The sequence below is a fragment of the Natrix helvetica genome, assembly GCF_964273705.1.
Source record: "Natrix helvetica genome assembly, chromosome: Z".
Taxonomy (NCBI): Eukaryota; Metazoa; Chordata; class Lepidosauria; order Squamata; family Natricidae; genus Natrix; species Natrix helvetica.
In genome coordinates this window covers 26,210,695-26,282,783 of record NC_138554.1, presented here as the reverse complement: position 1 = coordinate 26,282,783, position 72,089 = coordinate 26,210,695, and the positions used below count along the sequence as shown (strand labels likewise).

General features: G+C 41.9%; 2 protein-coding genes across 5 annotated transcripts in view; one reads left to right on the top strand and one right to left on the bottom strand.

The window, feature by feature from the left end:
• LOC309381597 (galanin peptides-like) overlaps positions 1–5,768 on the top strand; it is a 9,560-nt gene extending 3,792 nt beyond the window's left edge. For 2 of the 4 annotated variants that reach the window (XM_081932767.1, XM_081932764.1), the window contains exons 4-6: positions 2,661–2,789; positions 3,240–3,314; positions 5,153–5,768. In XM_081932767.1, coding sequence (XP_081788893.1) covers positions 2,661–2,789; positions 3,240–3,314; positions 5,153–5,211 — 263 coding nt within the window. In that variant the 3' untranslated portion in view covers positions 5,212–5,768. The remainder of the gene's footprint in view (positions 1–2,660; positions 2,790–3,239; positions 3,315–5,152) is intronic. The other 2 variants (XM_081932766.1, XM_081932765.1) reach the window with 2 other exon arrangements.
• Positions 5,769–42,973: 37,205 nt separating this feature from the next.
• On the bottom strand, positions 42,974–70,652 carry FLT3LG (fms related receptor tyrosine kinase 3 ligand). The gene is made up of 8 exons (XM_081933486.1): positions 70,456–70,652; positions 65,973–66,073; positions 61,473–61,583; positions 59,474–59,527; positions 54,864–55,010; positions 51,996–52,152; positions 44,306–44,472; positions 42,974–43,625 (listed from the first exon to the last, which is right to left on the bottom strand). Exons 2-8 carry the CDS (start codon positions 66,006–66,008, stop codon positions 43,602–43,604), a joined length of 696 nt encoding a protein of 231 aa, XP_081789612.1. The 5' UTR covers positions 66,009–66,073; positions 70,456–70,652; the 3' UTR covers positions 42,974–43,601.
• Positions 70,653–72,089: the final 1,437 nt, after the last annotated feature.

Here is a 72,089-nt window from a genome sequence, read left to right as displayed (position 1 = left end):
ACAAGTTAATAACCTGGCTATTAAGTGAATCTGGTTTTCCCATTGACTGCTTGTCAGAAGGCTACATGACCTTGGGACATAGCAACAGTCGCAAGTATGAACCAGTTGCCAATCATCTGAATTTTGATCACACAATCATGGGGATGCTGCAAAGGTTGTAACTATGAAAAATGGTCATGTCACATTTTTCAATGCCATTGTAACTTTTGAAGGGTCACTAAATCAAACTGTTGCAAATCGAGGACTACTTGTACAGGTAATCCTCAATTTATGACCACAATTGGGACCAGAATTTCCATTGTGTTTGTTAAGTGAGTTTTGCCTGATTTTACGACTTTTTTGCTCCAATTGTTAAATCACTGCAGTTGTTAAGCAAATAAGTCAGCCGTTAAGGAAACCCGTTGACTTTGCTTGTCAGAAGCTGGCTGGGAAGGCCGCAAGAGGTAATCACATGATCTTGTGCTGCTTCAACCATTGTAATTTTATGTCGGTTGCCAAATGCCTGAATTTGAATCATGTGACCATAGGGAGTTGTGACAGTTATAAGTGTGAGGACTGGTTGTAAGTCACTTTTTTCATACTGTTGTAACTTCAAACAGTCAGTAAACTAGTGGATATAAGTCAAGGACTACCTGTAATCCATTATTGTATGTAAACAGCCAGCCTCTAGCTTCTCTGTTGTCAATGGAGAAACATGCTTTCCCATTGGTTCATAAGAAGACATTTGGAAAGAAAATTAAAAGGGTTTTTTTTAATGTACAGGGGATTTATGTATTCTAAGCAGAAAATAAATTCAGTTGCTGGAATTTATTGAACTCTTATCTTATGTACAGTTGGTCCAAAACTTACGACCACAACTGAGCCCAAAATTTATGTTGCTAAGTGGGAAATGTGTTAAGTGAGTTTTGTGACTTCTCTTGTTACACTTATTAAGTGAATCACTGCAGTTGTTAAATTAGTAACCTGGTTGTTAAGTGAATCTGGCTTCTCCATTTTGCTTGTTAGAAAGTGGCAAAAGATTGGCATGTGAGTCGAGGTCACTGAAACCATCATTAGTGTGAATCAGTTGTGAAACATCTGAATGTAAATCACATGACCATGGGAATGCTGCAATGGTCATAGGTCTGAAAAATGGTCATAAATCACTTTTTTTCAGTGCTGTTGTAACTTTGAACGGCCACTAAGTGAACTGTTGTAGGTCAAGGACTACCTGTAGCTCAATAAATCTTGCAAAAGAGAAGTCTGATGAGAATCAGGTTTGAAAAATAATAGCTTTTAGTCAGTTAAAATTGCTCTGTTTAAAGTTAAAATTGCACTGAAAAAAGTGATTTACGACTGGTCCTTGCATTATGACTATCTCAGCATCCCCATGATCACAAATATCAAAATTTGGACCAACTTGGCAACCAGCCTGTGTTTACAACAATTACAGCATCTTGGGGTTATGTGATCATTATTTGTGATTTTCCAGCTGGCTTCTGGCAAGGAAAGTAATTGGGGAAACTGGATTTACTTAAGAACTGTGTGATCTGCTTAGCTGCAGTTATTCGCTTAACAACAATGACAAAATAGTTCTAAAATTGGATATGATTCACTAACAACTGACTTGCATAGCAGCAGAAATTCCGATCTCAACTGTGATTATAAATTAGAGGCGATCTGTATTGCTTTGCTTGTGGCTCCTTTGTGAAAAAAACACCTATGAGGAGATGCGGTGATGATGATGATAATATCTTCCTCTTTAGAAATACGGTGCTTCCAGATGGAGACTTCCTGGCATTACTAATGCTAAGATTTAGTGCTGAAATATGAGATGAAAGACATCTCTATTACATTTCTGTGAATGAAAGAAAATTGCACGATACATGTTGTCCTTGACTTACAACAATTCATTTAGTGGCCATTCAAAGTTACAATGGCACTGAAAAAAAAAAGACATGATCATTTCTTACAACTCTTGCAGCATCCTAGAGCATGGTCTCCGTGATCCAAATTCGAACCCTTGACAACTGACTCAGATTTATCAATGGGTCATGTGATCCCCTTTTGCAACTTTCTGAGAAGCAAAGTCAGTGGGGAACCAAGATTCACTCCACAACTGTGTTATTACAATGTTTTCCCGAAAATAAGACATGATCTTATTTTCTTTTGACACCCCCCCCCCGAAATAAGAACTTGGCTTTATTATTTTTTGAGGTGCAAGAGGTGGCGAGCGTGATTACCTCATGGCTACTGCTGTGTTGCTATATTTTCAGGGATGACTTTTTTGGGGGGAGGACTTATTTTAGCGCATGCTCTTAAAAGCCCGATTGGGCTTATTATCCGGGGAGGTCTTAAATTTGGGTAATTTAACAATTGCATTGATGCACTTAACAATCGTGGCCAAGAAAGGTCATAAAATTGGGCAAAATTCACTCAGCAAATGTTTCACTTAGCAATAGAAATGTTGGGCACGATTGAGGACTCGTAAGTTGAGGACTTCCTGTAAAAGCTTCGTCTGGGAGTCTCGCGGTTCTCTTCCTTTCCACCAAATTCCTTTTTTTCTGGCGGCTGCCAGTGGGGTGATTATAGAACGCCACCAGGCATTCAGTCCCTCAAGCAGCTCTTGGTTTTATAAGCTTGGTACAAACCATCTCTTTTTTTTCCCATGTAACCTGCAGCACTTCTTCCCCACCCCCACTCTCCTCTCCCCAAAGCAGATGCCCACCAGACGTTGCCTGATAAAGGAGCTGTGGCTGGGAAAAGAGATGCTGAGGAGGATCTGTATTCTTTGGGGCAGGATTCTATTGGTGAGCATCCGTCAGCCGGCTTTTCTGAGCTCTCCCGGTATTTCCCATTATTTAGCCCAGGGGTGTCAAACTCAAGACCCGGGGGCTGGATCTGGACCACGGGGTGCTTAGATCTGGCCCGTGAGGCCACCTAGGAAACAACGAAAGACCAGCCTGCATTGCCTCTGCCAGTGAAAATGGAGCTCGGGAGGGCTGTATGCAATCTTCCTGAGCTCCATTTTCCCTGGCAGAGGATTGCAGGAGGCCATTACAGCCAAAAATGGAGCTTGGGAGCCTGTTTTCACTGGCAGAGTTCTTAGGCCACCATAGACACCTGTGACACATGTGTCGTCAAGCTGGTCACATACCCTGTCCCCCCCAAGGTCAAACACAATTCTGATGCGGCCCTCAATGAAATTGAGTTTGACATTCCTGGTTTAGCCCTTAATGCCGTTTTCCTCCCTTCTTCAGCACCTGTTCTGCGACCTTTTGATTATGACATCCTCCAAACGCTGATGGATTTTGTCTCGTACCTGAATCCCCGAGGTGAGAACACTTAAGGGAATCTTTGAGAAGGAAGGGGTATGTATGGCCTTGCTTAGCAATGGACATTCTGGTCCCAGTTGTGATTGTAAGATGAAGAGTACCATGTTTCCCCGAAAATATGACCTGTCTTGAAACTAATGCCTTGCCATATTTTTTGCATGGGCAAAAATATAAGCCCACCCCTGAAAATAAGCACCCTGGACAACCCCCCATTCTGCTCACCGACCTAGCGGTATCCCGAAGGTGCCAAGCCACGGGAGCCGGGGGGCAGGGAAGGCACTCATGTTGCTTGCTGCCTTCGGGATACCACTAGGTTGGGGAGTGACATTCTGCCTGGCCGGAGGGGGGAGTTGCTGGGTGGCTGCTCCCTTGCGAGTGGGCTCCCAAAGAGCCAGGCAAAGCCTCAGGGGCAAAGCAGCCATGAGGTGACCACGCTTACGAGCAGCTGCCCGGCAACCCCCCCCTCTCCAGCCGGGCAGAGCACCATTCACTGACTTAGTGGGTATCCCTAAGGCGCCAAGCCACGTGGTGCTCTGCCTGCTCCCCAGCTCCCGCGGCTTGGCACACTCGGGATCCCCTCTAGGTCAGTGCATGGAGCTCTGCCCGGCTGGAGAGGGGGGGGTTGCATGAGCGCCACTGGGCTCCAAGCATAAGTTCTTCTTCAGCTTCCAAACTCCAAAACTCAGCTGCCAAGTCTTCCAGCAGCGGCCACTCTAGGAGTGCGCTCTATGATTGTGGGCCAGCTGCCAGACAGAGAATCTTCCAGACAGAGAGCCTTCCAGCAGCCAGCCACAACCATAGAGCGCACTCCTAGAGCGGCCGCTGCTGGAAGACTTGGCAGTCGAGTTTTGGAGTTTGGAAGCCGGAGAAGAGTTATGCTTGGAGCTCGGCGCTGGCGCCAGTACCTGGACCAGGGCATGGTGAGGCTGGGAGGCATGTTTGCTGGGGGCGGAACAGGCACTCACGCAGCCCCCTTCTCCAGCCGGGCAGAGCTCCATGCACTGACCTAGGGGGTATCCTAAATGTGCCAAACTGCGGGAGCTGGGGGGCGGGCAGAGCACCACGTGCCTTGGCTGTGCCCGGCTCTTTGGGAGCCCGCTCGGAAGGGAGCAGCTGCCTGGAACTCCCAAAACAATAAGCCCTCCCCTGTAATAAGCCCAAGGCCATATTTCTTGGGGCAAAAGAAAATAAGACCCTGTCTTATTTGGGGGGAAATATGGTACCTGCGGTCTTTGCCTACTACTCTGCACAGACTTGCAAAAGAGAGTGGAAATGTTGCCTCCACATAGTATCTGCCTCTATAACGAACGTTTGACTGGTGTTTTCTGAAAGACTTCCTATATACATTGCTCTTATGAAAGAGTGCAGCATCTGGTTTTTACACATAAGGGATTTTATATGGGCCCATTTTTTACTGTTTTTATTACTTGGGGGCGTTGGTAATATTTTGTCCTCCACTTACAACAATTTGTTTAGTGATCATTCAAAATTACAACAGCACTGAAAAAAGTGACTTATGACCATTTTTCCCACTTAACAATCATTGCAGCATCCCCATGGCCGTATGATCAAAATCTCATTTATGGGATCACGGGATCAGCTTTTGCAAACTTCTAACAAGCAAAGTCAGTGGGGAAGCCAGATTAATTTAGCAGCTGTACTACTAATTTAACAATTGCATTGATTCACTGAACAAACATGGCAAGGAAAGTTGTAAAATGGGGTATAATATTCACTTAACAACTGTCTCGCTTAACAACAGAAAATTTGAGCTCAATTGTAGTCGAGGATTATATCTTCTATAATCTGGATGCAAGATGTGCTTTTTCTTTTTTTAGATCAAAGAGTGATTGGACGCCCGCCCCTCCCAGTGTCAGAAGAATCGGTGCAACAGTAGTGTTCTCCAGCCTGCCTCTTGTAGAGCTGCTTGTAGCATTGCAGTTCCTTCCCTGTTTCAGACATGCAGGTGTTGGTCAGATCCTTTGTCTTGTTTTGCCTCTGCTCATCTATTCAGCAATTTGCTCAAAAGAATTCCCTTCTAATCTAGCTAATCCTCCAGGTCACCCTTTACCTAATGTTGCCATTTATACTGTAATTCCTTGTCTTGTACGGCCTCTATAACTCTCCTTCTTGGGGACATTCTTATTCTTTTCCCCAATGTAAACAATTACAGGACATGCAACAATACTGTACTTTCATTTCCTCGTATCCTTATAGCTTCATGTTTTTAACAGACATTGGCACACTTCTTTGGGATCTGTGTTTTTGTACCTTCATGAGAAGGTCACACATTGAGGCCTAGAGCATGCAGAAGGTGCCTGTAGAAGAATATCTCCCAACCTTAGCAACTTTAAAATGTGTGGACTTCAACCTCCCAAATTACCCAGCCAGCATGGGCAACATTTGTGTATCACGATTCACATGAGGAAAAGACTGTATGAACTGTCTGCTGAATAAATTCTCTCTTCTAAATTAACTTGCTTCCAGTATGGGTCTGTTTGGCTAGTGGTGTTGCAGTGCGAGTGGACTCGTATTAAATCTGAGTTTGGTTCAGCAATAACACTAGCAGAAATGATTTGCAGGTGCTCTCTCTCCCCTCCATGAGAAGATCGACAAGTGGATTGCATTAGTTTTAGTTTACTTTATTGTCGATGCACCTTGTACAACAAAACTAAATGCCATCTTCAGGGTACATTATACATAAAAATATAACAAAAACACATTCTATACAATTGAATTGAAAACCCTGATATTGCATTAATATTGCACTATACAGTAGAATTCAATATAGTTACTCCCCTGGGATAGAAGCTGTTTTTCAGCCTATTTGTCCTTGTGTTTGTCTGCCAGATGGTAATAGTTCAAAAAAATGGGTGCCCAGGATGAGATGGATCTTTAAGAATATTTTGAACTTTCTTAAGGCAGCAGGAGCTATAAAACTCTTCCAAGGAGGGAGAGGGCAACCAATGATACTCTGGGCAATGACATTGACCTTCTAGAGTGCTGTCTTATCTGCCACTGTTCAGTTGGCAAACCATACACAGGTGCAGTAAGTTAAAATGCTCAGTAGTAGTAACTGTGAAAGGGATCTTGGAGTTCTAGTGGACAACCATTTAAATATGAGCCAGCAGTGTGCAGCAGCTGCCAAAAAAGACAACACATTTCTAGGCTGTATCAACAGAGGAATAGAATCAAGATCACGTGAAGTGTTAATACCACTTTATAATGCCTTGGTAAGGCCACACTTGGAATACTGCATTCAGTTTTTGGTCGCAACGATGTAAAAAAGATGTGGAGACTCTAGAAAGAGTGCAGAGAAGAGCAACAAAGAAGATTAGGGGACTGGAGACTAAAACATATGAAGAACGGTTGCAGGAACTGGGTATGTCTAGCTTAAGAGAAAGAAGGACTAGGTGAGACATGATAGCAGTGTTCCAATATCTCAGGGGTTGCCATAAAGAAGAGGGAATCAAACAATTCTCCAAGGCACCTGAGAGTAGGACAAGAAGCAATGGGTGGAAACTAATCAAGGAGAGAAGCAACTTAGAACTGAGGAGAAACTTCCTGACAGTTAGAACAATTAATCAGTGGAACAGCTTGCCTCCAGAAGTTGTGAATGCCCCAACACTGGAAGTCTTTAAGAAGATGTTGGATAGCCATCTGTCTGAAACGGTATAGGGTTTCCTGCCTAGGCAGGGGGTTGGACTAGAAGACCTCCAAGGTCCCTTCCAACTCTACTATTGTATTGTAAAATACTCTCTATGATGCAACGGTAAAAAGTCACCAGCAGTTTTTCATTCAGTTGTTGTTTCCTGATTAATGCTGTAGACAGTGTTTCTCAACTTTGGAAACTTTAAGATGTGTGGACTTCAACTCCCAGAATTCCCCAGCCAGAATTCCGGAGGTTGAAAAACGTTGCTATAAAACTACAGAGTATCAATGAGAGAGATAACTGATTGACAGTCTACACTGAAGTGTTTGGGTAAAAATCCCTCTTGTCATTAATAGAAATCATAGTTCAGAAGTTGTGTGTGTGGAAGGGTGATCATAAAACTAATAGAAATGGCAGAAAATACAAGGAATTAATAGTAAACAGAGTTTGAAAGATAGCAGGGCAACATTCAGATATTACATTATGACACTAATTGTGAATAAACAGTATTTGGTGTATAGAAAAAGCTAATGAAACTAGATAGTTCAGCCCCACAGCTTATTCAGTGTTAGGAGTCTATTGTAAATTATGGCTTGTTTTTAATAAACCAGTGTCATAAGCCACAAGCAAACCTTGGGGAAAAGCTGGACCCCAGGATTCCTGTTTGGATATATTGCTAAACAAACTGTATGCTCAGCCTGTTCAGGTTTGTGTCACAGTTTTTGCTGCCAGAGAAGCCGGACAGGAGTGATGAAGTAGCTCATCTAAGCTTTTTCACTGCACCTAAAATTATAAATGGTATGTTTGTAATCAGGTAGGAAATTACTACAGATGGACCTCTACTTATAACCACAACTGAACCCAAAATTTCTATTGCTAAGTGAGATATTTGTTAAGTGAGCTTTGACCCATTTTATGTTATACAATACAATACAATAGTAGAGTTAGAAGGGACCTTGGAGGTCTTCTAGTCCAACCCCCTGCCTAGGCAGGAAACCCTATACCATTTCAGACAAATGGCTATCCAACATGGCTATCTTAAAGACTTCCAGTGTTGGGGCATTCACAACTTCTGGAGGCAAGCTGTTCCACTGATTAATTGTTCTAACTGTCAGGAAGTTTCTCCTCAGTTCTAAGTTGCTTCTCTCCTTGATTAGTTTCCACCCATTGCTTCTTGTACCCTCAGGTGCCTTGGAAAATAGTTTGACTCCCTCTTCTTTGTGGCAACCCCTGAGATATTGGAACACTGCTATCATGTCTCCCCTAGTCCTTCTTTCTCTTAAGCTAGACATACCCAGTTCCTGCAACCGTTCTTCATGTTTTAGTCTCCAGTCCCCTAATCATCTTTGTTGCTCTTCTCTGCACTCTTTCTAGAGTCTCCACATCTTTTTTACATCGTGGCGACCAGAACTGAATGCAGTATTCCAAGTGTGGCCTCACCAAGGTTCTTTCCTGCCACAATTGTTAAAGTGAATGACTGCGGTTGTTAAGATAGTCACAAGGTTGTTAAGTGAATCTGGCTTCCCCTTTGACTTTACTTGTCAGAAAGTCGCAAAAGGGGATCCCAGGACACTGCAACCATCATAGTTGCCGAGTGTCTGAACTGGTCACGGCAACGGTTGCAAGTGTGAAAAATGGACATGTCACTTTTTCGAGAGCCATTGTAACTTTGAATGGTCACTAAGCGAACTGTTGCAAGTTGAGGACTACCTGTATTTAAATATTGACAATGTTGTGATAACTACAACCTTCTTCAACCTACTTTCTCTGTAAATCGTTGCTGTTCTGTTCATATTTCGCACAAATATTCCCACTGAAAAAAATGCAAAGCAAACAAATCTCATATTTTATTAGAACGGGTATTGAAAGTGTCAAGCCAATAACGCAATTTACAGGCACACCAATGACACATATGACATGATCTCTAATTCACGAAGGGCATAATTTAAATTGAGCCTCTGCCAGAGTCCCTCTTGCTATTACAAGACTAGCTTCCTAGACAACAACTGGTTCATCTAACCATGCTTTTCTGAATAAACCACTATTATAAATCAGGCTAAACGAGAACAAAGCAACCCATATTATGGTTTATCTTAGCAAATAATTCTGCTCTAAGGAGTAGGGCATCTTATGTGGCTCTGATTTTGGAAGAAAGCAGTGAAGCCATATGAAAGAGAGCATGCTTTGAAGTACTAAGATCCCCAGGGACCAGGATCTGCCTTTCAGATCCCATGGCAAGCCTGTAGAACAGGAGCAAATTCAGCTTCTAAGCCTCCACAGGTCTTTCCATTCTGTCATGCTAGAATTGGTCCTTGATGAGGGGAGGGGGTGTCTGTGAATGTGACAGTACATAGTTTGACCCTCGTTATGCATGATTTTATTCCCCTTCCCCCATGTGCTGCTACTCCATTCTTAATCCGAATTTACCAGCAAAAACTTTTGCATGTAAGAATTGAGCCACTTCTGCCTCTGCATCGCAGTTAACATCTTACTTTTCTCCCGGAAAGCTGCATCGTCTGCTACCACAATACTCCGCCTCCTGCGCCACCCTGGCACCCAGCCACTTGTATCTACTGCCCCCTTTTGGTTCACAGCAGGTACAGCTTCTTTTCTCGCTAAACCCCATAAGTGTTTTTTTTTGTTCTGTCTTTCATCACGATTGCCATTATCTTGTGAGGTTGTGACATCTGAAGACATCCATTTGAGGTGCCAGTCCTGCAGAGTGATGGAGGGTCTATAAATGCCCCATGGAATTAGGTCAGCCTTGAGGTCAATGTTGCTCTTTAATCCAGGATATTGAGAGACTTCGTGCTTCCCAAACTTCCTGGAAGACAAAAGTCATATGAGGTGTGTTTTTTTTTAAAGGAGAAAAATTAAAAGATTGCTAAAGTTCTTTTGTCAGAAAAAAGTAGCTCCTGTTTTTTTTAAAGATTTTGTTCCAATGTAAAAACTGCACATTGTAGAATAGAATTACACAGTCACCTAGTTTACATAGAACAATGTACAGGTAGTCCTCAACGTACAGCCACAATTGAGCCCAAAATTTCTGTTGTTAATTGAGACATTTGTTAAGTGAGTTTTGCCCAATTTTACAACCTTTGTTGCCATTGTTGTTGAGTGAATCTGACTTTCCCATTGACTTGCTTGTCAGAAGCTTACAAAAGGAGACCACGTGATCCCATGATGCTGTGCCATCATAAATAGGAGCCAGTTGCCAACAGTCTGAATTTTGATCACATGACAATAGGGATGCAGCATGTGTAAAAAACACTTATAAATCACTTTTTTCAATGCCGTTGTAACTTTGAACAGTCACTAAATGAACTGTTGTAAGTCGAGGACTACCTGTATTTTCTTTAGCTGATGGCTTAATGAATACTATGAAACAAGTCAAATTTGCAAATTCAGTCAATATTGATTCACCTTTTTCTCTCTCAAGTAAAGCAAAATGATTTCTTTTTACCAGAGAGTGAAATCACAAGGTAGCTGATAGAAATAACAGCTGTATAAATAAATTTACCACCAAGAAAAAATATTAATTGAAACCCATTTTGAAGTCACCTTCACCTCTTTTTAATTCTCAGGGGTCTTGAACATAACATTCAGTTCTGACTCTTCACAGGTCGTTTGAAATTCATCTTAAAGCAGGCATGTCCAAAGTGCGGCCCGGGGGCCAAATGTGTCCCTTTTTCAAATTTCAAGTGGCCCGCAGCCTCTTCTCCCCAATGGAGTCATTTGTTTAGTCTTTCATAAAATACCGTATTTTTCGAAGTATAAAGATGCATCTTTTTCCACTCAAAAAAGAGGCTAAAAATCTGGGTGCATCTTATACACTGAATACAGCATTTTTTGCCTCCCAAAACTGCCCCCTTCACCAAAATGGCTGCGCATAGCCTTTAGGAGGTTTTCAGAGTGCTCCTGGGGGCTGTGGAGGGCATAAATGCGCAAAAAATGGGCCATTTTTTGCTCAACTTTGCCCCCCCCAGCCCCCAGGAGCACTCTAGAAGCCTCTTAAAGGCTATTCATGCCCTTTAAAAAAAAGGCCCATTTTCGTGAAAAATGGGCCATTTTTGGGAGAGTGCAAAAACTTTTTTTTTAATTTGCCTCTTCAAAATCTTGGTGCGTCTCATACTCTGAAAAATACGGTAGTTAATTCGCATTTAATGTTAAGGGTTCAAAGAATGTCAGGCTGAATGATCGGCCCCACACATTTTCACCTCACCAAATCTGGCCCTCCTCGCAAAAAGTTTGGACACTCCTAGCTTAAAGGCTTTTGAAACATGTGTTTAGATGTCAAATTGTTTTGAACGAAATCCCAAAATATATTTTGGAAAATGTGTCTGGAGAAAGTTAAAATTAAAAATAAAACAGGAGTCGGGGAGTTACGATAGAGGAATCCTGAGTACTGGATGAATCCTAATCATAACGGAGACGTGCAAACTGCTGCCAAGACAACAAGAGTTAAAACGTTTTCTAAGTCCACAACACCTAGATAACATTTGCAAACAGCTCAGACAGATACCTCCCCAGCTCACAGGAATGTAAAAAGTGGGAGAAGGTACACACACATCAGATTTGCAAGATTCTGTTATTATAGTCAATCTCAATAAAATTAGCTTTAGCTTTCCTGTGGACTTGATTTCTTGACATTATTAATTAGTGAAGCTGATATTTGAGAAAACCTTGGACAAAATCCAAATCACACCAGCAACATCCTTACTGTGGATGATAAGGAAGATGATGTTGATAGAGTTATGGAAGATCTATCACCCTGGGCCTCAATCAAGGTCCTCTTCCTTACTTTCCCCATTTAATTTGCACACATCTACTCTTTTCCCACCATTTATGGGAACATAGTTTAGATTTTGCTGTAGCTCAGCCTTTGCCTCCACCATCCTGCTTGCATGGTGTCATAAGCAGCAGAACAAGTCTGTTCCTTGTCATTAATTCCAGATGGAAAGATCCAGTGCAGATCTTTCCATCTGCATATAGAAATTTCACTTCCAACTGACATAATTTCCAAGTGCATAACCATTGATGGACCTATCTCTCAAGTATTTGTTACATCCACATGACCTTCAGCACCTCTAGTGATAAGGAACATGGTGAGCTACCGCAATAATGGCATCATCACGGAATCCCCTCAATTAATAATACAATGACAGATGTTTCCTATATGTAAACAAACTGCATATATAAACATTCACCACTAGGTGGGAACAAGAGAAACACCACTCAGATCTCAAAGACTCCCTGGAAAAGCCTAGTGTTAAGAGCTTTGCAGAAGGCCAAGAGAATCAGTGTCTGACGTGAGTGATGCTCCTCCAGGAAAGAGGGGAAGTAGGTATCCCCATAGATGAGTAAGGAATGGGATCTGGATGAAACCCTCTCTTCCAAAACTTAATGAAAGGAAAGAAGCCCCTGGGAGCAGGTGGCCCTGTAGATGCTCAGATCTGAACAATGGACTTTAAAGTGACAACTGCCATTGTATTCAATAACTTGTATGTGTCTCAGTGGATAACTAGTGCCCATGACTATTTGGGTGCTGTATTTCAGACCATGTAAAGCTTCCAAGTGATGTTCAAGGGTAGCTTCATGTGAATGGATTGCAATAATCCAAATGGGAGATGACCAAGGCATGAGTGGTGATGAACAAAGCTTCCCGATCTGGAAATGTTACAACTGTTCTTGATAGAATCACAATTGCCATCTGCTCGTCCAGGAGCTATGAATCCAGAAGGATCCACAGAGTACAGATTGATTGTGAAGTGTGAACCAGTGTAGAGTTAAGGATGTCATATTTCTGAAATCAGACAGCTTCACACCCAAAGCCTCTCTGTTTCATTGGCAAAGAGCCTCCGCCTGTTCCTTCCCATCTAGAGCCCAAAACCTTCCAGATATCAAGATAAAATTTCAACCTGTTTATCTTGATGTTGAGAGAGATATATATATTTTCGAAAACATATATGTATACATATATGTACATGTGTATGTGTATGTATACGTATATGTGTATGTGTATGTGTATATGTATGTATGTATGTATATAAGGGAGGAGGGCAATGCCATTGTCCTGTTCTGTGTCTTGATTTTGGGGGGAGTTTCCCTTTGGATTAGGTTGGTAATTGTTTTTCTTTGGAATCTATTGGAGATTAATACATTTGTTAGAGTGTGTAATTCAGTTTTCAGGTGGTCTTTGTTGGCTAGGCATTTCGTTCTGGAGATGAGGGTCTTGGTTACAGAGCCATTGGGTTTTTGTAGATTAGGACATCCAGAAAGGGAAGTTGGTTGTTTGCTTCTATTTCCATGGTGAATTGTATTTTGGGGTGTAGGTTGTTGAGATGTGTGAGGAAGTTGTCCAGTTTTCTTTCCTGTATGGCCAAATCACGAAAGTGTCATCAATATATCTAAGCCAGAGTTTGGGTTTGTGTTCAGATTTATCTACGGCGTTAGTTTCAAAATGTTCCATGTGTAAGTTTGCGATGACGGGTGAGAGGGGTGATCCCATGGGTGCTCCTTCTATCTGTTTGTATCTTTGTCCATTATGGATGAAGTATGTGTTGGTTAGGCAGTGGTTGATCAGGTCCAGGATGAGTTTAGGGGTGTTGTGTTTGTTCTGGATAGCTGTCAAGGCTTCTTTTATAGGCACTTGGGTGAAGAGGGATATGACATCAAAACTCACGAGTAAGTCGCTGGGTTTAGGTTTTGTTTCTTTATTGTTTCTATGAAGTGGGGTGAGTTTTGTACAAGTGAGGTGATGGATTCTGCATAGGGTTGGAGTTGATTGGCAAGGAATTTGGCAAGATTCTGTAGAGGTGAGCCTATGGAGCTGACTATGGGTCTGAGTGGTGTTCCTTCATTGTGTATCTTGGGGAGGCCATAGAGTTTGGGGCATCTGGAAGATTTCTCTCTGGAGATGATTCTTTGTAAAGTGCCTATAAAAGAAGCCTTGACAGCTATCCAGAACAAACACAACCCCCCTAAACACATCCTGGACCTGACCAACCACTGCCTAACACATCTCAACAACCTACACACCAAAATACAATTCACCAGGGAAATAAAGCAAACAACCAACTTCCCTTTCTGGATGTCCTAATCTACAAAAAAACCAATGGCTCCCTAGGACACATCATCTACCGGAAAAAAACACACACACCAACTGCTACTTAAATAGCTGATTAGATGCCAGCAGATGATTTCCAGTAGCTTCATGTAGATGATAAAAAGGAGGGCTGAGAGTTTCAACTCTGTGGCATCTGTCTCTGCCTGCCTGCCTGCCTTCCCCTGTCCTCTCTCACACAGATTGCTTGCTTGCATTCCTGCATAGAATGCTGCCTACTCCCAATAATTGCATATACAACAGTCCAGAAGCACATTGATCAAAGGTATGAAAGCCAAGGAGAATTCAGGTATCAAAAGCTGATGTGAATTCAAGGAAGAGAAAGAGGGTGGTACTTTCCTTATTCTGGTCCTATTACAAGTTGTCTACAAAAGCAATCAAGGTGCTTTTGGTTCCATACTCAAGTCTAGTTAGAAAGAATCTAGATCACCCACTCCTCTGGAGGTCTCCACAAATGAAGCCCTACAAACTTCTAAACAACCTTCCTACAAAAAAGGACATTGGAAACCAGCTTTTGAGAAGTCCATTAGCCAGGCATGAGGATAATAACATTATTCATTCTTTTTAAAAGTCTCTGGAAGTAATATTTGGCCTTCAAATCTTTCTGTACACGCATAGCTATTATCATCCTTATCTTCCATTAAATTCACAATTTCTTTTCAAATTATTTGAAAGTAGTGGTCATCCCCACATATTATGTCTGGAAGTTCCATATGAATGGGATTTTGTCACTCCAATTCAACCTTTGAATGAATAGATATTGGAAACTTACTTTAGGTCTACTGAAATCATAATTTCCCTGTTCTAAGGGTGAGGTTCTTTTGAAAGCATAAGTAACATCCAGAAGATAAGAAATGGAAGCATGCCTAAAGAATATGAGCAGTCAAGAACATATATTTGTATACAAAGCTGTGTTAACTTTGTTATCTCAGAGGCTTATATGCCTAAGAGCTTCATTCCTACCTTGGCTTGATATTCTTCTCTGTCACCTACTCCTGTGCAAGACCCCGTCTGTGTTCCTTAATTTGCACATTTCTCTCTCGCTCTCTCCTTGCTAATCATTACATACAGAGCTGATCTAAAATGAGTTGGTGAAGAACAAAATGACAATGAACCGAAAGTTACAGCTTACCTGCTTAGAGAATGCAAAAAGGATCCTGATGTAAGCAGCCCACATGAACTAAGAAGGACTACGATGGACAAGATCCCTTTGTGTGCACCAGTTACAGGATCCATCGCTTTGCTGCTAGAAAGAAAAATAGAGAAGCAATCAACGCCAACATGGACCAATGTCACACCCTATTGGTATAATTACTTACAGTCTCTCCCTCTCCTTTTGAGACAGACACTGGATCTTTACCTTCCTCTGACTTCTCCTAGTCCAGTTCTCTGTCCTCCCACACACCACCAGTCTGTTTCAGGGACATTTATACCCTTCCATCTCTTCTTGTGACGTGCTCAGCAAGACCAGCACAAGAGGCTGGTGAAGGCATGAGGGTCCAGATCAATAGAGAACCAAGTCAACGTTTTGAAGGAGGAAAAGATGGAACGGATGCGGTTGGAATGGATTGCCCTGTGTCATTCCGATCAAGAAAATAATGAGGTAGCATAAGCATGGAGTCATGACATGGTTTGCTTAAGTGGAGGAAGATGTAACGGAGATTGTTAGAGGAAGTTTCCTTAAGTAGGAGAAAGACAATAGCGAGAAATGGTAATAAACAGAATAATGTGCTGCAGGAAGGTTGGCCAGTTAGATATGTATATTTAAGACATGTATAAAATGAAATGAAAGATAAAGGCGGAAGAATGGAACTAAGGGATATTTCTGTACTATTAAAATTTTACTCTACTTTTCACTTCATACATTCAGGTGATTTTTTTTTCTCCCCTAAAAAAAGAACTCAAAGCAAAATATGAAAAATAAGACCAGTATTGTATATAAAAAGTCACAAAGGAATTTGTATCACAGCCAGTTTGGTGTAATGATTAAAATGGGATACGGTGAGTTCTAGTTCTGCCTTAGGCACAAAACCAAGAACTGGGTGACCTTGGACCAGTCACTCTCTTTAAGCCATAGGAAGAAGGCAATGGTAAACCACATCTGAAAAACCTTGCAAAAACCTGCAGAAACTTGTTTGAGAATTGGACACGATTGAACAAAAGAAGAAAAAATAGCCATAAATTAATAATAAATAAATTAAAAGTAGTTCAGAATCTAGACCAGGGCAATCTGCATCATTATGCTTAAGGCAGTGTTTCTCAATTATGGCAACTTTAAGATGTGCGGACTTCAACTCCCAGAATCCTCCAACCACTACCCAACCAACATAGCTGGCTAGGGAATTCTGGGAGTTGAAGTCCATACATCTTAAAAATTGCCAAAGTTGAGAAACACTGTGCTAAGAAATACCAGATTAGACACATATAGTGGTGTCCTCAGGATAAGGGGTGAAAAAAAGCCAAAATGGTAGCCACAACCCAAAATTTAAAAAAAATGGTGGGGCTTTGATTGTATGTTATTCCCAAGACATAAGAAAGTACCACTACATCTTCTGCTCATAAGTTGAAGACTTTTTCCTTGAAGCAGAGAATTTAAATCAGAAACATCAAGGTGTTTTGTGTGTGTGTGTGTGTGTTTGTGTGTGTGAAAAGAAGAAAACTCTCACAATCCAAATACTATGTAAACACCACACAAACACACTTACCAAACACAGGAGGAGAAAATATCAGTACACTATTTCCTAATATGGCATTTAAAAGAGCCAAAATTTTGCATTTAAATGCAATTATTTTGCCAATACTATGATGAGGCAAATGGCCTGCAAGAAGAACAGATGATGATGATGATGATGATGATGATGATGATGATGATGATGAAGAAGAAGAAGAAGAAGAAGAAGAAGAAGAAGAAGAAGAAGAAGAAGAAGAAGAAGAAGAAGAAGAAGAAGAAGAAGAAGAAGAAGAAGAAGGTTGGTCGCACAGTCAGCCAGATTTTAGACTGGATTTGGAGAAAATTACAACCTGTAACTAGGAGTAGAAAAACTGTGGCAAAAAAGAGCAAAGACTAATAATTAATACCTTGGGTGCAATCCCAAAACATCTGGAGCACCACTTAAACATTACTGGCCTTGACAAAATCACCATCAGTCAGTTGCAAAAAGCAGTTTTACTTGCAATGGCTTACATTTTGCAATGGTACCTTTAGCACCTTCAAGCAATAGCATCTGCCTATTCCAGTGGTTGGGAAAGACTCAATAAAGTGGATAAAAATGTCAAGTTCAGTCTATACATTTAGTTGACTGTGAGACAAACCATAACAAATTAAATAATAAAAATAAGCATCTGCCTATATTTTTAGACACTACCTTAATAATTCTTAGATCATTGGTTAGTAATTGAATTAGTAAGTTTCCATCAGTCTTAGACTGTGGATCTAATTGTAAATTACCTGTGCATAACCATAAATATCTAGGGCTCCATTTGAACACCACCAGCGTTGACAAAAATCACCGACAACTTTACTTGGATCAGCTGACACCCTGTGACTATACCTTTAACATCATCAAATGACACTATCCCAAGTCCTTGGGAAGGACTCAATAGGTAGATAAAAATGCCAAATGCTGTTTAAACATCTGGATGACTGTGCAACTAGCCATCAAAGAATAATTTATTCAACTTTTAAAGATAGATCATAATATTAAGGAAGTTCGGAACACACACTACAAGGAGAATGAGATTGATGGAAAAGCAGAAAAGTTGGGGTCATGCATTAAATGAAGCCATAAAATAATTAAACATTAATGTTTTATGTCAAGCCAACTATTATGGTTTATTACTAAATTGTCATTTATGGCTTAATAATATTTCCTTGCTTGGTTAAACCCGCCATGGCATAGTAGCATATGGTCACAAGCAGACAGGAATTTAAGTGTGAAAGTCAGACAGAATAACTAGCAATTTTTTTAAAGTGGGGCTGTATGAGGGGAGGAGATAAAATGAATGTTAACAAGGCAGGGGATTTAGATAGCTCCATTACTTCATTCTCGTTATTGAACTATTTGTATTGGATTGACCCTGCTTGAAAGGTCTTGTCAACATCGCACTAATGAAAGCGTCTTTCATACTATAAGGTGACTCACTGCTGGCCTGTCAATGGAAAGTGGATGGCTGTGTGGTCCTACTTCTATTGCAGCCTCGTTAATATTGACTTCATTAGTACAGACACACTAATAAGTTGCAGCGGCTATCATTGTGGGCAAAGTAAGATGGCGAAGCTTGTGAAAAAAGGACATATTATATCGCACGAAGTCCTGAGGGGATAGACTCATCTAACCGGAGAATAATCCAACTGTCTCAAAGTATTTTGTGTTCTGCCTATTTCCGGGAGAAGCAGCATTAGGTTTTTAAGTCAAACGAAGCTCCCTAGGAATCTGGTGCAAACCATGACAACGTCACAAACATTATGGTGTCATCACATAAATGTTGCACTTAGGCAAAGATGTCATAACAAAGGGTGTCATTTGTCCCCAGAAGACCTCCCCAGGGATTCTTCTTTTTTAAAAAAAAAGTTTATTTAGATTGTTCATTCACACAGTAAAAACTAATGTAAACTAAGCTGTTGGTTTGAGCTCTGAACTTGGCAATTTGGTCGCAAACATTTCGTCACCATTCAAGAGACATCATCAGTGCTTTTTGAATTGTGCTCGTCTGTCAGAACACAGGTCTTTAAATTCCTTTTCATGAGTTGCAAATTAGTGTGTTGTTTGTTCAGATATTTCTGAGTCATATACTGACTTTTCATCCTTTTTAAAAATTACAATTGGAAAAAAAACCTCTTCTCCCCATAACCTAACTTTTTTCTAGACGCAATCCAGAAATCACCAACCACTTCAGCAAAAAAACCATTAACCAAAAGTATCAAATGAATTATTAGTCCCTGATCAAATAATCCAATGTTATATTCCTTCTTTTTTCCACTGCACAATCTTGACCTTTAAATCATTCCTGTGGCATCACAGGATTTGATCATTCATTACTCTTTGATGTTTAAAAGGAGTCTTCAAAGCTTTCATCGAGGTACTTTATAAATCCTATACAGAGGCATTGTCAGAATTTCTTTTCATAATTGTTCCATCTCCAGATTGTTTTCTTGAATTGTCTTTTGTATTCCCATGTTGGTAATCTCAATGTTGTTGTCTTCCATGCCTTCAAACCCGATAATATCTACGTCAGGTAAAAATATTTTAAAGCTTTTCTCATTATGTTCTAAAAGTTTGTTCATTGAAATCTGTATTCTTTTTGAGAAAAAAATAATATTATTAATTAAAATCTCAGTCCATGATTCAAAAACATGTTTTTTTGAAGACCTCTTTTTTGAGATAGGACACTTTAACTCTTTTCTGCCTCATCCTTTAGTTCCCTCTAGTGCCCAATTGAAAACTTCTTCATGCTTTAGTTCCTTAAGATGGGTTTACAATAGTTCTATTTCAGCCATTTCCCCACTAGTACAGGTAGTCCTTTACTTATGATCACAATTGAGCCCAAAATTTATGTTGTTAAGTGAGATATTTGTTAAATGAATTTTGCCCCATTTCACAACCTTTCTTGCCAGCTATTACGTGAATTACTGCAGTTGATAAGTTAATAACACAGATGTTAGGTGAATCTGATTTCCCATTGATCTTGCTTGTCAAAAGGTTGCAAAAGGCACTGCAACCATCATAAACATGAACCAGTTGCCAAGCAGCTGAATTTTGATCACATGATAATGGGATTGCTACAAAAGTTTTAAGCGTGAAAAATTGACATAAGGCACTTTTTATAGTGCTAAAGTACTGTAATGTTGAACAGTCACTAAATGAATTTATGTAAGTTGAGGACTACTTGTATAACACAGACATCTTTTAAGAAAATTTGGAAAGATATCTGATTTCTAAGACTTTGAAAAAAAATGCATAGGGACTAGTCAAAGATGGATCCCCTTCCTTCCTCCCTCCCTCCCTCCCTCCCTCCCTCCCTCCCTCCCTCCCTCCCTCCCTCGAAAGCTTATTAGTAATGACACCTACCGAAGGGCTTGAGGTCCAATTATTGGCCAACAATTTCTGGATGCTAACCTTGGGAATGGGAATTGAGAAATTAGAAAATAAGGAAACATGACAAGGGAAGGATTCCAAACCTCTGGAATCCTTCTTTGAGATGGAGCCTTCTAACTTAGACAAGAAGTTGATTTTTCCCAAGCAAAAAGGGCTTCCATTTTTTTAAAAAAAATTAATTAATCTTTTAATCAGGCATGGAGATGGTGCCTTTCTGAAAAAAGGCCAAGCAATGTGTCATCTTCTCTAAAGTTCTCAGTAGTAAGACAGCAGAAAATGTTGATCTTCATAGGACTAATTAGGCTTTCAGACCAGAGACGCATAGCCAGATATGAAACTGTGCTGATAAATTAATGGCCCTGGCCACCGCCTTCAGTTCTGTTCGGTATAATCTTTCCTCAGAGAGTGGGTGTTTGACTTTTAGCTAGTAAGCCCCCCCACCTCTCTCCCACATACGTACATATTAAGACACACTCATATAGACGCACAGACACATTTCTTTCACATTAAAGAACTTTAAGTCTTTAACCTATACAGGAACCAAACCAAACACAAACTGGAAAGAGGAAATTAACTTATGGCTAGAAATAATGAGATGAGCATACTTTTTTACTTATTGGTAGGTCTTTTTGTTTTCCTTTTTCTTTAATAATATTAATACTAGACTGACAAAATTCTCCAAGTCCCTTCCCTGGAATCTTGCTATTTAGTAGGACCTTCAAAGTGTTCCTTTTCCATGACTGCCCCTACCTTATGGAACATCCTCCCTCCAGCAACTCTTTCATCCTTTCAGAAGGCTATCAAGATCTGGACAGAATATGGATATCTGGGCTGTGTGCCACATCTCTAGAGAATGACTGAGGCACCAGGTGTCCTGTTTTGGTTGCATGTTTTACGGTCTTATAGTTTTGGATTCTATTGTTATCATGAGATGCCCAGAATTGTGTTTTAACATAAGCAGCCAAACAAATCTTAAATAAATAAGCCATATGATGATTGTGATTCACTGTGGTAGAATATAGGGAGGGGCGCATTCCTGCGAAGCAAGAGACACAAAAATTTAGATAGTTCGGATGGAAGGAAGAGGTTCAAGAAGTTCTCCCTCCTTAGAAGTTCTAAGAGTATATCTTTGAATTATGCAAATAGTTGCTTTAATGTCAGCCGTGAAGAATCAAGATCACATGTTAAGTTCCAGTTAAGCTGATTTATTGCTCGTCTATATGCAATAATTTAGGCAATTAATGGTAAATTGGCAATAGGTAAGAATTAATGGAATTCAAGGAAGTCTGGGCTTGGATCATTGTGGGAACATAAGGACTCCAGACTGATTCCTCTCTTGACTCCACCCCAAGGCTCTGTCTTTTCTTCTCTTTCATCTATTTTGGCAAGATCTCTGTCTATAGATGAGCAATAATAAAGGAAACTGCTTAGAAGAACCTCAGTGTGTCTTTCTTGGTATTTGGAGTCTGACAACAATATACATAATGTGGTTGTGGGTGCAGTTGTTCAACAGAACTTATCCCATTTTTTTCTTTGAAATTCATCTGGTTTTTAAAAAAAACTTAATGCTGCTTCCTTTCTTGAATGTGGATGATGCTATTTCAAATATATGTGCTATATATGTGTCTTTTGAGAAAAAACTTAATTTATTCAAAGGTATAAATCAGGGGTGTCAAACTTGCAGCCTGCAGGCTGGATGTGTCATGCGCTGGCCCTGCCCCCCCCACGGTTTAGCAAAGGGGGGGGGGAGTCCTGATGAGTCACGTGATGTCACCGGGATGATGTGAGTTTCATACCCTTGTTATAGAATAGATCATGCTAAACCAGGATTTGATTTGCTCTGTTTCTGGCTTAGTGTGTTGTGTGGATCAGAAGTACATAAGCCACTTCAGCTCTCATTTACGAGGAAGCAAGGCAAGTAAGATTTTTTTCCCCGTATGTCCGACCCACAAATTCTTATCATTAGTAGAGGGAATTGTGCTTAGACATAAAATTGAAAGATTCAATACTAACCAGCAAGAAAATACTCATTAGCACATGTCCATATCCTGTGTTCAGCTAATGGCCAGGAAGGCTGTTAATGGCTATTGTTGGTTCTCTGTGATCTCTGCAAACTCAGAAAAAATATAAACATGCTGTTTTTAGATTATTCTGCTACTAAATTTACCTTGTATCCTTTTTATGGTTTGAGTATTTCAGGTTTGTATTCGTTTGTTTGTTATATGGCACAGTCTCTTCCATGATAAAGTATTTCTCATTTGTTTCTTTCTATTGATGCATTAAAAAAGCCGAGGTGGCGCAGTGGTTAGAGTGCAGTACTGCAGGCTACTTCAGCTGACTGCTTGCTAGCTGCAGTTCAGCAGTTCAAATCTCACCGATTCAAGGTTGACTCAGCCTTCCATCCTACCAAGGTGGATAAAATGAGGAGCCAGATTGCTGGGGGAAATATGCTGACTCTGTAAACCACTTAGAGAGGGTTGCAAAAAGCACGGTGAAGTGGTATATAAGTCTGCTATTGCTAAATGCTATTGCTATTAATTTCTACACTGATGATAAGAAGAATGGCAACCACCATTCTCTTACAAATTATTTCAAATCCCAGTTTAAAGTCAGTTAAAAAGACCTAGTTTCCTTTCCATTAAAAAGTTGATTAGGCTGGCAATCGACTCTTATTTCTCCAAGGGGTGAATGTTCAACCACAGCATCTAATGATAGCAGGCATATTTGCATGTTGTGTAGTTGTGAAAACAGATATTTTTTTTCTCCACCATTAGTACTAATCACCTGTCTTCATGTATTTGGTTAGCCATAAAGCATGGAGTATAAACACCACAGTAATTGGATTCAACAAACCCCTTGGCCAAACTCATATTCTGCCATGGTTTAGGGTAGTATACAGGTATGAATCTATCATGCTGGCTACCTTTGATGAGTAGTCATATATGTCATTCAAAATTAGCCATTCGGAAAGCATACTTTTGCCATTCAATCACTAGGCATTTCTCTTCCAAAAGGAGACTGCAGACTGATATAAGAGAATATTTGTAGCTCGCGGTTGAACTGTGGAGTTCTTGGTGCTCTCTGAACTTGATTATTTTGATGCAGAAGTTCAAGAACTCTCCCTCCAACACTGACAGGGCAAGCCACCCAACTCTCTCTAGCACTGATGATGTTACCTAGTTGGGTCATGAAACATCTGCAAGCCAAGTTCAGAGATCACTAAGAACCCCATGGAGATCCCCTCCCCAATCTTGGCACTCTGTGTATGTCCTGTGTACGCTGATGAGAAGATAAAAAGAGTTTATAGACCAGCGATCAGAGACAAAGTGCCCCAACAGGCTAACTTTGATGCAATTTTTTTTACTCCAATTAGCAGTCTCCTGTCTAATCTCCTTGCTCTCCCCCCGAAAAAAAGAAATCTGAACACCATTTTTCACAATACCTACATCAGTAAGAATTGGATTGTTTTTTTCCTAGCTTGGTGTCTTCCTAAAGAAATAGGCAATTAGCCCATTTATTCCTACCTACAAATTATATATCTGATTAGAGGCGGAGAGATGATAGAACATTAAAATCAGAGGTGCCTTTCTGGGAAACCGGGGATAATCTCCTCAAACAATTGTGTTGCTAAGATGTTCTCTCCTGAGGCTCATAATCTGTCAGCTTCTTCTTTCCCTTGAGATAAGGGGAGCTCAGTAAATTGGGGGGGTGGAGCTTTTCTTTTTTTCCTACACGTTCATGCTTTTCCACCTGGCTATAAACTGTTCATGCTTTTCTACCTGGCTGCAGGTTTTCGGTTACCTGGATCAATTTCTTTTCCTTAGGCAAGTGGCCGTATCAGAAGACTCACTTTCTATTGGATGGTATGTACATTGTCAGCTCTTTAGAACTTTTTGTGCTTTTCTGCCTTCCAAACTATCAATTCTGCTCAGAGATGCTGAACATTTCCAGTATAGAATTGTAATGAAAAAGCTGGCCTCTTTTTTTCAAGTTGGTTTTTGAGTTTTGGTTAGATTATTTTTTTTAAATGGACAATGTTCCTTCCAGGCTTCCCTGTACTCCAGAGGTAGAGGACAGGAAGACCTGGAGGAACATTGTCCATGACTTCGCAACTAACAACAGCAATTTCTTAAAAAATAGCCTAACCAAAAACCAATTTGAAAAAAAGACGCAAGTTTTTTCATTACAGCTCTATAATGGAAATGTTCAGCATCTCTGCAGAGTTGCTAGTTTGAAAGGTAGAAAAGCACAAAAAGTGTGTGTGTGTGTCTGTGTGTGTGTGTGTGTATGTATAAGAAAGCTCAGGACATTATTTGTTCGAAACATGCAGGAAACATAAATGATTATCATCATTTTAGCCATCGTCTATCCATTGCAGGGTGAAGTCCTCTCCTGCATGTTTCAAACAAATATGGTCCTGAGCTTTCTTATACATATTTACATACATATATACATTTGTTAAAATAGTCTAACCAAAAACCCAAAACTAATAATTAATAATAATATAATAAAATTATATAAAACTATAAATTTGGGAATAGTGGTAGAATTTTGAATATTTATAAATTCTTTATACCTTGTTCATCACGTCCAGATTATGTGGCTTTTAGAAGGGGGAAAAAATCCTATGAGCTGCAGTTTTAATAGTTTGAAAACATGAAATTGATCAGAAGGGAGACACTGATTCACGTAATCTGATGATAATCTACTCAGAAGTAATTTCAGTTCAGTGGAGTTTATTCTGTGGTGAGTAGATACAGGATTTTGCTTCTGTGTAGTTTCAGACGGGATCTGAAGGTTAATAGAGAAATCTATTCGTTCTCACAGACAAAATGGACTACAAAGAGAGAGAGAATTGAAATGTATGTCATTCCAATACACAAAGTCATACAGAAACTTTGCTTTTTGCACCAACCCTCACCTTCTCCAATAGCATCTTCTAAATTTCTATATTTTGAAAGCCATTTAGAAATATAAAAGTTTGTTTATGATGATGGGCAGGAGGAAATGGGTGATGAAAGCTGTGTAAACAATAAACCACTCTGAGGTCGCTGTTGTTACTCAGGGGAGTTGGGGCATTGTTTTTGTATCTAGGACTGAGTTATCACCTCTTTTCAAAGGTTCTTGTGAAAGGCGGGGTTTCATAACCAGAGGGATTTTCCAGGTGTTGCTGATAGTGGCGTTTGATTTAAAAAGATGTTGAAACTATAAAAAAGGGTGCAGAGAAGAGCAACTAAGATGATTAAGGGGATGGAAGCTAAAGTATACAATAGAGAATTGCAGGAACTGGGCATGTCTAGTCTAACAAAGAAAAGACTAGGAATGACATGATAGTAGTCTTCTAATGTTTGAGGGCTGCCACAGAGAGTAAGGGGCTAAGCTATTCTTCAAAGCACTTGTGGGCAGGACAAGAAGTAATGAAGGAGAGAATCAACCTGGAACTAAAGAGAAATTTTCTGATCAGCAGAATAGCTTGCCTCCAGAATCTGTGGATGTACAATCATGGGAGGTTTTAAAGAAGAGGTTAGGCGACAATTTGCCTGGAATGGCACAGGGTCTTCTGCTTGAACAGGAAGTTGATCAGAAGACCAACATCCCTTCCAACTCTGTTATTCTGTAATCCAGCATTCAGCTAGCAAGCTTGTTTGAATGCAAATACTTTGAGAGACTTTAAGGCAGGGGTGTCCAAACTTGGGAACTTTAAAGCTTGTGGACTTCAACTCCCAGAATTCCCCAGCCTGTCGGCTGGGGAATTCTGGGAGTTGAAGTCCACAAGCCTTAAAGTTCCCAAGTTTGGACACCCCTGCTTTAAGGATTTGTTACTTAGTCATCTTTGAAAATACATGGCAACTCATAATGATATATGTACAGGTAGAAGATTGATTAAGACTCCAATATTCATAGTTCTCATATCAGATTTGTTTTGGGTGGCAGCACAAAACTTCACACTCTTAGAAACCCAATTCAGCCCCCTTGTATTTTATTTGTTGAATACAATTCCCAAAATATTGTGTCTGTGTGTGTGGGGGTTTCTTACACCTACATCTTCATTGCCACATCTGTTTAGTGAAAGTAATGGGAAATTATTCATTTTACATAATTTTTCCTCATTGACAAGGACAACTATCTGTAAGTTCAAACATTAGTTAAGTCCATTTTAGCTATTTATAGTATCTATAAAGCTTATCTTCAGTACAATTATTTCGACTTGACATTTTGATGATTCTTAGAGACTCTTTCAATCCTTAGTGTAAAAATCATCTATAAACATCTTCTCACAATCACAGAAAAAGATAATTACGATCCCCTAAGACAGCGGTTCTCAAATAGTGGGGCGCGCCCCCCTGGGGGGGCGCGAGGCTCCATAAAGGGGGGCGCGAAGGCTCCCTTTCCATCTGGGTGCAACGGCGGCGAAGGCGTGGGCGAGGCATAATATATCCCGCCTGGAAGTGGCAGCACTTTGGACTGTGGATTTTCATTGGAGCCGCGGGCTGGAGCTGTGCAAGAAGCCTGCTCGGGCGGGGGTGGGAGGGAGGGAAGCATGGGACCGCCCGTCTTCGCCACCGCGTAGCTCGCCTCCCCGCCAGCAGCTCCACCGCCAGCATTCCGTCTGGAAGCGGAAGCGCAACAGCCGCTGTTGGGGAAGGGACAAAGGGGCGGCGGTCGCCCGATCTTGCCACCGCCACCCCTTCGCCCCTGGTAACGGCGACTGTTGTGCTGCTGCTTCCAGCTGGGATGCTGGAGGAGCTGTTGGCAGGGAGGGAGGGAAGAAGGGCAGAAGGGAGGTGGAAGGAAGGAAAGAAAAGCAGACACGCCGGAGGGAAAGAGGAAAGAAGGCAAGCAGGCAGGAAGGAGGCAGAAGGAAGGAGGGAAGAATGGAACTGGAAGGGAGGCAGGGAAGGAGGGAGGGAGAAAGGAAGGATAGGAGGATAGGGAAAGAGGAAAGAAGGCAGGCAGGCAGAAGGGAGGGAGGTGCAAGGAAGGAAGGAAGCATAGATAAGCAGGAGGGAAAGAAGGCAGGCAGGCAGGAGGAAAGAGGAAGGAGGGAACTGGAAGGGAGGCAGGGAAGGAGGGAGGGAGAAAGGAAGGATAGGAGGATAGGGAAAGAGGAAAGAAGGCAGGCAGGCAGAAGGGAGGGAGGTGCAAGGAAGGAAGAAAGCATAGATAAGCAGGAGGGAAAGAAGGTAGGCAGGCAGGGGGAAAGAGGAAGGAGGGAACTGGAAGGGAGGCAGGAAGGAAGGGAAGGAGGAAGGGAGGGTGGAAGTAAGGATAGACAAGTAAGAGGGAAAGAGGAAAGAAAGCATGTGACTACGGTGGGAGAGGAGGAAAGACCGGTGTGCTATGTTACGCAGAGGTGTACTTATAACAATTTTATAGACAAATGATACTATTTACAGTCGCGCGGGGGGGGGGGGGGCGCGAAATGTTTTGTTCTTCCTAGGGGGGGCATGACAGAAAATAATTGAGAAGCACTGCCCTAAGAGAACATCTGGCTTAATCCTATATTCAGTCCAGATTCTAATCACAAGTAACATGTGGATTCTTATGTAGTCATACAAATATGACTAAGGTTGGGGAAAACCTATTTTTCCAACAACATAAAATAATTTAAGCTCAGCGAAGGTTAAACATGCTCAGTGCCCAAGAAATACAGCTTGGCTATGAACGAAAATCAATGGAACATGGAATGGGGAGGGAAGGTTTTGAATGGCATACCCTAGGGCCTAGAAAGCTCAGAGGCCAATTGTTGCTTTAAAATAAATTAGGTATTCTTGGCCTAGAAGTGTGGGAATCAAAATCCAATACTAGAAGGCAAACGTAGATTGTTTTTAAATTCACAATGAAAAATGTGAAAGCTAAACAAACATTTCTCCATACCTGATGTTCCATGAAGTTTTCTGTTCACTATTCCAGCTTCTCCATTTCTTCATTTTCATCTTGTTTTTCTACATGTACAACCCTCCAGCAATCAGCAATCCTTGGCTGTCATTGTGAGGTTTTGGGAGTTCTTCCATCATAATCCGACTTTACAAAGTTTAAGATTCCCAAGACTGCTGATACTGTGTGTGCTTTCACAGCCCATATCTGCTGGGCAGTGTTGAGCTTCAATGGTCACCATAGTCTAGAAGACAGCAGATTTCCTGCTGTTTTGCTGGTATTCGTGGCTGGCATTTTCAGAAGTATCTAGACCGGTGATGGCTAACCTTTTTGTCATCGCGGACTGAAAGTGTGTGCGTGCAACAGCGCATGTGCATGTGCCCACACCTTTAATGCAATGTGTGTGCAATACCCCCAGTGCACCCCATCCCCGCACATGCGCACATCCCCTTGTGCTCCCCATGCATGTGTGCATGATCCCCCCCACATATGCTCACGTCCCCCACATGTGTCCCGCCTCAGGGCATGTGGTAGAGACCAAAAAATCAGCTGGTTGGCAGGGGTGGTGGAGCGGAGCTGAGGCGACAGCTCGCATGCCCAAAGAGAGGGCTCCAAATGCCACCTGTGTCACGCATGCCATAGGTTTACCATCATAGGCCTAGTGATAATATTGGCAGACTGAGCTTCAGAAATCCAGGAAACAGCTTGCAGATTCAATATGTAGACTAATCATGTAAAACAATTCATTCGAGATACTGCAGAGAAGTATATTTATGCCTCACATTGCTGCCTGATGACATTCAACTGACATGTTAATTATTGCTGAGTGAAAAAGAGTACAGCTTTTCATTGAGTGGCAAACCACATCAGCTCCCGTACAGTGTGAAAAAAGGTAAGCAAAGGATTTGTGTGGTCAAGTGAGAACTTTTAAAAGATGCAATGTGTGACTGATTGTATTTGTAAGTATTTTTATTTTTCTCCATAGAAATTCTCTTGGGTGGGTGTCTGAAAATGAATCTACCTTGCGTTGCTTTCGGCCCATTGCTACTTATAAGTCTGAGTTATGCAAGAGCTAACGTATCATCAACCACATCCCTTTACTCTTCTTCTCCATCTCTCCCCACCACATTGTCATCCACGCCGCCAATATCCTCTGAATCCACACAAGATCCCAAATCTCTCCTGCACCCAAGTCCGGTTACCAGCTCTCCACCCAATTCATCCTTGCCTCAGCAGAACCCGACTCAGCCCTCGGTCTCCACCGCCCAGACTGAGAATACCGAGTTGATCCAGGAAGAAGAAGAAGATAGTCCATTTGGGATTTCTGACCTAAATGTGGATGATCCTATAAGAAATTATGAGTGGGAGGCTTCAGCCAGGCGTGCGGATATGGTGCTGAACATGTCTGAGATGTTTCAAGAAGAGGAGAGGGCTCGTTACAATCTTTCTGCCCTAAACATGGGAGATCCCGAAAAAAACCAGCCTGCACCTCGGGCCGTGGCAGTTGCGCTGCTGAAACCAAAAGGTGAAGGACAATTGGGAAGGAGGTTCCTTGGGAGAAATCTCATTTTTGTTCAGTTGAATCTGGGATTCTTGAATGGTCCATATCAGAGATGGGTTATTCCCGGTTCGGCATAGATTGGGCGAACCAGTGGTAGTGCCGGCAAGAGACTCTACCCACCCATCCGGACGCTTCTGTGCATGCACAGAAGTGTCACGTACATGCACACTCCCACGAGCAAACCAGTAGTGAAAAAAATTGGAAACCCACCACTGGTCCAGATTTAGCTTATCCATAATACAGAGAGTAGTTGAATGTTTAGAACAGGGGCGGGGAACTATGGCCCTTTTATGACTTCTGAACTTCAACTCCCAGAATTCCTGAGCAAGCATGGCTGGCTCAGGAATTCTGGGAGTTGAAATCCACAAGTCATAAAAGGGCCATAGCTCCCCACCTCTGGTTTAGAAGATGGTCCAGTCTAATGTGTCATAGGGATAAAAATCCAGTATCACTTTTCCTTCTCATAATCCACAGTAGCTTTTATTTTCTCCATGCATCACAGTGTCATTGTACAAATGAAGTTACATCATTTGGGCAACGCCCAAAATCATGCACATTATTTTCCTCCCTTGCCTTCTCTTGGACGCTCAAGCCAAGATTTTAGAAAAACATTAGTTAGGAATGAAGGAGAATCATGACTTAGACATAAAATCAGTCATAGCAAAAATGATCTAGATCAGTGTTTTTCAACCTGGTCAGCTTGAAGGTGTGTGGACTTTGCTCGGTTACTGGGTGGGTGTGGCCATGGTGGGTGTGGCCTATTCAACCTCCTGAATCATGGGGGGAGGGGGGAATTTTCGCCTTCCCCAGGCTCCAGAGGCTTTCCTTAAGCCTCAGGGAGGGCGAAAACTGCCTCCCCCGGGCTCTGGAAGTCTTCCGGGAGGCCCGTTTTCCCCGCTCCCTGAGCCTCCACACGGGCCCTGCACTTACCTCACATCCAAAATGGCCACGTGGAGACTCCTGGGAGGGGAGGGGCAAGGTGGGCCGGGCCAGTCAGGGACGGCATTTGGAGATTCTCCAAACCAGCCATAACATTAGCTACGGGTTCTCCTGAACCAGGCAAACCCATAGCAGCCCACGCCTGCTGAATTTGGTTGTTTTCTTGCAAAGGTTTTAATACTTAAACTAGGCAGCATCATCACCTTTACCCCCTAGTTTGAGTAATGAAACTTCTGCAAGAAAACAACTAAGCTCAGAGAGCACTAAGGACCCCCTCATTTTCAACCCTGAGCACAAGTATTCTCCTTTATGGGTACGGTGTTAAAAACATATACTTTATTTATTTGGTCAAGAGTGGTTAGACATACAAAGAATGGGTCTCTTGAAATCATCCATTACTGCTAGGACCGATAGGAGGGAATTCCTTTTTTTTTTTTTTTTAACAAAGAGCTTTGTTAAACCACAACATTTGTTGCTAGGAGCTGAGGTGGTTCCATATCCTTGTGATTTTCTAGATCCTCTGTAACAGAAATCTGGAAGTGGAGATTCCTCATTGTATTCGTATGTGACTGTATTCATAAATTCCCGAGTTCCTAAAAAGTCTGTGGATGACAGTCAAACCTTCTCATATTGGATTCTGAAAAAACAATGCCATACAGATATTCGTCTACTAAATTTGACTAGTATTCCAGTGCAGTCTTCTTCCCGTTCCTCAAAATAATATTCTACTATGAAAAAAGACGGAGGAAGCAGTAGGAAAGCAGGACAGATATGCCTATTAGGGTTGCAATTGCTGGAATCGCTTATAAGCCTCCCAGATTGAAGTAATACAATTGTAAATTGAAGGCTCTTTGGAATTAGCTTGAGGTGCCCAATTATGGGCCTCAAAAGTCTTAGTCAGATCCCATCGATACTCAAAAATAATAATCTAGGGACAATAGAAGACAGGATAATTCAATACATGGCTGGAAAATAATCATTAATTTAAATCTTACATCAAGTTTACCATTTCCCCATCCAGTTCCACCATTTGAATTATTGTACCATATTATTCCAAAGCCAATTGCACCCCACAGGCTCAGGTAAATCTTTGCTTCTCCCCAGAGAAGCAAAGAGAGCATTGGCTGGCTTAGTCAGGTAAATGAGATATTGTAGGCAGAGAGAGAGATTTAAGACTACTCAGTGTGCTAAGCATTGTGTTTGATTTCTTGGCTTTTATTCAAACAGGAAAAAGTGCAATTGGGCTGGGTCCAGAGGTGGGTTGCTCCCAGTTCGGCCAAACCAGTAGTAGTGGTGGCAGGAGACTCCGCCCACCCGCTTCTGCATACAGGAGCGCACCTTAACCGGTAGTAAAAAAATTACCAACCCACCACTGGCTTGTTCGGTTGCATTCCATGAAAACTGGTAGCCAGTACTCAACACACTCTCTGGTTATAAACCCAGGTTAATAAAATAGGGTTGTTCTGAAGACCCCCCATGCCCAAAGCAAACACAACCAACATAGGGAATCAATGGCTGCTGAAGTATTAGTATATAAGCTGATTACCATTTTCCCCCTAGTTTGGTATATTGTATGTGAACTCTGGCATTTTTTCCCCCTGTAAAGGTCAAGCTGGGGAAACTCAAGGACTATCAAAGAACGCCATAGCTCTGTTCCTCTGGGTGTGTGGTATATTGCTGTGTGTTTTCGTGGGAATCTATTGTGCCCACAGTCGGGGATCCAAGAAAGAACCATTCACACACCATCGCTTGAATGAGGATGCATTTGATGATTCTGGTAAACCTGTTCCCCGGGTCCTTTGGGATGGGAAGGGTCACTTAAGAGGGCACTGTCAATGTTCTTCCCCTGTATTTTTCTCCCACAGTGAAAAATGAAGTTCTTCCTTCTGGTTCATCAGTGTTTTTAATAGCCTTTGGTTAAAAAAAATGGTGGTGGTAGGGAAGGGTCTACAACTCTTCATCTTTTAATAACCAAAGGCAGAGGTGGGTTTAAAAAAAATAGCAATGGGTTCTCTGCCTGGTTGCTGGGTGGGTGTGGCCATGGTGGGTGTGGCCAAGTCGGCCTCCTGAACCATGGTGTGTGTGTGTGTGTGTGTGTGTGTGTGTGTTTCACCCTCCCCAGGATCTAGAGGCTTTCCTTGAGCCCAGGGGTGGGTTGCTCCCAGTTCGGCCTTGATGGGGTGAACTGGTAGTGGCGGTGGTGGGAGGCTCCACCCATCTGAATGCGGGGGGCGTGCATGAGCAAACTGGTAGTAAACAAAATTGAAACCCACCACTGCTTGAGCCTTCAGGAGGGCGAAAATGGCCTCCCCCGAGCTTCAGAGGCCTCCGGAAAGGAGCCTGTTTTTGGCCTTCGGGAACTTCCGGGAGGCCTATTTTTCACCCTCCCTGAGCCTCCATGCGGGCCCTGTACTTACCTGGCATCCCAAACAGGCTGTGTGGAGATTCCTGGGAGGGGAGGGAGGGGTGGGCAGGGCCAGCCAGGGATGGAATTTGCAGGTTCTCAGAACTGGGCAGATTCTTAGCTAGAGGTTCTCCCGAACCTGCAGCAACCCACTCCTGACCAAAGGTTCTTTTTTCCAAAAGGCAACTGGATGTTCTCGTTTTTTTGTTTGGAAACGTTTTGCATCTCATCCGAAAGTTCAGGACTGAAGAAGCTTCTTGGATGAGAAGCAAAATGCTTTCAAACCAAAAAAACCACAGAAGTCCAGTTGCCTCTTTTGGAAAAAGCACCTTTGGGACAACCACAACCTGGAGACTGAGAATCTCCCCAGACTTTGAGGACCAGCCAGTCAAAGTTACAACAGTGATGAATGAGTGGTACTTAAATTGGTCCTCAAAGTACTGGCAGATCTAGCAACCCTCTGGCCAGGTGACCTTGGTCTGGGCACTTGACAACTGGCTTGTTTTCACAACACTTGCAGCATGCAATAGTCAGGTGACCACCACTTATGACCTTCTCTGTTGACTTCCCACAAATAAAGTCAGCAACGAAGGTCACGGGTAAGTCTCTTAAGTCTCTCATATTTTTCCTTGCCTGGCAGGAACCATCCCTGACTCTGCCATGCTCATGTCGTGGCTTGCCAGACACCTGCACACCCTCTTCGGCCCAGCAGCAGCTGCTTGTCTGCTTACAAGCTGCCTGAGACTTGTTTAACAACCCATGATTGCAATAGCAACAGCACTTAGACTTATATACTACTTTACAGTATTTTACAGCCCTCTCTAAGTGGTTTACAGAGTCAGCATATTTGCCCCCAACAATCTGGCTCCTCATTTTACCAACCTTGGAAGGATGGAAGGCTGAGTCAACCTTGAGCCCGGTGAGATTCTATCTGCCAAATTGCAGGCAGCTGGCAGGCAGCAGAAGTAGCCTGCACTACTGCACTCTAACCACTGCTTCACCGTGGCTCATGATCTTTGCTTAGCAATGGCAGCAGGGAATGCTGGGATTGCTGCCATTAAGCAATGCAGTCACATGACATCCCGCTTATGATTGCATCACTTAGTGGTGGATTAACATTGTTAAGGGGTGATACTATACAAATAAAACACCCAGTTATGCATACAGGAATGAAACTAAGGGCATAAAAATGTTTCTGTATCAAATCTTACAAATAGAAAAAGGCCTTTGTCAGGTACCAAAAAGACATTGATGTAAGTGCCAAACAAGAATGAAAAGCACTGGGATATCACAATAGAGAGGTTACCATGGCAAACTCACCACAGGACAACTCTGCGCAGCCAACTTGCCATGGGAAAATTTGCAGCGGACAATTTCACGTGGGATAACTCAATGCAATAAATGTTATCTGCCAATATTTCTTCTACATTATTTTGTCAATAATGGAAATAGTGTAGAAAAACCAATGGTGGATAGCGTTTATTGCGCTGATTTATCCCGCGTGGATTGTCCTGCAAAGAGTTGTCCCATAGTAAGTTGGTCGTAGTGAGTTCTCTTGTGGCAAGTTGGCCATGGCAAGATGACTGTGCTGATGAGTTGGCCATGGCAAGATGACTACGGTGAGTTGTCCCATTCCATAACAGAAGCATTTTACTGGGCAATACCTTATTCATTTGAGGTGGTAGGAGTATCTAGATAGATCATTCAACAACAACCATCACAATGAATAAATAAGTGGGATGGAAGGAGATGAAGGTAGGGCCTCAAGTAGCATTCTCATATAATTATGCCTTTCATGGCAACCGTTTTATGAATGGGAAAGCCCACCCAACAGTCATTTTGGGAGCAAACCAGAGGTGAAATGCTACTGGTTCGCATCAGTTTGCATGAACCAGTAGGGATGATTGTTGTTGGTTCTGCGAACTGGTAGTAAAAAAAAGCTTCTGAGGATTGTGATCATCAGAAACTTTTTCCCCGCTTTTAAAAGCATTCCCCCCCCCCCCGCCTTTTTGCCCAAACCAGCAGGAAAAAAATGCTTTAAAAAGTGGAGGGGGCAGGAAGCTTCCGACGATCGCACGGCTCCCAGCTGATTGTCAGAAGCTTCCCCTCCCTGCTTTTTAAAGCATTTTTTTCCACTGCCGGTTATGGCAAATAGGCAGGGAAAAAAGCTTCCGATCATTGTGCGGATCAGCCGTGTGAGCCACGCAATCATCGGAAGCTTTCCCCCCCTCCGCCACTTTTTAAAGTATTTTTTTTCCACTGCCGGTTATGGCAAATAGGCAGGAAAAAAAGCTTCCGATCATTGTGCGGATCAGCCGTGTGAGCCACGCGATCATCGGAAGCTTCCCCCCCCCTCCGCCACTTTTTAAAGCATTTTTTTCCTGCCTAGTTGTCTGAATCGCTAGTAAAAAAATGCTTTAAAAAGTGAAGAAAAAGTTCCCACGATTGCACAGTACAGCTGAACCTCCCCCCACTTCTTAAAGCATTTTTTTTACTACCGGTTCGGGCGAATAGGTAGTAAAAACTGCTTTAAAAATTAAAAAATGTTGGCTATGCCCACCCAGTCACATAACCTACCACCAAGCCACGCCCAGAGAACCGGTGGCAATTTTTTTTACAGTTCACCACTGGAGAGAAACCATATCAGCTACTGAACTTTTCAAATGCCCCAACCCATTCCAGACCTGGAATGCTAAACTAATAGACAGACTACACAGACTATTTCTTTAACTTCCAGCTGTCTTCTTTTCTTTTCAGCTCTCTCCCTGGACAGGCCCCAGCGTTATGATTGGTTCTTCCATGAAGCAGATGGTTATGTTTACCCAACTCCAACCCAAATCCAACTTAAACCAATGCAGGACCTCTCGGTCCCGCATCTCAAACAACCTTCTCCTGGGCTTGAAATGTCACCAGAGAAACCTGCTAAACCTGAGACAGGACCAGACACCAAGGAGGTGCCACGAAGCCCTGTGAAACTGGAGTGCCTGTCTCCAGCCAACCTTGGAAATCTCATCTGAGGTCCAGGTCCTCTCTAGCAGCTCCCCTTTCCTCCAGTACAACTCCTTCCCTTATTTTATTCAATGTGTATTCTCAATCTGGAATAATCTGGCTAAGTGTGGTTTGAAGGAAGCATGATGAATTTGCAGATCCATGAAGGGCTGGGTTCCCAACAGTGATTAAAAAAAAAACAGTCCACTTTCCTAAATTAGGCTATTAGAATATATGTGTAGCTATATAGCTTACTTGTATACAGGTAGTCCTTGACTTACAAACACAATTGGGACCAGGATTTCCGTTGCGGAGTAAGGCAGTTGTTAAGGGGGTCACGTTGGATTTTACAATCATTTTTGCCATGGTTGTTATTTGAATCAGTGCAGTTCTTAAGTGAATCACTTGGTCATTAAATGAATACAGCCTCCCGCAATGACTTTGCTGGTTGGAAGCTAGCTGGCAAGGTCACCAAAGGTGATCACATCACGCCGGGTTGATGCAATCATCATAAATACATGCCGATTGAAAGCATCTGAATTTTGATCATGCGACTGTCGGGATGGTGCAATTGTCATGAGTGTGAGGACTGGTGGTAAGTCACCATTTTCAGGGCTGTGAAAACTTCAAACTTTGAAGTCCCTAAATGAATGGTTATTAAGTCGAGGAATATCTGTATCTGTTCCTCTCCTATAGTTCCTGTCAACCAGCCCCCTTCCCTCTAGAGCACAGGGGTGTCAAACTCAATTTCATGAGGGCTACATCAGGGTTGTATTTCACCTTGGGGGGGGGGAGGTTGGGTGTGGCCAGCTTGATGTCACTTGGGTCAGGGGACCCCATGGTGGCCCAAGTGCTCTGCCTGCGAAAACGGGCTCCCGAACTCCATTTTTGGCTGCAACTGCTTCCTGCAATCCTCCACCAATGAAAATGGGCATGGCTCTCCCAAGCTCCATTTTTTGCTAGCAGAGGCACTGTGGGCCGATCCTTTGTTGTTTCCAGCCCCCCCCCTGCCAGGGGTGGGTTGTTGCCAGCATTACTGCCAGTTTGGCGTGCAAAAAATGTTTAGAAAAGGGGAAAAAATTACATTCCTTCAGTGAAAATTGTTCTGCGTATGTGCAGAACCGAAAATCAAGATGGCACCGCTCTAGGAGAACCGGTTCAGGGGCATGGAAGGCCTGGGTTGCTGCCGGTTCCAGCGACCCAGGCTGCCAAGTTACTACCTGTTCAGCCTCTGGGCCCCGCAGGCCAGATCTAAGCACCTTGCAGACCGGATCTGGGCCCTGGGCCTTGAGTTTGACACCCCTGCTCTAGAATCTAGATGGATGTAATCCACTTTGGCATTGTACTGGAGGCAACACGCTGGAGGTGTTCCTGGCCGCTGTCTGATCAATTCCATTGCTAAGCTCCCAACAAATAGACAAACCTTAGACCAAACTCTCTTCCCTTTGCTGCATCGCTAGAGGTAACCGCAAGCAGATACGGATCCCGACCCAAAGGGGCATTTGCAGTATCATCTATCCTTCTATTTTGCAACTGGCAACATCACCAACTATTCTCCTTCATAAGATTGTGCCCATGAAAACCTTAAACTCCTGGTCTCCCTTGATGAAACCAGTTTAAGAATTTAGTCTCTGGATTTCAATCTGTTCTTCAGTTTTGGCAACAAAGGCTGTCTGGATAGTGATCGCAATGATGTCTGATTGATAGAGCCCATTGCTTCACTTCATTCCCATCCCTTCTGGGGAAGCACAAGCCAATTATTTTGCTTTTACGGGAACATATGGTTTCCATTGATTGACCTTTTATATAAGCTGTACTTGACAATGTTCCATCTGGCATGTCCTCTTGGAATGGTAGCAACAAAAAATACTGCAGTTTAACCATTCTTTTTTTCAAGTTAATGTAGAAGGGAAAATTGAGATAACTCTTAGAACTCTTGTCCATTTCAGCTGGGGAGGGGGGGAGGGAGGGAGGGAGGGAGTAAGGAAGGAAGGAAGGAAGGAAGGAAGGAAGGAAGGAAGGAAGGATGGATCATGTTTGACTAGTCCTTATGAATCTATATTAAGGAAAAAAAAGTTATGGGGATAGGAACCAGAAAATTGGTACTTAAGATGATCTCTTTTTAAAGATGTGGAGGGAACTATGTACAAGCCCAACTTGCAAAGCATGGGAGTTCAGGCTTTATCTGGGCTTGTTCCTATCCTCAAACATGACATTTCAAAGATGATTATAGGGGGCAAAAGCCAATGTGTAATCCTTAAAAGCAGTTCAATCCAGAGTTCTCACTGAAGGCACAAATGACCAGGGTCAAATTGTCCTACTGCCAGTCACATAATGTGAAGATCTAGTTCTCTGGAGAAGACTCTAAATGCTGGGAAAGGTGGAAGGAATGAGAAGAAGAGGATAATATAGTGTATGGATTCAATTGTTTTGGCAATAAGCACATAAGGCCTGGGTGACCAGGGTTATCCTGGACAAAATCTATCAATGTGATCCGTAAGAGTTGACAGCACATAATCTATCATGAAGGCAGTTATTTCAAATACGTGATCTAGACACTGAAATAGCATCTCTCTGCAAGGCAGCCTAACCTAAAGAGAATGTCCCCAAAGCCCAGATGGTGTTGAATGTGGACTTTGGTCTTCAATACATTTGAAGACATCAGCTTGGGAAAACATGATGGGCAAGATCAGTGGTGAAATCTAATTTTTTTGCCCACCAGTTCTGTGGGCGTGGCTTTGTGGAGGGGGGGTGTTATGTGATTGGGTGGGCGTGGCCAACTTTTTTTTCACCTTTTAAAGCATTTTTTTCCTGCTGGTTCAGGCGAATAGGCAGGAAAATAATGCTTTAAAAAGTGAAAAAAAAGCTTCCGACAATCATGCATCTCACAGCTGAGCTGCATGATCCTTGGAAGCTTTTTTTTTTTTACTACTGGTACGCAGAACTGGGGACAATCGTCCCTACCAGTTTGGCTGAAATGGGCCGAACTGGAAGGCTTTCACCCCAGGATAGATCTTTCCATTGAAGAAAATGCCAGTTTCTTTCTTTGCTTAATTTCTAAACTAGTTTATAATGGCTTAATTAAAATACTATCCTATGGGCTAAATTTAAACCAAAGCACAAGCCAAGTATAATCCATCGCTTCTGCAAATTAATGGATTACTTTTACTGTAGCCTAATTACTGAAAAACCCACACCTAAAGCGTTGCAAGAGTTGCTTGTAGTATTATAGAACTAAGGTGTACCTCCTTTAGTGCAAACAGAGCGAAGGAGTGAAGATACTGTCAGTTATATTGTTACAAATAAATATACTTTTTCCAAAGTTTTGTGGTACTGCTTCCATTGTTCGTTTGTGTTCATTTTGGTGTTTGGATATTTAATGCAGGTATATTCATTGAGATTAAAGTTGTGATGGCAAAAGTTTTAAGAATCCCCGAGTTAAGCCTACAAACTGAGCAAATGGTTTAAGCCCACCCCAATTAGCTGCCTAGCAAAAGATTTCAGGTGGTCAGCCAAATATCTGACGTTTTCCAAAGGCAGAAAATTTAGATTATTAAACTCTTGAACTCATTAATCAAAACATCAAACTTCTAAGGAAATTCAGATGTTGTCTTGAGAAATACGTTTTTCTGTGGAAGATCTCAAGAAAAATTGGCTAGAGATGTATCAGAAAATTCTCTTTCATGTGTACATTTGTTTTGGGAATAGGTGAAACAGGCCAGAATTGATTCATTCTGGAGGAAGAGCCAATCCTAATGTCATGTCATAAACACTGTTTCTGAAGATAAAGTAATAGCTGAAATCAGTGAAAGGAAATCTGATGGATTCATGACTAAATTCACAAAAAGGATTAGTTTTGTTAAAATGACGAATGCAAAAGTGGTGGGTTGCGGACCCCATCGCAATCGGTATGCTGCGCATGGGCTGGGTGTCCTAGTTGTGCACGCGCTCTGCACCTGCTTGCGCACACCACCGCCCTGTGACACCCAGCTGCTCGGCGGAGGTCACGCAGGCACTGCACGCTGTGCGCACATGCACAATCGGCCCAGTTACTACAAAAATAGCTATGGAACTTGGGTGGGCAGGCCAGCCAAACGAGCCACCATACCAGTACGGTGGCCGCTGCTCCCAGCTACTACCAGTATGGCCATACCACGCCGTAGTGCCCGGAACCCACCACTGTTATTCAAGAGATGGCTCTGTAATGGATAAGGAAAATCATGTTTGCTGGTTAAGTAGGAGGGGAAAGTGAATTTTCTCCTTTTTCAGTCATTCTAAGGTGCATTGCCTTAATATGAATGAAAAAGAATGATGCCCAGATAATGTATGCAAAAGTGACCCCCAAATCTATTGCCTTTCAATGGTTATTAGGAAAGAGTTCCACTGCCTTACTTTTATTGTCCTGCTAAAATGAGAAGTTTTCCATTTCATAAATGGCGAAGAGAACATCTCCATTGCTGATTTCCCTGACTCATGCAAGATATCAGGATCAATTTATCATGCAAATTTATACGCAGGTTAACCAGTTATTTGCTCAGCAAATCTTCACAAGAAGCACTAACTTTCATTTATAGCACAACTTTTATTATAAGAGGAAACTAACAGAACCTTGCAAGTCTGAAAGGAGCTCTTCCCACCCTTACTTTTGTTTTCATCAAAACTAGGAAAGGTCCCATCTGGGAAGCTTTCTCCAACCCAATCCCTCCTTCAGATTCAGATCAGACCATTGGGTAGGCTGTGGCTCCCAAGGTCATTCATACATACCATTACAGACTGGGAAACCTGCAGAGAATCATCAGGAATAAACAGGAAAACTTTTTCCAGCAATATGTCTTGAGCTGAAGCCAGGTCTAAACTGTGTTCTTTCTGCCATGGAAAATTTGACAGTTTTTCCCTAAAGGGAATTTCAGTTAAAAGTTAGATTTGGTCTTCCAAGGCAAAAGACTATTTAGATTATGACGAATGCCTGGAATCAAAATTCCTTTTCCTTGGAAGTTATAATAAATATCAACATAGAAAAATTTTAGGATGGAAGGAAAGAGAAGAGGAGAACAGCAAGGTTTGGACTTGATTACAGTGGTGATGGGAAAACTATGGGAAAGTATCATGGACCAAACTGATCATCACAAAGAAAATCTATCTGCTTGGTTGCGAAGAATTGACATCAACATTATGACACCTATAGGTAATCCTCGACTTACAACAGTTCATTTGATGACTGTTCAAAGTTACAACCCTGAAAAAAGTGCCTTATAACCATTTTTCACACTTATGATCTTTGTATCATCCCCACAATCAAAATTCAGATGCTTGGCATCTGGTTCATACTTATGACCGTTGCTGTGTCCCAAGGTCATGGGATCCCTTTTGCGACATTCTGACAAGCAAAGTCAATGGGGAAGCCAGATTCACTTAACAACAGCGTTACTCACTTATCAACTGTAATGATTCACTTAACAATTAGGGCAACAAAAGTTGTAAAATGGGGCAAAATTCATTTAGCAAATGTCTCACTTAGCAACATAAATTTTGGGCTTCATTGTGGTCATAGGTCGAGGGCTACCTGCATTTGTCACCTTGTAGGAGTGCATTTATGGTGGATGCTTCTTCCTTAACTAGGAACGGCATTTAAAAGGTATTTTGTAACTCCTCCACTTACAATTGGCAACTTAGCAATCGGTTACATTGATCAAAAAAAAAGATAGTCAGATTCAAAATTTTGAAAACTGCCCTTGGTCAAGTGATCTCCTTTTGGGTGCTTGACAACCAATCCAAATTTATGGTGGTTTGTGGTGCCCTGTGACCATGATTATGTTGATTTATTATTGTGTTGTTATCCTTCAGCAACCTTTTGCCTCCTTTGTAAAAAGTTGTCAGCAGTGAGATAATCTTGGCTGTGCATTCTGAGTGATCACAATGAGACAGTAAAACAATACACAAACTCTGACTTTTCTCCTATCTGGTATGAATTGTCCCATCTAAAATAAAACACCTCTAGTTGCCTTTCATGGTGTACATTACAGCATGATTCTGTCCTGACCAAATTCCCCAGACATGACAAACCCTCTGAAGTTAACTCAATGATTCCTTTATTGGAGCGCCACCAGCCCCGGCAAAAAGTTTCTCTCTCACCAAGGCTAACAAGTGTGTCCAGCAGAGAGATGAGTAGTTGTCTGTCACATCTATTCTGCTCCGCTCCCTGCCTTTTATCCCCAGAGCTAGGGTGGGGCTTCCCTAGCAGTGGTGGCTCTTCCTTCCCGAGGATCAGCCCATGGATTTCTACTGCTCTCCTCTCCTCTGTCTTCTGCGCATTCGCACATCAGGCACTGTTCCTCCTCTTCCTCATCAGCCACTTCCAGACCTAGTGGCTTTTGACTCTCCATCTGACGGCTGATGGACTCCACCTCTCTCTCTCTGCCAACTCCATCTCCTCTTTCCCCCTCGGAGCTCTCAGGTTGCCCTGATGCTGACCCTGCCTCCTTCTCATCTGATTTGGCTGCTGGAGGTGCTGGCAGCCGATAAGCCACAACAGATTCAGGGAATGCAGAGCTGCATAAAGATGTTATGTCAGAACCTCAGCTACATTTAAGATGTATGGCCTTCAACTCCCAGAATTCCATGCTAGCTGAGGAATTCTGGGAGCTGAAGTCCTCACCTGTTAAAGTTGATGAAGGTGAGAAACACTGTCTCAGACTTTGCTCTCCACAGATGATTCTAGGACAGGCTGTCTATTGCTTGATTCCAGTAAGAGACCAATACAGGTTAGTTGGTCACATTAAACAAAAATGCACTGGAAAGTTCCTCTTTGTGGAACATTCATGTGGTTACTAAACATTTGCTTTTATTTATACAAAATAAAATATATATATTAATTCTCTCTCTCCCTTTTCACATAAAGCCAGGGGTGTCCAAACTTGGGAACTTTAAAACTTGGGAACTTTAAGACTTGTGGACTTCAACTCCCAGAATTCCCCAGCCAGCCATGCTGGCTGGGGAATTCTGGGAGTTGAAGTCCACAAGTCTTAAAGTTCCCAAGTTTGGACACTCCTGACATAAGCACATACTATATAAGCACGAGTTACAACCATTCAAAGTTACAATGGCACTGAAAAATGTGGCTTACAACCAATTCTTGCACTTATGGCAATCTCAGCATCCCCATGGTCACGTGATCAAAAGTTAGGTGCTTGGTAACAAGCTTGTATGTATGACGGTTGCAACATGTAGTCACCATCGGTAACCTTCCCAGCTGGCTTTTGACATGCAAGTTAATGGAGGAAGCCGGATTTACTTCACAACTGCACGACTCACTTAAGAACTGCAGTAATTTGCTTAACAACCTTGGCGCAAAAAAAAAGAATGTAAAATCAGACACAATTGACTTAATGTCCACCTTTCTTAGCATCGCAAATTCTGGTTCCAATTGCAGTCATAAGTTGAGGATTATGTATAAAAAGAAAGATGCAGTGTCTACCGCGGGGTGGGAACCACAACTGAGGCTCATGGCTCCTTAGCGGGTCTTTTTTGACAGCAGCCCCTCTGACAGGTTGTGCCAGCTTAGTCCTTCAAGATAAAGGCTAGGAGTGGGATAGACAGGCTCTAAGATGCTGAGTGATGCAGATCCCATACCACAGGGACGTGGTAATTTTAAATTGCTCTCGAAGAGGACCACTGAAAAAGATAAAAAGACAAGAAAGGGAAAATATATTGAGGAAAATAAAATGTGGGGCAGATACAATCTGTCAAGCAATCTATAGCAGTGTTTGCAACTTTAAGATGTGTGGACTTCAACTCTCAGAATTTCTCCCAGCTATTCTGAGAGTTGAAGTCGACATATCTTGGTTGCTAAGTTTGAGAAACAATGATCTACCACATCAATAAGAGACAGGAAAGGTCTCACATGCTCTGAGCCCAGAGAAAATGTCAACAAGCAGCATTCTAGCTGATTTGATTCTATGACTTTTAGGCACCGTTTGTTCCTCTTTTCTACATAAAATAACAATTTTTGCATAGAGAAAAAGCACGTAAAGTATCTAATCTAGCATTTTTCCTAATGTACTAAATTCTGATGAGCATTGGAGAAGAACCTAATGCTGGGAAAGAAGAAAGGGACGACAGAGAATGAGGTGGCTGGATGGAGCCACCGAAGCAATAGGTGTGAACTTAAATGGACTGCAGAAGATGGTAGAGGACAGGAAGGCCTGGAGGAATGTTGTCCATGGGGTCGCAATGAGTCAGACACGACTTCACAATTAACAACAACAACGACTAAGGTAGAGTCCAAGGCTGTTTCACATGCGACTGTTGTGTTACGCATATTTACCTGAAGCCGTTTCTTATTAAGAGTTTACCTGGCATTTTTTCCATAAACTGATGAGAAGACAGACCAAGATAGCTGAAAGAAGTAACCACCAGTAGGTCCTTTTGTGGAAGATGGGCTGAGATGACTTCTTCTCTAGTTTCCAATCAGAAGTGTTGATGGGTAACAGAAGATTCTGTAGTACAGAGAGAGACTGACCTATAGGGGCAGATCAAATGCCAGCTGGTAACAAAGGGGTGGGGAGGATGGAGCAGAAAGTAAATGATATTCAGAGGAAAGACACAAGGGCGGGATACATACACATGCTAAATTTTCATAAAACTCTTTGGTTATGTTGCCGGGCCAGAATCAATCATATTATGGCTTTAGCATGATGATACTTCTCTCACAACATGCTATAAGGCAGTGTTTCAATACCTTGGCAACTTTCAGAGGTGTGGATTTCAGCTTCCAGAATTCCCCAGCCAGCAAGGGAATTCTGGGTTAATGTCCATACCGCTGAAAGTCGCCAAGGTTGAGAAACACGGTGCTAAGACAATAGCTGGGTTTCCCCAATGTGCTGACCCACAAACTGCCCATCCATTTTAACGTAACCTTATACATTATATAAACCACCCAATCAGTCACCTTTTAGTATAATATTTTGTATCCCAAGTTCTACTGGTTGACCTGCATTGCAATCTGCCTTGTGAAAAGAGATGGAGGAATAATGTAGCATAACTAATGGTAAGTGTTTACTATTTCAAGATTTGTAAATTATCACAGGAAAAATCCCTCTTCTATGTCTAATTACTAAAAGAGTTTGGATGGTGGGAACATGAGATAAATTATAGATTTCTTTCTCAAAGGACTTCAGTCTATCTTGGATTTAGGCATTCTTACTCCATGTTATCCAGCTGTGAACAGATTTTGAAGGCTTAACTTTGCTCTTCTGATTTTAAATCTTTGATACTAGTTGTTGCTCCTTTTTCCTTGCCAGCCATGTGATTGTTTAATCTTAATCCTTGTTAAGATTAACGAACAATTAAATCACTTACAAAAAACCCCCCAATTTTTAGTATAGATGCTGAGAATTATTAGAGCCTCTATTTCCTGTAGAAATCAGGATGAGTTAAAAAAACATTTAAGAGGGTGGGGTAAAAAGAAAGATTAAAGCCTGTCTCAGAAGAATATCCAGAACTAAATATGGCCAGTGAAGTTCACAGCGACTAAATTAGAGATACAATATTCCAGCTCAGCCATATTCCAGTAGCAACTGTGAGCTGCTATTTCCAATATCGCAAAATCATATGTGATGTAAAGTAATCAGGAGGTGGATTCCCCCCCCCCCGAGGGAGGGGCTGCATTCCAGAAGAGTAAGAGGCAGCTTAGTCCAGATATGGTGTGTGAGAGAAAGAGAGTGAAGACAGACCCTTCTCAATAGTTCACAGAGTATATTGTAAATGCAGATAGAATCCTCAGTCTAGCAAGGTATTAAAAATATAGAATATAGCTTGAAGGAGCCACCAGAAGTGGATTCCTATTGGTACGGACTGGTTCGGCCAAATAAGTAGTAACTCGGCCGAACACATGACCGTAACGGTTCTATCCTGGGTGCCGCTATCTTTATTTTCTGATCTGCACATGCACAGAACAATCTTTACTGAAAAAATGTAAACCCCCCCCTTTTTAATGGTGTGTGCATGTACAGACCCTTTTAAGTGCAAATGCGCAAGCAAAATTTTTCGGGCACCGAACCGGTGGAAATGCCGCCAGGAACCCACCCCTGGGAGCCACCATGTGTCTTTGTTGTATTTGGGCCTGACTCATGCCAGGAGAATCCACAGCTATCTTCAGGATAGGATCTGAAGTTTCCACGGTGCCCCAAAACGTTACTTTGTGAGTGTCATCTGCAGGAATGCTGTGGCTGTAGCTACAAAGGAACAGGCTACAGGTAGTTCTCGACTTACAACAGTTTAGTGACTATTCAAAGTTATAATAGCATTGAAAAACGTGACCTATGACCATTGCAGCATCTCCTTGGTCATGTGATCAAATTTCAGGTTCATATTTGTTAGATTAGGTAATGGATAGGCACACACAAGCTTAACGGTAACAACAGCTCTTTATTAAGTATAACAAATGAGAACAATCCAGCAAAGATTGAGTCTGATAGCAGTCCTTTTATAAGGAGCTGTCAGTCTCTTTAACCAATAGAATTAAACCTCTGTTCCCGCCAGAAAAGAGGACCTTGATGGAAACCACTGTAGTTAGAGCAAGTATCTAACACTCTTCCCCTCTTGGATGGAACAATCCTACTATTTATGTAGTCATGCAGGTAGGCAGGCTTTTGGGTAGCTCTGCCGGATCTGCGCAGTTCAGTAGGAGGGGTTTTCTTGGACAGGTCGGACGGACCTGTTTGCTCCGCAGCTCCGCTTGATGGAAGCTCCTGGAACCTCTCAGAGGCCGTGGCTGGAGCTTCTAGAGCCGGTTCGCTCGGAGCTAGCTGCAGGCCTACAACATAACCAGATAAGGTTCCCGGTACCCTCGGGCTTGAGCTGGCCATGAAAGGAGTGAGTGTTTGCTCCATTTGGGTAGGGCTTTGGCTAACTCATGCAGGAGTTACTTCTGATTGTCTAAGAGTGGAGTTGGAGAGGCGGCCACGGAGTTGGTCAATATGCCTTCTCCAGTTCCTACCGTCCTTGAGCTCTAGGAGGTAAGAGCGAGGGCCGGGGATGCCTATCATTGTGGCAGGAATCCACAGAGTTCTCCCGGCGTAGTTGTGGGCGGATACCAAATCCCCTATGTTAAATGTCCGAATCTTGCTTGTGGAGTCTGGGGGCGATGAGGCAGAATAGTTGGGGTGTAGCTGGTCTAAGTGGAACCTCGGAGGGGCTTCTCCCTGTAGTGGCACTGGGTGTGATATGCGGAATTAGCAAATAGTAGTCAACCAGTGTTTGCCAATCTCCCGGGCCCATCCTAGAGAGGGCCTCTTTTGCAGATCTCACCATTCTCTCTGCCTGACCATTGGAGGCCGGATAGAATGGCGCGACCAGGGCATGCCTGATTCCCTCAGCTGCTAGGAAGGTCTCCAATTGCATGGCCGTGAATTGGGGCGCATTGTCAGAGACCAAGACATCGGGCAGGCCGTGCATGGAGAAAAGTCTCCGTATCACCTTGATGACTGCTTCTGCCGCAGTGGAGGTCACCATTCCGAGTAGGTGTCCACAACTACGAGAAATGTATGGCCATGAACTGGGCCAGCAAAGTCAATGAGCACCCTAGACCATGGTGCTTGAGGTCGCTCCCACTCTTTAGCGGGGGAGCCTCTGGGGGAGCTGGTCTGGACTCCTGGCACGGTGTGCAGGTAGCTACCCATTCTTCGATCTCCCTGTCTATGTTAGTCCACCACATGTAACTCCTAGCCAAAGACTTCATCCTGACAATTCCAGGATGCCTACATGTAAAGCCCCTAATACTGCAATGCGCAGTTTGGGTGGAACAACAACCCAGTCCCCCCACAGTAAACAGCCCTTTACAACTGATAACTCGTTGCGTTTGGCAAAGTATATTTTGAAATCAGCCCCAACAGGTCCCTTAGGCTCCACATCCAGTCCAAAATTTGTTTGATGGTGGAGTCTTTAGCAGAGTGACGGGCAACATCATTGGATGAGACAGTCCCAGGCTCAAGGCAGTCAATGAGGAGGACTGCATCTTGGGAGTAGAGTCAGTGAGAAGTTCAGGCAGCTGGCAGCGGCTTAGAGCATCAGTGTGCCCCAAGCGGAGCCTGGTCAGTGGATGAGATGGTAGGAGTAGGCAGCTAGGAAAATGGTCCATCTGATCATGTGGGGTGATAATGACACTGGGGTAGGTCAGTCCCCAGCCAGTAAGCGCAACAATGGCTTGTGGTCCATAACCAGTTCGAAGTCCTGGCCATATAGATACTCATGGAACCTCTTTACTCCGGCCACTGCAGCCAAAGCCTCATGGTCCAGCTGGCTGTAGTTCCGCTCTGCGGCAGACAAGGTCCTGGAGTAAAATGTAATAGGGCCTTTGGTTCCATTGGGCATGCAGTGGCTGAGGACGGTGCCAACGCCGAATGGGGAAGCATCGCAGATCAGCACCAACGGCAGAGTCTGGCTGTACTGTACCAGGAAAGAATCTGCCAACAGGAGTCATTTTACTGCGGCATATCTGGCTGCCTTGGCTTTGCCCCAGGACCACTTCGCATTCTTAGCCAGGAGACGGTGTAAGGGCTCAGCAACAGTGGCTTTCTGTTTAAGAAAGATGCTGTAGAAATTAAGGATCCCAAGGAACGCCTGTAGCTTGGTTTGATTGCGAGGTGTGGGGGCGTCCTGAATTGTTTTGATTTTTTGTGTGGTTGGGTGAACCCCAGAGCCATCGAAAGCCTAAGAATTCAACTCTTGGCACGTTAATTTGGCATTTCTCTTTTTTGAGCCGGAGGCCTTTGTCTCTAAATCGAGCCAAAACTGTCGTACATGTTTGAAAAGTTGCGCTTCGTTTGCAGCTGATACCAAGATATCATCAAAATAGGGGACGACTCCTGGAATCCCCTGCAAAAGCCATTCCATGACGCTTTGGAACAGTCCAGCGGCAATATTAACACCGAATTGCAGGAGGTGACTTTTGAATGCACTCCTGTGCGTCACAATGGTTTGGGCCTCCGCCGTAGCGCCATCTACAGGCAATTGTTGGTATGCCTGCATCATGTCCAATTTAGCAAATACTTTGCCAGGGTCTAAAGAATGTAATAAATGCTGTACAGTGGGTACAGGGTAGGCACTTTGTTGTAGCACTTTATTTATTGTGAACTTGTAGTCTGCGCAGATGCGGACAGACCCATCAGATTTGACAGGTGTCACTATAGGGGTCTCCCAGCGTGCGTGATCAACCGGCTCTAGGATTCCCTGGCCTACGGGCTTGTCAATTTCCCTGTCAATGTTGGGGTGGAGAGCAAAAGGTACTCTCCTGGGTTTTAGCCTTATTGGGGCTATGTTGGGGTCCAAACTAAAGGAAATTGGAGTCCCCACATACTTACCCAGACCAGTGCCAAAGACATCCTCGAACTCCTTAAAGATGGCTTCAGCACTGTTGTATTTCAAGGCGTTGATATCGGTCACCTCTAGGCCCAGGGCTTGGAACCAATCTAGCCCTAGGAGGCTCTGCAGGTTGCCGCTGACCACTGTCACTGGGAGTTTTCTGCTGAACTGCTTGAACTTCACCTGGAAGCTGCCTGGGCCCATGATGGGGACCCGGTTTCCCTGGTAATCATGTAGGCGCATGTCAGGGTGCGAAGATGCTTCTTCTTTAGGCTAGGGATAGCCTGCTTTAGGGTAGACCATGGCATGATGGTCAGTGATGACCCAGTGCCGATGTCCATCTCACATGGAGAGTCCTCGATGAGGACTGTGCACTTCAGCTTTTTTGGCCGCCTGGTGTGGACTTGGCCGATTGACGTATGGCAGGAGACTGTGTTGTCGCCCTCTGAGCGTCATGGTGGTTTCTGCCCTTGGCTGGGCCTCTGTTGGCAGTTTGGTGCACTTCTAGGCTTCCAGACAGTGGCAGGGAATTTGCTCCGGCACACCTTGGCAATGTGCCCCTTTCGATCGCAGCGCTGGCAGATTGCATTGTGGAAATGGCAAGCTGATCTGGCATGGTCTCCTCCGCAGCTAGCGCAAGGTGGGAGACACGGTTTGAATTTGCATGCCGGCTGGGCATGGCTATTGCGCATGCGGCTGCTATCATCTTTCTTGCCTTCTGAACTCTCAGGCTCTGCAGCCTCACAATGTATGCTTGTATGCTTTTGCGCATCTTGTGGAGCGCTTTGGCGCTGCAGAGTCTCAGTAGATTTGACGGCTGATTCGGATGCCCTGGCTTCGTCCAAGGCGATCTGCAGAGTGAGGTTAGATTTAGCAAGTAATCTCCTCTGTAGTTTAATGTCCCATATGCCACAAATTATACGGTCCAGAATCAGCTCGTCCAGGTCTCGGAATTCGCAGTATACTGCAGCCTTGCAGAGCACCACAATGTACTCGTTAATTGACTCACTCTCCTTCTGGTTTCTGATGTTAAACTCATGCTGGCGAACGTGCTTGGATGGCTTGGGTGCATAGTGGGTCCTCAGCGTCTGCTGAAGCACGGACTAGGTGACTGATTGTAGTGGTGTTGGCTCAAGGAGGTCTTTCGCCATCTCGAACACTTCCCAGCCACAGTACCCGAGGAACATGTTCTTCTTGCGGTCTTCAGAAAGGCCCATGAGGTTGTTTGCCTCAAGGAAGCAGTCAAATCGTAGCATGTATGAGTCCCAGTGCTCGGTGACTGGATCATATGGAGTCGGTGGGGCGTACATGGCCATTTTGTGCTCTGAGGGCGTTTTGGAATCTGCCGCTCAAAAAGGCTGCGCTGAGCTCCAGGCTGGATGTACTTGCCAGATTGCTACGCTCTTTTCGGTTCGCCTAGTTGCCTTCCAATCCCACCTTCGTCGCCAGTGTTAGATTGGGTAATGGATAGGCACATATAGGCTTAATGGTCACAACAGCTCTTTATTAAGTACAAGTGAGAACAATCCAGCGAAGGTTGAGTCTTTTATAGGGAGCTGTCAGACCCTTCGACCAATAGGATTAAACCTCTGTTCCCGCCGGAACAGAGGATCTTGGTGGAAACCACTGTAGTTAGAGCAAGTATCTAACAATATTTATGATGGTTGCAGTGTCATGGGGTCATGTGATCAGCTTTGCGACCTTCTGACAAGCAAAGTCAATGGGGAAGCCAGATTCACTTAACAACAGCATTACTAATTTAACAATTGTAATGATTCACTTAACAACTGTGGCAATAGATTTTGTATAAGGAGGCAAAAGTCACTTAACAAATGTCTCACTTAGCAACATAAATTTTGGGCTCAATTGTGATCGTAAGTCAAGGACTATTTGTACTGAGATGTTGAGATGACTGCTTGAGACATTGTACATCATCTGGCCCCAATCAATGTTGGATTTAAAGTCCAAAGGGCACCAGGTTGGGGAAGTCTGACATGGTAGACTATATTCCAGGAGTCCCCAACCTGTGGGTCACGACCCACTAGTGGACCGTGTGGGATTTGCAACCGGGCTGGAGAAATGGCAAGTGTGCACATGCACACCACTCGCGCAAATGGAGATGCATGCATGTGCACATGCTTGCCGGCCGCTCACACGGAACCATCCCCTCCCCCCCAGGCAGTCCCCAAAGCCGGAAACATTGGGGAACTCTGCCAATTCCACTGTGGGAACATTATCTTCTGAAAGTTAGCTTAATATGTACCGAGGGACTTTCCCCATCGGCATGTCACACAGTGCTCTCCCCTGCAACTCCCACTATGCCCTTATTGAAATGGGGGGAAACAATCCCATGTGGAAAATAGTGCAGATCTCTATCCTGCCTTTAGTGGTGAAAAATTTCTGTTTCCTCTCACTATCATTTACCTCATTTCCATTCATGGTAGTTAGGCACAAAGCTTTACAGATATGACACACCATTAGCCTGTTCTTGAATGATGGAGGGATAAGGGGGAAAACATTATGTTAACACTTAAGTCTATCTCATTTATGTTCTGGGGATGAATCGAATGGGATATTGGACACAAAAGATAACATTGTTGAATGAAGCATGACTAGGCACACATGGGAACATGGCCAAACTTTTGTCTCCTCACCCCTTTCCCCATCACTTAAAAATGTTACCTATTTGGCTCTGAATAATGGTGCAGTTCTTAAAATCAACATGCTTTTCTTCTGATGTGATCATTTCTATCTTCTCTGATAGAAACTGAAGGCAGGAAGGAATGACATCTACAAACTGAGAGATATTTTTCAATTCAAAACTGGTAGAACTAATATCCTGAAAAAGAGCAAGAAAAATACAAAGAATTAACTGCAGCTTGCTCATCCCAGTATGACAACTGTAATTACTACCTCATACTTCAGTAATCCATGCCAAAGTTCAGATGCCATTATTTGTGCTTTTACATCTTTTGAAGTTTATTTTGAAAAAAAAAAGCCCAACAATATGAATTGACTGAGATGTCAAAAGTGAATGCTTTGATTAAATATAAAAATTAGGCTGCTTTTCTTTCTACATAAAAACCCTTCTTGCTTGATAAAAGATAAAAATGAAGTCTTGATTTTTATTAGATATGTATTGATTGTTATAGAAATGTGTGCTGCTCAAGTTTAATAGATACAGATTTTATTTTAGCTTTTTATGCATTTATGTAAGGCCACACTTGGAATACTGCATTCAGTTCTGGTCGCCACGATGTAAAAATGATGTGGAGACTCTAGAGAGAGTGCAGAGAAGAGCAACAAAGATGATTAGGGGACTGGAGACTAAAACATATGAAGAACGGTTGCAGGATCTGGTTATGTCTAGCTTAATAGAAAGAAGGACCAGGGGAGACAGGATAGCAGTGTTCCAATATCTCAGGGGTTGCCACAAAGAAGAGGGAGTCAAGCTATTCTCCAAAGCACCTGGGGGTAGAACAAGAAGCAATGGGTGGAAACTAATCAAGGAGAGAAGCAACTTCGAACTGAGGAGAAATTTCCTGACAGTTAAAACAATTAATCAGTGGAACAGCTTGCCTCCAGAAGTTGTGAATGCCCCAACACTGGAAGTCTTTAAGAAGATGTTGGATAGCCATCTGTCTGAAATGGTATAGGATTTCCTGACTAGGCAGAGGGTTGGACTAGAAGATCTCCAAGGTCCCTTCCAACTCTACTATTGTATTGTATTGTGTTATTGTATTGTTTCTATTTGAAGTAAAGCAGTGGTTCTCAACTTGTGGTCTGTGGACTACTGTGGGCCACGATGCCATCACAGGGGGTTCACAAAGGCTTGAAGAAATGTTATAATTTAAATCTTAAGTCTTGGGGGTCCATGGCCATAGTCTGTGGCCCCAAAAGGTATTTAAAGGTGATCCATAATGAAGAAAAGATTGAGAACTACTGAAGCAAAGGATGTGTTATTATAGATACTTTCTTATATAAATAAGTAAAAATACTATGTGTATTTGTGGAATTGATATTATGATGCATTTATGGGCTCTATGTTTTATTTAAAGAGAGTTTTACAACCCTGCAATCTGTTTATTCAGAGTCGAATCTGAGTGACTGAGTGGTGCTGAGAATTTATTGTCCAGATGCCCTTCCTGATGCCTACACAGAGTTCATAGCAAATATTTTCTCTTAGTACTCTGATAAACACCTCTAGGCCACCATGCCACACATTTAGACTAAGAGAGCATTGCTATTATTTGATTTTCGGGTATGGTATGTATATCTTTTATATTTTAGTTTTGTATCTCTTTGTTAAACTAAAACAAAACTTATCTTGTTTTATCATACAGCTTTATCTGAACTGAAGAGAGTTGGAAGTAACTTTTATTCTGTTATTTTTGGAGGGGTTTCTAATATTACTTTTAAATTTTTCCCTGTTGTCCCTCCCCACTTTTGTCCTTATTGTGGCAACATTTTAATTTTTTTTATATTTGAAACTTAATAAAATTCTTTTTAAAAAGAGCAATGCAAACTATAAGTTACGGGCTTGACAATAATTTCCAGCCTAATGGTGATGCTATTTATTGCAAATAGTAATCACTTTGGACTAAATGGCCTCAAAGGTCCACTCCAATTGCACATTACACAGTGGGTTTAGGGTTGATTCAGACTGGAAATGCTCAGCAGCTTTTCCTTCAAAATGAAATGAACCTACTTGTAGAAAAGGCATAATAAATGTAGATAGTCCTTGACTTACAACCATTCAGTGACCATTCAAAATTACAAAGGCATTGAAAAAAAAATAACATGACATTTTTCACACTTACTACCTTTGCCGCATCCCCACAAGTCACATGATCAAAATTTGGGTGCTTAGTATTTATGACAGTTGCACTGTCCCTGGGTCATGTGATTATCACCCAACTAGCTTCTGACAAGCGAAGCCAATGTGGGAAGCCGGGTTGACTTAACAACCACATGATTCACTTAACATCTGCAGTGATTTACTTAACAAGTGTGGCATAAAAGGTTGTAAAATGGGACACAACTCAACCGTCTTGCTTAGCAACAGAAATTTTGGACTCTGATGTGATCATAGGTTGAGGATTACCTGTCACAAAATCTGTACCTCAAAGGAAGGGAGGAATTTCCTTTCCAGCCGGAAAAAAAACTGAGGAACTTAAATAAATTCAGATACTTTCCCAATTTCTCCCAGCCCAAAAATAGGGTAAAAAAGATTTTCAGTGTTCCTTTTTCCCTCATTTTGATTATAAGCGGTCAAGCTGGTGTTGACTCTTAGTGACCATGTAGATACAAATATTCCTGTCAGACAAGGAATATGCACAGAAGTATTCATACTTTGTTTAGTACTGTTAGAGCCCTGGATTAATTTAAGTCTTCCCTCTTTACATAGTTCAGATCTAAATGAACACTGCATTTTAAATAATAGAATTTTTTCTTGTAATCTGACTAGGCAAGTTAGGCTAAATTGTGAATAAAATAGGAATGACTTGTATTGTCATCCCAAAGCACTCTAAACAAAGTTCTTCAACTTACTATTTCAATATTACAATCTTCAACAAATTTTGTGTGATCATATATCTTCTTGAATAACTTTTTCAGTTTTTCCCCAGACACGTTGATTAATTTCTTTAAGTTTTCATTGATGAAATGAAGGTTCCATAATAAACTGCAGAATGTGTCCTGGAGAATATAAATGGAGATGGGGTGCAGAGAAAACATGAGACTAAAAAGAAGAAAAAAGATTGTACCCTCATTATAAACTAAGACTACCACATTTGGGTTACAAATCTTTGGATTCCCTCTAGAGGGCAACCAAGAAATACAGAAAATCTGGGTTCACTGCTGCCATCTAGTGGTTCTCTATATCATTGCAGACCAAATCTGGTAGCATGGCCACCAAGAACATTTTACTCAAGCCGAATCCAAGATGGGAGATGAAAATCATATTAAAATCCTATATCCAGAGGCATATCATAACGTGAGATCTGTATCTCTATGCTTGCTTAAAGGAAAGAGTTCTCTGTGGGGATCATTTTGGTTCATTACTAAGTCAAAACACTGATTCTTAACCAAAAGACATGATTTTCCAGTCAGTTTGGGAGCTCTTTCTACATAGTTGGAAGACTACCCAAGCCTGATCAGGAATCACTAGCAGAAGCTTTTCAGTTATTTGAGACAAGACTTTCCCAGATGTGGCTGGACAGGCCAAAGATTAAACCACGAACATTCAACGGATATGCAAAGACGTTAAGGACATTGCAGACTTCATTTCCCATTAACCCGTCATGGACATATGAAAGGAATTTTAGTAGCCCAAAGCAATTGCAAGAATGGATTTTCTTTGCCAGTAGCATATCAGATGCCTAAAACAGGCATATTAATTTACAAAAACACCCACCTCAAAAGCATTTCCAAATTGAACCCCACCAACTTTTTTAAAAAATACAATTTTTTTTATTTTTTGTTCTCTATATACAACTATAGGTACACATTCACAGAGTTATTATTCTTTTTTTACATTCATGGTTCTTATACATTTGTCATTCCATTTATAGAATTATAATATTCCATTTGGGTTGCTTTGTTTTCCATCCCTCGCCTGTTTTGACACCACTTTCTTCTCCCTTTCTTTTCTCCCTCCCTCTCTACTTCCTTCCTTCCTCCTTTCCCTTCCTTCTTCCCTTACCTCTCCCCTCCTCCTCTCTTCCTCTTCCTCTTCCTACCTCTCTCCTTCTCTCTTTCTCTCCTTCTTCCTTCCATCTTCCTCTCCTCCTCTCTATCTTCCTTTCCTCCTCTTCCTCTCATCTCCTCTCCTGTCTTCCTTTCTCTCCCTCCCTCCCTTCTCTACTTTCTTCTTCCCTCCTCTCCTTTCCCTTCCTTCTTCCCTTCTCTCTCCCCTACTTCTCTCTACCCCTTCCCCTTCCTACCCTCTCTCCTTCTCCCTTCCATCTTCCTCTCCTCACCTCTCTCTTCCCTCCTTTCCCCCTCCTTTCCTCTCCTCCTCTCTTCCTTTCTTTTTCTATTGTTGCAGGTGTCTCTTCCAGCTCTTAATTTATATTTTCTTGGGGTAGTATTTCTGCAAACCCAAAAGTCATTGAATATCATTTCTTGTTCCTTTTTCTTCTCTTTCTCTCTCTCTTTTTTTTTTTAAAGAATTTTTTTTTGGACAGACAAAGATGGACAACACATTAAGCATCGAACCTTCTTCAATCACATACAGCATGTCGTTTGGTTGCAAAGTTTTTGTGCATCATTTCCATAGTCCTCACTTTCAATTGTATATACAATCACAAATTATCAATCTAGTATATATGTATACATTATCATTGTACATCATTTATTTGACTATAATTATTATTCCCTCATTTTGAATGAAATAGTCTAGGTATTGGATTCGTTTATATTATAACAATTCATTACATCAACCTAAATCTATTCAATGATCATATACCTTTGTATTGTTATCTGTATTATTCTATTACTCTTATATTATAAAAATTCTCCAACATTTTTCATTTCCATGTTTTTTTATCTAACCACTAGTAGAATAAATCCCATACCTTATAAACCCCACTAACTTTGAACTTCCCTCTTCCTACAAAATATTGGCTAGACACAAGTATAGGAAGTTAGCACCCACTCCCCTCCTAGAGGAATGAAATGTTTTATGAAATATGAAAAAAGCAGAATATTATGTTTCCCTGGATGAGAAAAAAAGAAACATGTTTTAAAGACAAAGCTGCTTTCTGCAGCTCCCCACCACCACCACTCCAGCTCCAGAGTGATGGGATTAAGGCATGGCCCTCAGGACATGATAGGATTAGCACTCTACCCATCTAGCAACAGAACTCAACATATGGCACCTGGGGAGATTGCATCACGCAGCAAAGCTCAGCCAAGCCTGGGACACAGACAGCCTACATTGTTAGCTAAGACCCCCGCCCCCTGGGAGTCTGACAGCCAATGGGATAGATTTATTGTACAGGAACAGGAAACTCTTAAGGCAGGGCACAAGAGAATCTATAAATATATCCCACTCTCCACTCCATGTGCCTTTCCCCCCAGGATCTCAAACCATGTGGTCCTGTCCACCATTACAAACCATCTTTTCAAGCAATCTCCATGTTTCCAATGTCTTTCTTCCCACCTGGAACTGAACTCAGATGGACATTCCTTCCAATACAAGTCTCATTTCAACAGCAGGCTATATTCTCAGTTGCATGGCAGGAAATTTGTTGGGAGGTTGACTTGTCATCTTTAGCCAATGTGCCATGAAAGAGGTGTGGCTATTTTCATGAATAGTAGAACGATCAATACACAATAATAGAATGATCAATGATCAATGTACAGTATATGGTATATTTTTGCCAAACCAACAACAGCAGTGTTGTTGATTTCATCGAAAGGTGAAAGCATTCATGTAAAGAAGGAATGGAGAAGTACGGCGCTTTTATGATCTGTGAACTTCAACTTCCAGGATTCCTGAGCCAGCCAGGAAGCCTTAGAAATTCTGGGAGTTGAAGTTCACAGATCGTTAAAGGGCTGTAGTTCTCCACCCCTGAGGTAAAAGTTGCCATAAAGACTGTTAGATCAGGTAATGGAAAGGCACACTCAGGCTAAAGGCAACAACAGCTCGTTATTGTAACAGAACAAGTACGTACAATCCAGAATCTCGATTCCCCTGGTAATCATTAAGGCGGATGTCAGGGGCGCGTAGATGCTGCTTCTTCAGGCTAGTGATAGCCTGCTTGAGCGTAGGCCCCAGCATGATGGTCAGTGATGACCCCATGTCGATCTCCATTTCGCATGGAGAGTCCTCGATGAGGACTCTGACCTTCAGCTTTTTTGGCTGCCTTGTGCGGACTTGGCTAATTGAGGTGTGGTAGGTGACTCTGGTGTTGCCCTCTGAGTGTTGTGGTGGCAGCTGCCATGCCCCTTGGTTGGGCCTCTGCTGGCAGTTAGGTCAGCTTCTGGGCTGCCAGGTCGTCGTGGGATGCTCGCTTCTGCAAGCCTTGGTGATGTGCCCCTTTTGCTCGCAGCGCTGGCAGATAGCGACATGGAAATGGCAAGATGATCTGGCATGGTCTCCTTCGCAGCTTGCACAAGGCGGGAAGCAGTTTGAATTTGTGCGCCGCCTTGGCGCGGCTACTGCGCATGCGGCAGCTGTCATCTTTGTCTTTTGAACTCTCCACCTCTGCAGCCTCGCTATGTATGCGTGCGCTCTTTCACGCATCTTGTAGAGTGCTTTGGCGCAGCAGGGTTTCTGTAAACTTAACGGCTGATTCGGATGCCCTGGCTTCGTCCAAGGCAATTTGTAGAATGAGGTTAGATTTGGCAAGTAACCTCGTCTGTAAATTAATGTCCCGCACATCGCATATGATGCGATCTAGTATAAGTTCATCTAGGTCTCGGAACTCGCAGTACGCTGCGGCCTTCCTTAATGCCGCAACGTACTTGTTGATCGATTCGCCTTCCTTCTGATTACGAATATAAATTTGTGCCGGAGGACATGCTTAGACGGCTTGGGAGCATAGTGTGTCCTGAGCGTCTGTTGGAGCATTGACCAATGCCGATTGTAGCGGCGTTGGCTCAGATGGGTCTTTGCCTGTTTCGAACACTTCCTGTCCATAGTAACCCAGGAACATGTTCTTCTTGTGGCCTTCAGAAAGGCCCATGAGCTCGTTGGCTTCGAGGAAGCAGTCGAACCTCAGCATACACGATTCCCAGTGTTCGGTTACTGGGTTGTATGGAGTTGATGGAGCATGCATGGCCATTTTGTGTTCTGAGGGCATTTTGAGTTTGCCGCTCAAAATGGCTGCTCGAAGCTGTGCTGAGCTTCGGACTGGATTTACTTGCTGGATTGCTAGACTCTTTTTGGTTCACCTAGTTGCCTTCCAAACCCACCCTCATTGCCAGTGTTAGATTGGGTAATGGAAAGGCACACTCAGGCTAAAGGCAACAACAGCTCTTTATTGTAAGAGAACAAGTATGTACAATCCAGCGAAGGTTGAGTCTGACAGCAGCCCTTTTATAGGGAGCTGTCAGACCCTTCGACTAATGAGATTAAACCTCTGTTTCCGCCGGAACAGAGGACCTTGGTGGAAACCATTATAACAGTTGCTAGTATCTAACAAAGACTGTACCTGTTTCAGATTTAATGGCATCGATACTTTGTAGTCCAGGAGCAAATATTCTTTCTGAGGAGAGAAAAAGAGAAAGACAAGATTGCAGATAATCTTTGATTTACAGTAAATGATCATAAATCAGATCACCCATGTGAGAAACCCAATGTTATGACCTTTTGAGTGCTGGTGTTTAAACAACTGCCATGGTCATTAAGCAAATGTTGTGGTTGTTAAAGTGACTGTCACCATTCTAAGGAAGTTGTTAAGTAAACCAGTAGGCCGATTTTGCCAAAAACCAGGAGTAAATGCTAGCTATTGGCAAAACCATCATAAAACATGGTCACGTGAGAATAGAATGCTGCAAATAACTGTAAATATAGATAGTCTTCGGCTTACGACCACAATAGGGCTCAAAATTTATGTTGCTAAGTGAGATGCTGTTTTGCTCCATTTTACAATCTTTCCTGCCAGAGTTGTTAAGTGAACCACAGCAGTTGTTAAATTAGTAGCATGGTTGTTGAATGAATCTGGCTTCCTCATTGACTCTGCTTGTCAGAAGGTCGTAAATGGTCATATGACTCCAGGACACTATAAAGGTCATAAATATGAGTCAGTTGCCAACAGTCAGAATTTCAATCCCATGGTCATAAGTCACTTTTCTCAGTGATGTTGTAACTTTGGACGGTCACTCACATTGTAAGTCAAGCACCAGTTATTTATAATAACCGGTTATTGTAAGTTACCAGTGAGTAACACGCATTCATGTGATCACAGGAGTGAGGCCCAACTGTTTGGAACTAAGTCATAAGTACCCCCAAGGAAGTCTGCTTTAAGTTTGACCAGTCGCAAAGCAATCAGTCATAAGGACTACTTGTAAAGTGCCATTAAATTAGATGTTCCTTGTATTTCAGTTCCATGGGTAGGCTGAAGAGTGGAAATAAAGCATCCTTAATTCCTAGATCACAAGTAATTGCCTTCCTAGCTGGGAATGATGGAATGAGTAGTCCAACAGTTTTGGAGAGTGCCATGTCAGGGTAGAATGATGTAGCTCAATTTTGTGTGGTGCCATAACTAATGCTTTAAATTTAAGTCTGCCTTAACAAATGTTCATCCTAAATTTTTGACAACTTTTGGAATTTACAACTGCTTTTCTCTTTTACGCATTTCAGTTTTCTTTCTCGCTTTCTGATTTGCTCCTTATCTTTCTACTTTGGGGACTCAAAAGGGAAGGAAGAGTTGCAGTTGTGTTGCAGAGGCCCAAGGTGAGAACATGATTATAAAGGTAAATGTTTGTGTACTGTAAATGTTTTCCTGTCTAACTCTAGGGGGTGCTGCTCATTTCCGTGTCTTAGCTGAGGGAGCCAGCTTTGTCCCAAGACATTTCCCTGGACATGTGACCAGAACGATGATTATATTGTAATTATTCAGGGTTTCAGTTCTTTCCCATAAAAACTCCTCACAAAACAAGACACAGTGCGACATTTCTACAAACATGTTTTTTGGATTGAGCGTATTATTTTTCATGACTATCACCAGCACTTGCATTTCTGCCATTGATAGAAGTAAAAACAGGAATAAAAAGATGTGCAGAGTAAGGGACATGACTTCGATAGGGATAAATAAGAACCATTATCTATTCTAGGCAAAACAGTTTGAAACATTTTTAAGGTCTGAGAAACAAGGTAATATTTAGAAGCGACTCAGGAAGGCACCTGATTCTCAGGGGTATTGGGCGTTTGAAGGAAATGCAACACAATTAGGCTTGCGTGATTTGGTAATTATTTTGTATATTTTGAAATTTTGATAATTGTTTTACACATTTATTTTAATTCATTGTTCTACACCACTGAGAATCTTTTCCCGCCCTGAAATGGGCAGCTGTATAAGTTTGTTAAACAAATGAATTATAGCCAGTGTCAATAAAGATTGATTTAATCTTCAATGGGGGTGATTTCCTGCTTTGTTCTACCGAATAGGGCTGGCAGCCTGCTGAACTATGCAACATGTTCATACTCACCAGTGGTTTTATATCCTGGGAAAAGTTAGAAGTAGCGATGGGTGAATAATTAAAACTGCAGCCCTTGAGTGGCCCAAATGGGGAGAAAAACAGCAATAGGAGCAGCAAGACCTAGGAGACAATTGGAACATTCTTTTTTATCTATATCTATATATCATTTTTACTGAATATTTTAATTACAGTAATTTAAAAAAAAACCTATTCCTTAGTGAAGTCCTTCATGCTCCCTCAGCTTGGTTGGTTTCTTGCAGATGTTTTATTATTCAAATGGATGGAAACTAATCAAGGAGGGATCCAATCTAGAATTAAGGAGAAATTTCCTGACAATCAGGACAATTAATCAGTGGAACAACTTGCCTCCGGAAGTTGTGACTGCTCAAACACTGGAAGTTTTAAAGAAGATATTGGAAAACCATTGTCTGAAATGATATAGGGTTGAGCGAGGGGGGGGGGGCATTGAGCAGGGGGTTGCACTAGAAGACCTCCAAGGTCCCTTCCAACTCTGTTATTCTATTCTATTCTAAATAAGTAACATGTTCAAGCTCAGAGAGCATCAAGGACTCTACACTTCAACTCCAAGCTACGTATATTCTCTTCTATTGAAACATTCTTGACTTTATTCCTCTTATCTCATCCTTAGGCTTCCAAAGTCCTTCCTGAATACCATCCTTGTTTTGTAGATCAAGATAATCTCTTCTGCAAATATTTAAGAGTGTTTTTCATTCAGAGAACCACTCCCAAAAAGTATTCTTCTTTCATGCTTTTATTTATATAAAAAATAAATTATTTATATAAAAAATAAATTAGACAATACCTAGTAGTTTTGAAATACTGTACTCTAATGGTGGATGATGGATCAGCAATTCCTAATTTGGTAACAGAAGTCTATTCCAAATATGTCTTAAGGATGCCACTTTGGGGAACAATTTCATTGCTGCCAACAAAGCACTTGAAATGTGTGACCTAATGTAACTCCTCATAGCAATTTTTTTTAAAAAAATTTAAACATAAAAGACAACATAAAAAATTATTATCCATTACATACAGCATGTCGTTTGGTTACAAGCTTTTGTGCATCCATATTTTCAGTTACATATACAGTCACACATTTTCCATCTAATATGACTAGGTACCTCACTTTCATTTACATCATATATTCAATTACAGTTAATATTTCTTTCCTTTCAGCAAACCTAATTTCCTTGCATTCTTAATTACCTATTTAATAACAATATACCTTTATGTAATCACTTATCTCATTCTAATTATTTTTACAATGTAAAAGAATTTGCCAACTATTTATATTTATACAGCACTACTTTCAATTATGCATAGTCCCACTAATCATCCATCAAGTATGCTTATGTTCATTGTTGTCCTTGTACATCATACATTCAAACAAAAACATTGTTCCTTCATTTTTAAACAAAGTATTCTAAATGCTCACTTTATAAATAAACCAATCTTTCATTACTTCCTTATTAAACTATTTATCAACAACATGATATCTTTATAATGTACATACTATCTAGGGCAGTGTTTCTCAAACTTGGCGACTTTAAGTCCTGTGGACTTCAACTCCCAGAATCCCCCAGCCAGCATAGCTGGCTGGGGAATTCTGGGAGTTGAAGTCCACAGGACTTAAAGTCGCCAAGTTTGAGAAACACTGATCTAGGGTTATGCATAATATTACCAATCGTCTATTAAATGTACACAGATTCATTATTATCCTTATCCTTCATTTTAAAACAAAGTATTCTAAATTATTCAATTCATATGTATGTCAGTCTTTCATTGTTTCGTTATTAATCTATTTAACAACATAATTGTATTATTACTTATCTCCTTCAATTAAAACATACATAAAACATTTTTCATTTCCAGGTTTTTTTGTCCAACTACTGATAAAACAAGTCCCATATCTTATAAAATTGCTTATCTTCTTGTTCTCTGATTTCAAATGTCAATTTACTCATTTCAGCACACTCCATTATCTTTCGAATAACTTCCTCCTGTTTTGGTATTGTTTCATTTTTCCAATTTGATTCTAGCTGCTATTAGAATGTTTATAATCAAATATTTCAAGTCTTTATTGTAAGTTTCTAGTATAATTCCCAATTTAAAAAATCTCTGGTTTAAGGTCTATGTGTTTGTGTATCATTTTCTCCAACCACATGTGAATCTTAGTCCAGTATCTTTTAGCTTCAATGCAAGTCTACCATTCATAGCATTTTTTGTGGGATCAATGTTCCTGTGTCAATCGAAATCTCTTTTTACACATCAGGAGTGCACTATTAACACTGTGTTTTTTCACAGTCATTTGAGTCTAGAACCCAAATTATTTTAATCTTGGGAATATTTGTGGAAAGGTTCTGGATTCAATTAATACTCAGGCACGGAAGCTTCTACCTTAGCCTTAGAATTAAAGTTTGCTAATTCTAGGTCTTAGAATTTAAATTAGCTAATTCCAAGACTAGCCTATTCAAAGAAGATCAACAAAGATGATTAGGGGTCTCGAGGATAAAACATATAAAGAATGGTTGCAGGAACTGGGTATGTCTAGTTTTATAAAAAGAAGGACTAAGTGATGACATGATAGCATTGTTCCAATATTTCAGGGGCTGCCACAAAGAAGAGGGAGTCAAACTATTCTCCAAAGCACCTGAGGGTAGAACAAGAAGCAATGGGTGGAAACTAATCAAGGAGAATAGCAACTTAGAACTGAGGAGAAATTTCCTGACAGAACAACTAATCAGTGGAACAATTGCTTCCAGAATTTGTGAATGCTCCAACACTGGAAGTTTTTAAGAAGATGTTGGATATCCATTTGTCTGAAGTGGTGTAGGGTTTCCTGTCTAAGCAGTGGGTTGGACTAGAGGACCTCTAAGACTTCTTCCGAATCTGTTATTCTATTCTATTCTATCTTGCAGAGTTTCCATATGAATAAAATGATAGTAACGGTTGTTATATCACCATATAATATTTCAGAAAAAGGAGTTTCATGCTTTATTTTATATTTTTTGTTGTCACTCCCCCCCTACTAAAAGGAGATCTAAAGTTTAATAATACACTATTGGGTTCAGAAATTGTGCCGTTCAACAATGTTTTTCAGTCTTAGTCTATTTTAGTCAGTTGATTAATCATGTCAGCTTTATTAATTCTATGCTAAATCATGATTATAGATTACTTTTGGCTGGATTCTCATATATCAATGTACAAACCTTATGATTATATTTAACATGTAAATCCAGAAAATACACATGAAATTACAGATTATGTTAAGTGATAATGTGGTTTCCTTGGCTTGGACTTTGCATAGTTGTGGTTTCCTTAACAATATAAGTGAACTATGTCTTGGCATGATGCATGAACCCAATCAAGAAAAGCTACTTAAAACAAACCCTCTTAAACCTCTGAAAAAAGATGTTCTTTGAGGGTTAAACTAGATGAGTTTAACCCTCAATTAGTTTAAATTAGTTTATTTATTTATTCAGTGGCTTTATTAGATTACCCCATAGGCCAGATCTGGCTCCCGGACCTTTGATACCCCTGCTATAGAGTGAGATGAGATTAAAAAATCAAGATGGCGGCGTTAATATGATTGAGAATCAAACTGTTTTATGTGCATCTACAGATGTTAACCTCCAGACAAATATTTCTTTGTTTCTTAAGGTTAAACATCCCTGATTCTTTTCATCACTCCTCATACAATTTAGCTTCCAGCGTTCTGACAATCATAACTTCCCTCTTCTTTCTGAATCCTTTTTAAAGTACAAGAATAGTTTGCAATACAGACGTTTTTTGGAAGCTGGGACTCTGCAAACACGTCAGGAATACAGCTCCCCAAGTTTCAGAAAATGAATATATAATCAAAATCTGAATTTTTTCTTTTAGGACTATTGGATAAAGAACTTGGAGGGAAGAATTGGAACTTTGCTATTATATGTGCTGATTATAGCAAAAATCTTATATGCACAAAAATGAAAAGGTATGTCAATTCCATGGATTGAAAAAGTGATGGAATTGGTAGAGATGGCAAAATTAAGTGTCTTAATTAAGGATAAGAATGTATGTTAATTTTTTTCCATTTGGAAACCGTCCTGGACTTCCTGCTCAAAAGAGGGGGGAAAATGAAATTCTAACTTTGAGTTTTTATAATTGAATAGGTTTTGTTATAGAAATGGCTAATATTAATCCTATATAAAAAGTTGAGATTATAATTTTTAATATAGAATTTGCTGCACCAAAAAAGTTGGAAGACACTGCTTTTTCCTTTCTTCCCCACCTTATTTTCCTTTTCCCTTTACTGATTTTCCCCTGCCTATTTTCATTTGTATTTTATATTAAGAAAAAATTAATATAAAAATATTTTTAAAAAGGAATACAACTCCCTGAATTCCACTGGCTGTACTGTCCAGAAATTCTGAGACCTGTAGTTTACCACCTTTGAAGGGCAAGCAACAGCATACAGCTGGCATCAACTTATTTCATTTGACTTACCACAGAAGAATCTGGAGTTCCATGATACCAAATCATCTCCACATAATTTGGTGGGTGGCCAGCATGCTGAGGTTTCCCCCTAAAAAAGAGGGGAAGGGGTTCTGGAATAAAAGAAAGGATGTTGAGAAGATTAAGCAGCAAAAGACACCATACAGTTAAAAATATTCAGTACAAGTAGCCCTCAACTAACAACAGTTCATTTAGTGATGGTTTGAAGTTACAACAGTACTGAAAAAAAGTGACTCGTGACTATTTTTCACACTTACAACCATTACAGCATCCTCATGGTTACATCATCAAAATTCAGATTCTTGGCAAATGATTCAAATGTATGTTGATTGCAGTGGCCCAGGGGTCATGTCTTGCAATTTTCCGACAATGGGGAAGCCAGATTCACTTAACAATCGGGTTACTAGTTTAATAAGCACAATTATTTACCTAAAACTGCGGCAAGAAAGATTGCAAACTGTGGCAAAACACGTTTAACAAAAGTCTTCTTAGCAACAGAAATTTCTGTTGTACGTCTTCTGCAGAAGATCAGTTTACAGGTTAGGCTAACCAGCAATATTTCAATTAGCAAGTAACTGAAGAGCATAAACCAAATCTGAACTGGATACTATCTGGACAGTTCCAGGTTCTTTTTCTTTGCAACAATACAAGTAGTTCTCGACTTATAACCATTTGTTTAGTGACTGTTCGAAGTTACAACGGCAGTGAAAAAAGTGACATGAGCTTTTTTCACATTTATGACTGTTGCAGTGCCCAGTGGTCGAAATTTGGGCACTTGGCAACTGGCATGTATTTATGACATGCGGTTTATATGATCACCATTTATAGCCTTCCCTAGCCAGCTTCTGATAACCAAATCAAAGGGGGAAACCAGATTCGCTTAATGATCACATGATTCATATAACAACTACAGTGATACATTTAGCAACTACGGCAAAAAAAAAAAAGATCATAAAAATGATGTGCCTCACTTAGCAATGACAATTCTGGGCTCAATTGTGGTCATAAATTGAGGATTAAGGAGGTAATTTTTCCCTTTTCTAAAGTTTTCTCATACAAGTCCTAAGTAGACATTTTAAAGCATTTAATACTTCCGTCTTCTACACCATTCCTTCTTTCTCCTTCCCTTAGACCAGGGGTGTCCAAACTTGGGAACTTTAAGACTTGTGGACTTCAACTCCCAGAATTCCCCAGCCAGCTGGCTGGGGAATTCTGGGAGTTGAAGTCCACAAGTCTTAAAGTTCCCAAGTTTGGACACCCCTGCCTTAGACAATGATTTTTTAGTCATCATGACTCAACTGATGAATGGTTGGTTTTTTTAATAAATGCATAAAGTATCAAGCAGGTTTAATAGTTGAAATATATTCATTTACTTAAAATGATCACGTAGTTGCCCATCTTTTAGACAAGTCTGGGCAGCTCCCAATAGTATCATTTTACAAACTGCAAAACACAAACTCAGTTAAAACGTAAAACATTAAAAAGTAATAAAAACAAAAATCTGGTGCCAATACATGTAGATGTATCATTTCTAGTCTCCCAATGTTTTGGGGAAGGGGGGACTCAAAGGTAGTATTCTACCAGTTTGGACTGGTTCACCCGAACCAGTAGTGGAAACCATGGGTTGCCCCCCACCGCCCACCCCAGCTCTACGGCATCCCATTTGTGCCCTTTTTTTGCCAAAAGTGAGTATGCGCTTTCACGTTTGTGAACTGGTAGGGAAGGTGAGTATATACCACCCCTGGGGGGGGGGGAATCAGATTTTTAAGGATCTACAAAAAGTTGAAAGGGTGTGTGGCCTGGAGAATTTCAGAGGCTAAGTTGCTCCATCAGGCAGAGGACTCTAAATGGAAAGAGCAAGCTCTTCAACAGGTTCATATATTCAGTGGCTCTGTTACCTTTCCGTGTCTAACTGAGCACCATTTCAGAGATTCAACATGAAATTTTCTGCCCACAAAACCTGCAAGAAAGCTGGGGAACCAATTTAAAATTTTAAGAGCTCTTGCAAAAATGAATTCCCTCATTAAATAACAGGAGCAGTTCCAAATTTACCAAAATCTATCAAACCCAGGACATGTCTAAACGCCCTCTTCACCTTTATTTCCCCCCCCCCCCCATGGGGATATTGGGTACATTTATATTGGGCTGCATCCAACCATCATTTTTATTTTCTAAAAAAAGATAATGTTAGACTGGTGTTTTATTTTGAAGTAAGCCACTTTTTCCATTTTTACTGAACACTAGTTTTTTTTTTTTTAAAAAGGAGAAAAATAAGTTTATCGTGGAACTCAGATGGTTCCAAGAGAAACTCTGCAGGGACATTGGAGGGAAAAAAAGAATAGTGTGTATCATCAAATAACTTTTTTTGATGATTCACAACATCTAGGACATTAAATCATCATAAAATGTGGGAATGTAATAGAGTATTAACAATAAGGTTTATCTTTTCTAAGTGAATAAAAGGCAAACTGAAACTATTTCATGTTTAGAAGAATGAAAAAAAATAACTTTTTTTGATGATTCACAACATCTAGGACATTAAATCATCATAAAATGTGGGAATGTAATAGAGTATTAACAATAAGGTTTATCTTTTCTAAGTGAATAAAAGGCAAACTGAAACTATTTCATGTTTAGAAGAAACATTATGGACATGTTCACTAGTTTTCTAAGCAGAAGTAATGTCTTCTAGAAGTAATTTGCCAGTTGTCTTCTTCTTCTTCTTCTTGCCACCCCCCCCCCTCCGCAACCACTGCCCCAGCTTCCAATCTACCCTGTAATCCTGGGATTTTGCTTCTAGTCTTTTCTAGGTCTGGTTCTGCTCATTTTTCAAGACCAATCAAAGTTTGTTGATTTAGCACCAGTAAATGGAGGATTATGTCTCCAACCCCCCCCCAAAAAAAATTAAAAGGGATTGCTTTTAAATAGCAAGAAAAGAATTAAAATCCCTCCCGAAACCCTTGCTAAAATAGCTTTGATCCCACACAAACCACCAAGGCAGTTTCCATGTCAAAATAATCTCAATTACAAAGAATGTTTCTGTTTATACACTGGCAGATTATACTGTTTACATGTTATTCAGTTTCAGAACATCCGTTCACACAGTTATCATTCATGATATCAACCGCATTAATCAAATACTTCTACGAGAGGTATATACCAAAAGTCATTTAATCACACTTTCACTGGCAGAGAGGGGAATTTTTTTCTTCACTGTTCCTTATGGCTTAGCTGAGACAGCAGCACAGCTTTTGATGATTGTTTTTCGAAACTTTTATAGAAATAAGGAGGAGGGGGGAATAAGGGACATTCTCTCCACCCTTTTCGCTTACACTGGGGCTTGGGGAGTTTAGCAAAACTGTGTTCTTCTTGCCTTGCAAAAATTTAGCCCAAAAAGGATGTGGGGGAGGAACGGACACCGTTAGCATTCTAATCATCTTTCACTCGTGGTTAGATGGTTTGCTGAGATACATATACACGCCCCTAATTTTTCTCCTTTGTAGATATGACTACAGCTTAAGTACAGGTAGTCTCCAACTTACGACCATAAGTGAGCCCAAAACTTATGTTGCTAAGCTTACAGTTGTTATGACTTTTCTTGCCACAGTGTTAAAGGAATCACGGCAGTTGTTAAGTGAATCTGGCTTTGATTTTGCTTGCCAGAAGGTTGCAAAAGGGAATTGCATGAACCCAGCATGCCTAAATAGGAGTCAGTTGCCAAGCATCCGAATTTTGATCTCGTCAGCACAAAGGATGCTGCAAAGGTTGTGTGAAAAATGGCCACAAGTCATGGTCAGTCTGTTGTAACCTGGAACGATCACTAAATGAGCTGTTGTAAGTTGAGGACTACCTGTACTGGGAAAAGTTCTGTTTCATTATGTCAATTAAAAAAAAAAAAAAAACCAACAAAGCACCGGAAAGGGGGGGAAAAATAGGGCTGTTGCAGAAATTCACTTGACTGGAAAACGGAGCTGTCCATCAGAAACTCCTCTCCAATATCCACCGCCACATGAGGATGCTCTGTCCAGAACCCCTTACAAATGATACCAGCCCAAGCACCATAAGAGCCCAGGAAGTTCACCAGGGAACGATTCTCAGAAATCATGATTATCAGCCCCAGACCATCAGCCTCTCGTTCCCACGTTCAAGCCTATCCAGCAGGTCGTTCTCCTGAAGGAAACCCCAAATTCCTGAGCTGGGTTTGGGAGAGGATTAAACCAAGCGCAGAGAAAGTGCCTTGCGCCAACAAGCCCCCAACTCACCGAGCTTATGGGAAAAGAGTCACCGAAGCCTCCCCGCCCGTTATCCTAGTTAGGACTCAGCCCTTGACATTCCCCGGAAGACTCCCCGCTCCACCTCCCCAAAAACGAAAGTGGCGGCATCCCTTTTCTCCCCTCCTCGAGATACCCCACTCGAAGAAACGCGGCGGCAGGATTCAACCTTCTGGCCAGCAGGAAAGAACCTTTTGGCTTACCTGCAGAGATACGACGCGGGCAGGTAGAGGAAGCGCGCCGCGTCCCGGGAGGGCAGTAGTTGTTCTGGGGTCTGGGATGAGGGGGACGTCGTTCAGCGCCGATCCACTCTTTCTCGCCAGCTGAGGTGCTGCAGGAGTCGCCAGCTGTGCTGACACGTGCGTTATAAGGGAAACGAATATAATAAAAAGGCCCAGGAGTTTGCTTGCATTGGCAGCGAAAGCGAAAGTTGCTCGTAGTGGGAGGAGCTCGGCAGCCCGGGGGCTGCTGATATCTTGCGCAGAAGGGGTGTGGGAGACGGGGGAACCCGATCTAGGAATGAACCGTCAGCCTGACAAAATGCAACCCCTTCCTTTCTCCTTCTTCTTCTTCTTCCTCCTCCTCCGTCACTAACACCTCGTGGGCTCAGGAATCGGAGGGAAAAGCCAGTCCGATGTTGGCATTGCAAACTCACGCACATAACCACCGCTCCCCCCCCCCAAAAAAAGCAGGAGATTACAAATTATAGTTAGCCGAGCAATTTAGAGGCTTTCACTGTTCCTCTCGGTTCCATTTTCCTTAGAGGACTTTGCAAGACGCTAGTCCTTCTCGAGTACTCCTGCGCTTCAGTCTTCGGGATTCCCTAGCCCAGTGGTTCTCAACCTGTGCGTCGGGACCCCTTTGGGGTTCGAAGGATCCTTTCACAGGGGTGGCCTAAGACCATTGGAAAACACATATTGTCGATGGTCTTAAGAACGAGATACCAATTTTATGGTTGGGGGTCATCACAACATGAGGAACTGTATTAAAGGAACTGCATTGGGAAGATTGTGAACCACTGCCCTAGCCGCTTTTCCCCCAAGATGGAACGGCCCTTTGATCTTCCTGGAAAGACCGCAGCTTTCAGCCCTGCCAAGCATTCAAGCAAGGAACCTGAGCGTCCCACGGCGTCTTTCTACCGATTGTCTTCGCCGGCTCCCCCCGCACCGAAAAGGCTCTCGTGGGGGGGGGGGTCCATCTGGTACTCAGTGACCCCGCGTTGAACCCGGGCGCAGTGTCGCAAGGATTCCGCCTGACCGCGTCTTCGCTCGGATCTTGCACCGCAGATCTCCCCGGGGAAGCCTGGGGTTTGGAAGGGCATCCACGCAGTCAAGGAATCTGGGTGAAAGTTGGGGGGGCACCGGTTTGGATAGAGCGAGCCTGTCAGGGAGAGAAGCAGTTACCCTGGTGAGAATAGAGGGAGGCTTAATCCGCACATGCCCGGCTTGCCACAAAATCGTTTTCTAGGCCAGTTTAAACATTTATAAAATCAAATCCTTTGGGATTACCAATTATAACATTATTGTAGTCTCAATTTTATCGATTTCAAAGGTTCTAGTACTCCTTTTGTATTGTATAAACCAGTGGACTTTTAGGTAGTAGTTAAGTTCTGTATTGGCTGCATATGTATGTCTGGATTCCATCTGAATTTCTTCCAGTGAAATTGAGCTGTTGACAGGGTAATATATGGGCCCAGCTGGGTTTTTTTGACTTCATGATCACTGCACAAGGCAAGATACATCACAAAATAGGTGTGATCCTTTAAAAACAATGAGGTTTTTTGGTGCTCTCTGAGACTGGGGTTTTTTTCTTGCAGACATTTCATTACCCAAACTAG

Coding starts and splice junctions, on each gene's coding strand:
- FLT3LG (XM_081933486.1), bottom strand. CDS start 66,008: ATGATTTGGTATCATGGAACTCCAGATTCTTCTGTG. Junction 59,528..61,472: donor CCCAGGATATAAAACCACTG/GTGAGTATGAAC, acceptor TTCTCTCCTCAG/AAAGAATATTTGCTCCTGGA. Junction 43,626..44,305: donor GTTTATGGAAAAAATGCCAG/GTAAACTCTTAA, acceptor TATCTTTTTCAG/TGGTCCTCTTCGAGAGCAAT.